This window comes from Eublepharis macularius, chromosome 3, assembly GCF_028583425.1.
Source record: "Eublepharis macularius isolate TG4126 chromosome 3, MPM_Emac_v1.0, whole genome shotgun sequence".
Classification (NCBI taxonomy): domain Eukaryota; kingdom Metazoa; phylum Chordata; class Lepidosauria; order Squamata; family Eublepharidae; genus Eublepharis; species Eublepharis macularius.
This window is the reverse complement of record NC_072792.1, coordinates 175,997,268-176,069,356: the sequence shown is the minus strand read 5'-3', so window position 1 is coordinate 176,069,356 and position 72,089 is coordinate 175,997,268. Positions and strand designations below refer to the sequence as shown.

At 44.7% G+C, this 72,089-nt stretch overlaps 1 protein-coding gene across 1 annotated transcript; it reads right to left on the bottom strand.

Annotated features, from left to right (window-relative positions):
- Positions 1-59,338: 59,338 nt before the first annotated feature.
- Positions 59,339-60,244, bottom strand: LOC129326331 (taste receptor type 2 member 40-like). The gene has a single exon (XM_054974486.1). The coding sequence runs from the start codon at positions 60,242-60,244 to the stop codon at positions 59,339-59,341; it is 906 nt and encodes a 301-aa protein (XP_054830461.1).
- Positions 60,245-72,089: the final 11,845 nt, after the last annotated feature.

The window sequence follows — 72,089 nt, the reverse complement described above, 5'->3', positions numbered from 1 at the left end:
AATCATGTTTTCTAAGCTACACCGACTACCCTTTCCCTTCCCCTCTTTTTAAAAAAAAAAAAAAAGGTAAAAACACGTTGCAACGTTTCTACAAATCTATGCAGAAACATATCCTGTGTCACATGACAACAGCTGACCAATAATGGGTCCATTTTACAACATGCCAAATTTGTTACTTGTTGCTCGCTGACAGCTGACAGCTTCTGAGGTAGAGTGAAAGTGTGATGGAGGGACTTCAGCATTCAACTAGTGGTCTAGGCATTTCATGGAGAGAGAAAGAGACCGTCCTCAACACAACACCTATCACTAAACCGCACTGCTCATGAAGAAAGCGGGAAAGATAGACGCGAGGTCATTGGTAACAATTTTCCCTCCAAATGTCAATAGCCAATACTCTTCCACAATATCGACGGGAAGTACTCTGGCCTATCCAATATGTTTATTTGATGCAACGTTTATGTGTAGCAACGTTTTTTTTGTGAGAATTTTTTTTCTAATGTGTTGGTTTGATGCAACGTTTATGTGTAGCAATGTTTTTTGTGAGAAATTTTTTTCTAATGTGTTGGTTTGATGCAACATTTATGTGTAGCAACGTTTTTTTGTGAGAATTTTTTTTTCTAATGTGTTGGTTTGATGCAACATTTATGTGTAGCAACTTTTTTGTGGGGGGGAATTAAAAAAAAATGAAGATGTACATCATTCAACACTTCCCCCGGAAAAAGCGATGAGGAATCGATTTTTATCCTGTCAAAAACTCCGTATGATGGACTTCAAGCTGATGAAACGTGCGAAACAAAAGCCTAATGTGGAATTGGGGAGAAGTGGATTCATAGGACTCCACCACGGCATGACTGCTCAGAAAGTCCGATCAAAATTAATCATGCGGAATCCCCCATTATATGGAATTAAAATGATATTTTTTCCAGTGTGCAGCCCTAATCCTGGTGTAGGATGCTTCATTTTCACACTGGCAGAATTGGCAGCAATAGCCAACAGCTGAGCAAGCAGTGAAGGGAAAGAATGATTATCAACATTTGAGTTGTTGATATGCTGGAAACAAAACTCAATACAGAGAGCAGGGAATGAATTTGGAGTGCTGAGAGTTCTCTTTATACATTGCACCTATTTTCAACTGTAGATAAACAGGACCTATACCCATTATAACTGTTCTCATATCAAAACCTTCATTTTATAATAGTGGCAGCGAAGACTTATGTGTCTTCTGCACTTTTTATTCACAGCAATATTAATCAGTCTCAGTAGCTCTCAATGTATCTCAAGTAGAGATGGGCATGAACCAAACTACGAACCAAAATTCTTGACGAACCAGGCCAGTTCATGGTTCGAGAACCAGCGGTTCATCAGATCTCATTTCTGACGAACCACCATGAACTTTAGGCTGGTTCATTGGGTTCATTTTTTTGGTTCATCACTGCAGACAGCCTGGTGCCAATCAATCAGTTTCCTAAGCAACAGGGGATGGACTTCCTGCAGGCCTTCTGCTGGCCCAGAAGTGACTTTCTGTTGGCCTGGAAGTGGTGATTTGCTGGCCCGGAAGTGGCATTTTCACGAACCAAATGAACCGGTCCATGAACCAGGGGCAGGTTCATGAAGGTTTGCGGTTCGTGTTCATGAAATTTGACGAACCACGAATCATATGGTTCATTTCCCCCCCGGTTCTTGCCCATCTCTAATCTCAAGTTCATGGGTACTCCAATAAACCATTCATTTTGTTTTTCTTTTGCTGAATTCATTATCAGAGCAAATCATTGTGACCCTTTTTTTAAAAAAAAGTTACAGCAATTCAATAAAACTTACATTAGCTGGAGTTTCAGGAACATTAGTCTAATGTGCTTTAAAAGATCACCTTCTCAGGGTTGCTATAATAAGTTTGTGTGAAAAGCAGAAAGCATATAATATGTAATAAAATCTAGCCTTTAATGAACCATTGTGGCACATATTCCGGTTGTATCATTCAGCAAAAAGGAAAAAAAGCCCTTCCTTTGTTTTAATTAATGACTAAAACCCTGGAGGGTTATTAAAAAGTGACCTTAGATTTTTTCTTTAGGTATCTGGTCAGCAAGTAGATTGGTCAATGAGCCAAATCAGCCTCGAATACAAGGACCCCCACCTAGAGAACTATAGAAGTTGATAAAAAGATTCAAGACAGAATATGCAGTTAACTTGTGGAACTGGCTATCAGGATATAGTAGTGGTCAAAAGTTCAGACAATGACACACAAGGTGATATGGTGTGCAGACATGCCCTCCAGAGGCACTGATGACATACTTCCGGTTGACAAACAGAAGCTACAGGTTCTCAGTGGGGTCAAATTGGCCCCAAACATAGCAAAAATGCTGTATTTGGGATCAATTTTGGCCCTGCTGAGACCCTGTAGCTTCTGGATTTAAACTGGAAGTGACATCATTGGGTACTTCGGAGTGCATGTTTTGCACATGTGTGAGGAGGTTAAATCTGGGGACCCATGCTTGCATATTGGCTCCTAGATTTCCACTTTGAAGATAAGGGGGAGGCTGGCAACCTTACACACAAGTGATTCTGTTCATTTCCTATTTCCCTCCTTTTCAACATTAACAGATTGCCAGCCAAGTTACAGTGAAGCCCACAGGAAATTAGTTCAGCTGTCATCAATGCCCTTACTCTTCAAGTGGTAGCTGTAGTGAGATACTTCCACATAGGGTGCTAGGGCTTTCCCTAAAGTTGCCAGTTCAGAGCTGGCAACCCATCATGTTTTGGGGGGCGGGAACATGTAAATCGGTATTACTCTGACATCACCGCATTGGGGCAATGTTCTAGGGATTCCATCAGAAGTGACTTCACAGCACCCGAGCAACATCAGTTCCCCCATCCCCCCACCCACTGTCCTATTGAGCTACAGCAAAGATAAGAATAACAGGCCACCTCTATCAACAAGAGTTTCAGAAGCAGAGCAAGAGGCAGACATGAATTTCCAGTATTTGCTGACATTATGTCAGCACCTCAACAGACAGTCTAGAAACTCTATGGTATTACCATACATTTTCTAGATCATTGGCTGATGTGCTCACATTACATCTGTGTTTTTGTTGGGTTGTGACATCTGCATGAAGTGAAACATCATTTCCACTCCCCACTGTTCTCTTGAGGGCCCCAGAGTGTCAGATAAGCCCCAGCATATCTGCCATGTGTTAAATGTCTTACTATGTCTGTCATGCTAGCTGGATTAATATGCCTCTGAGAACATGCAGAGTAAAACCTGTTTTGCTGAAGGACTGCTAATTGCTTATCTTGCAGGTGTTTTGGTAACAGTTTCCTGGCAGACTTGAGAAAGTGACCTTGAAGTACAGCAGAGACTGCACCGAATTTCTAAGAGACTGAGCAATGCTCATCTTTTCCCTCCTCCCTTCTTCCCAGGCTCTGAGAGCCAAAATCCTAACAGACTTTCTTCCTTACTGGGGGGGGTGGGGGTGGGGACTTTGTCCTATAATTAAACTTTTTGCCATCCTGAGCCATTCCAACCAATGATCCTGTCTGACCATCTTGATACTGGTATTTCTCTTCAATAAAGTAACTTTAACTCATACACCTGAGTGATGCAGTGAAGTGCTTTGGGATTTACCTGGCAAGACCTGACACAGAGGTGAGGGCAGTTGGAGGGTGGCTTCAGCAGGAGAATGTGCACCCAAAGCATACGGCAAGGAATGCAGACTGACAGTGGGAGGTCTCCAACTAGAGAAGGAGACCTGGCCACACTAGCTTTCTCTGTGTCTGATTCCGCATGCAAGAGTGCCTGTTGCTAGTCCTGCTTTTCCTTCTTTAATGAATGGACATTTCTGATTTACACAGCATGAGAAATTAAAGTGGCAATGACCTTGCTAAGAGGAGTAATGCGCCATAAGCAGCAAATGCTCACAGCTAATTAAAAACGAGGCTCCATGACTATCTGGTCACATGAAAATGCTGCATAATTCTCGGAAGTGGTAATCGGCAGTCTGAGTTTAATAATTTCAGCTAGATTTATGAAGTGTTTGTTCTCATAACTGGTTGCAACTCCTGCACTTCACAAAAACTGATTCTACACACATTGGATAATGCACTTTCAATGCACTTTAGCAATTGTTTTAAAGTGGATTTTTTGTTTCATACACAAAAAATTCAGTTCCAAATGATCTCTAAAGAGGATTGGAAGTGCATTATCCAATGTGTGCGGAATCAACAAAAGATTGGGGTTTGGTCATATCACAGCTAGTAGTTCTGGACTAAGCAGAGCTACATGTCTGATGAGTTCATTTTTCATAGAATCTTAGGGTTAGAAGAGACCTCTGGGGTCATCTAGTCCAACCCCCTGCACAAAACAGGAAATTCACAACTACCTCCCCCCCACACACACTCCAGTGACCCTTGCTCCATGCCCAGAAGATGGCAAAACACCGTCAGGATCCCTAGCCAAACTGGCCTGGGGAAAATTGTTACCTGACCCCAAGGTGGTGATCAGCCTTACCCTGGGCATGTAAGAAGGGGCCACAAGAACTAAGAACTGATGTAACCATTCCTGCTCTGCCTCTCATGATCTGCCTTGGTTCACAGAATCAGCATGGCTGTCAGACGCCCATCTAGCTTCTGCTTAAAAACCTGGAGAACCAGTTTGGTGTAATGGATAAGAGCGGCAGGACTCTAATCTGGAGAACTGGGTTTGATTCCCGACTCCTCCTCTTGAAGCCAACTGGGTGACCTTGGGTCAGTCACAGCTCTCTCAGAGCTCTCTCAGACCCACCCACCTCACAGGGTGTTTTGTTGTAGGGATAATAATAACATACTTATTGTGTTATTACGTAAACCACTCTGAGTGGGCATTAAGTTGTTCTGAAGGGTGGTATATAAATCAAATGTTGTTATTATTGTTGTTGTTGTTGTTGTTTCCTCCAAGGAGCTCAGGGCAGTGTACATGAGTCTTTCTTCTAGAATTTATCCTCAAAACAGCCTTGAGAGGTTAGGCTGAGAGAGAGAGCAAGTGACCCAACATCACTCAGCCACTTTCATGGTAGAATGGGGACCCAAATAGCCTAGCCTGACTCTAACCAATGCTCCACACTGTCTCTCAAGCATCTTGTGGAAGTTACAGGCAGAGGATGGTTAGGACGAAGCTCTGAGTCAACTGTACTGCAGGCTAAAGGCTCTATTATATTTAGGTTTATGTTTTATGGAAACACCTCAACATCCTCTGTAGTTGCCTAGATCCTTCCTATAATGGCCCCTCCTTCACACTAGCCTCTCTTTATCTTTGAATCACCAGCCATCCAAATTCATGAAAATAGGGGACACATGTTTATGTTGAAGTGTTGGTAGCATGTTGTGCCCCCCACTGATTTCTTATTCAGATACTGTGGTGTGTGTGTGCTGTCGAGTCGCCTCCGACCTATGGCGACTCGATGAATAAAAGATCTCCAAATAGTCCTATCATTAACAGACTTGCTCAGAACTTGAAAACTGAAGGACATGGCTTCTTTTATTAAATCAAGACTACTCATTTTAGGTCTTCCTCTTTTCCTACTACCTTCCACTTTTCCTAGCATTATGGACTTTTCCAGAGAACTGGATCTATTTGTGAGGTAAATTTAGTTCCTCCCTTTTACCATATATATTTGACTATCTATGGGACTGTACAGATAAAACTCAGGCAAAGACAAACATCTAACAGAAAACACAAGAGAAAGTGTTAGGTATGGAATATTTAAGGTTATAAGGATATAGCGATTCTCCACTACAACCCAGCAGTTACAACTTTTTCCTCACGAGACTGAACACTTTGTAAGTGGGCCTACCTACAGTAAATAAACTCTGAGGAGAAATTCTTGTCGTCTTTTCTCAGAAAATTTACCTCTGGGAAGGAAGGTTACTGGACACGGCTACCCAAACACAGGTCCCTTCAAAGGTGTAGGTTTCCCCCTAAACTTCACAGTCCCTGGCTCTCAGAAACTGCCTGGGATAGTTTGGTGCTTTTGGCTTTTACCACAGTGCTTATTTATCACCTAAAAATAAACACTCTCTCCCAAGCCTATCCACCATGTCTAAAAATAAAATAAAATAAAAACAAAATAAAAACCCTGGCTAATCTCTCACTCTTAACCAGAGCCTCCAGACCACGACTTGAGGAGAAACATTTTTCCTCCCATTTTTAAACTGAGGTTCCTTCACCCTCTCCCATCCAATGGACTTCCATGGGCTCTGGTTAGCTGTCAATCAATTGGATTTGCCCGAGGCTATAATCGCAAGGACATCTTAAGAACTTTGGCGAAAAGGTGGGACTTCTGAAGATGATTGCATTTTGGCATTTAATAGTCTTATGAAGCAGAGTTGATCGCTGTATATTATATCTACCTGCAATTTTATGTTATCTGCAGGGTTTTATAGTCTGGGGTTGGAACTAGAGTGGTTTTAAGTATTTATACTATGCTTTTTATTGTGCTTTTAATGAATATATTGTTTTGGTTTGGTTTTAACTGTGATAATTGTTGTGAACTGCTTTGAGCTCTTAATTGAAGAGAAGCGGTATATAAATCAAATAAACAAATAAAAATAAATGAAATGCCCTCTCCTCGTTCAAGGAGCATTTTTAAAAAGTCCATTAACAACAACAACAAAGTTACAATTAGTGTCCCCTTTAAATGTTCCATTACATTTTCATCAATGTTTGTAATGTTGTACAACTGCTTTGGTTCTGCACTTATCAGATTTGGTATTCTAGACTGGTCCGTATTGTGCACATAACTTATATAGCATTCATAATCCACAATATGTGCCAATTATATGAATATATAATGTGGAGGGGGGACACAAATAACATTAAACATCTTATAGAAAACAATTGGTACAAGTATAGCCTCTGATAATGTTCCCCCATTGGGGGCTTTCTTCGGCTTGTATTAAAGAAAATGAAGCCATTACAAGACACCTGGAACCAGATTTCATCTCCGTGATCGTCTTTATGCTTCTTTTCAAATTTTCTGCTACCATATGCTATTGTGAACATAAGAACATAAGAACATAAGCAAAGCCATGTTGGATCAGGCCAGTGGCCCATCCAGTCCAACATTCTGTCACACACAGTGGCTAGAAATCCAGTGCCATCTAAAGGACTGTCAGTGAGGCCAGGACACCAGAAGCCCTCCCACTGCCTTCCTTCCAGCACCAAGACAACAGAGCACCACCTCCCCACAAAGAGAATACCATCTATCTCCTGTGGCTAATAGCCACTGATGGACCTCTGCTCCATATATTTGTCCAGTCCCCTCTTGAAGCTGGCAATGCTTGTAGCTGCCACCACCTCCTGTGGCAACGAATTCCATGTGTTTATCACCCTTTGTGTAAAGTAGTATTTTCTTCTATCTGTTCTAACCCGACTGCTCAATAATTTCATAGAGTGCCCACGAGTTCTTGTATTGTGAGAAAGGGAGAAAAACACATCTTTCTCGACCTTCTCTAACCCGTGCATTATCTTGTAAACCTCTATCATGTCTCCCCTCAGTCGTCTTTTCTCCAGGCTAAAGAGCCCCAAGCGCCTCAATCTTTCCTCATAGGGAAAGTGTTCCAACCCTTTAATCATTTTAGTTGCCCTTCTCTGTACTTTTTCCAGTGCTATGATATCTTTTTTAAGGTGTGGCGACCAGAACTGTACACAGTACTCCAAATGAGGCCTCACCATCGATTTATACAGAGGCATTATGATACCGGCTGATTTGTTTTCAATCCCTTTCCTAATAACCCCTAGCATAGCATTAGCTTTTTTTATGGCAGTCGCACACTGTGCTGACGTTTTTAGTGAGTTATCTATCATGACTCCAAGATCTCTCTCTTGGTCAGTCTCCGCCAGTTCAGACCCCATCAACTTGTATTTATATTTTGGATTTTTGGTTCCAATGTGCATTACTTTGCACTTGGCTACATTGAACCTCATTTGCCACATGGATGCCCACTCTTCTAGCCTCGACAGATCCCTTTGGAGTGCCTCACAATCCTCTCTGGCTTTCACCACCCTGAACAATTTCGTGTCATCTGCAAATTTAGCCACTTCACTGCTTAATCCCAATTCCAAATCATTAATAAACAAGTTAAAAAGCATTGGACCCAATACCGACCCCTGTGGCACCCCACTGCTCACCACCCTCCACTGTGAGAAGTGCCCGTTTATGCTCACTCTCTGTTTCCTATTAATTAGCCAGTTTTCGATCCACAAGAGGACTTGGCCCTTTATCCCATAGCTACTGAGCTTACTTAGGAGCCTTTGATGAGGAACTTTGTCAAAAGCTTTCTGGAAGTCAAGATAAACAATATCTATCGGGTCTCCCTTGTCCACTTGTTTGTTCACTCCCTCAAAGAACTCTAACAGATTGGTGAGACAAGATCTTCCCTTACAGAACCCATGCTGAGTTTTCCTCATCAGCTTTTGGTCATCAATGTGCCCACTAATTTTATTTTTGATAATAGTTTCCACCAACTTACCCGGTATTGACGTCAGGCTGACTGGCCTGTAATTTCCTGGATCTCCCCTGGAACCTTTTTTAAAGATGGGGACAACATTAGCTACCTTCCAGTCCTCAGTCCTATTGTGCTCTAACCTGGATAGCCCAGGCAAGCCTGTCATCATCAGATCACGGAAACTAAGCTGGGTCGCCCTTGGATGGAAGACCTCCAAAGAATACCAGAGTTGCATAGCCAGGGAATGGCAAACTACCTCTGTTAGTCTCTTGATATGAAAAGCCCAGCAGAAGGTCACCATAAGTCAGCTATGACTTGATTGGTATTATCCATCACCAATGTATACCCAATTGTATCTGTTTCTCTGAACGTCTTAACTGTTGTTCATTATAGTACTTTGCTCAGCGAATGTTCCAGCTGTTGAATACATTGTATTTCACTTGTAATCTGCCTTGGATCTAAGTGAGAAAGGCAAATTGGGAAGGAAGGAAGGAACTTTGAGTTGGATCCAGTAGAAAATTTCTGCTAGTGAGGGGTTGATAATTGATGACAATTTCCTTTGTAAGCTACCTCAAGTAGGGCCCTGGAGAAGAGGTATAAAAATTTCCTTTGTAAATAAATACTGAATAGATGTCAATTATTATTATTAATAAACTAGGTAATAGGAAATATAATTAATAACTATATTATTATTATCCCAGTCAAGTTACTGGTCCATTCTAGAAATGTGGCCTTTCCTGAATCTCTTTTATTATTAAGGGCTAAAAACCTGCATCAGTTTAAACCCCAGTTTCATTGTTGCTTTTATTAAATGCACATACATTATTTCTAATAAACTAGCATTTCCTTGAGTTATTTGTTTTGCTTTTAAAAGATGGGGACTATTCTATTAATTAAGGTTGTTCCAAATTGCTCCAACCACCGTTGGAGTTAATTAAATTTCACTGTGGATTTTAAACTTTGCCTAATAGTGAAGGGACAATTGCTTGGCTCAAGTCATCATATTTGAACTCATCTACTTAATAAAAGGCCACAAGAGAGAATAGTTGCATAGTCGAGCTTATCACACAAATACAACAGGCTGGCTTGGGATCTCAAGGGTGGAAGATCGGTTTCTCCAGCCAGTGCTGGAATAGGATATTGTTTGTTTGTTTGTTTGTTTATTTAATTCAATTTATACCCCGCCCTCCCCACAGATGTGCTCAGGGTGGCTGAGCCCATTGTTGGAGGGGGGAAGCATATATAAAGTAGCTCCTAAGGTAGCAAGTTCTGTCTTGCAGGTCAGAATCTTCCTAAACAAAAACATGTCTATATGTCACATGGATTCCCAAGTATTGCCCACGCTGCATAGTCCATGCTTAAAAGAAAGGCAATAGCCATTGTTAAGAAATATCTAAGATCGGGATAATAATGAGTTTTTCTTTTTTTAAAGGTAAGCAGAAACAAGTTTGAATTCTGAATGTGTCATTTACTTGAAAATATATACCTTAAATAGTCTAATATTTTTAAAAGTTGTGATTTTTGTACTCTGTTCTTTCTTGTAGCACGCAACTTTGTATTCATTTTTCTTGTCCCCTTCCTGTATTCTTCTTTTTTTCCTGTATCCCCTTTTTCGGTTTTAATAAAATAAAATACTTCTTAAAAAAAAAGGCAATAGTTTACAACATAGAGCCACCATTTTAATGAACTGATTAAACCCAAGTGTGGCTACCTTGTGTCTTTGTTTGGGGATGGTGCTGGGATAAACTTCCTGTTCTCTGTTGGGTACCCCCAGGCTTGGACCAGGAACTGGCTGGGTTTGGTTAATTACAGCTGTAAATGCTCAAAACTCTTTAGGCAGAGAAGAGAATAAGGCTTTGAACCATTGGCAAGGGTGAATCTAGGGTTGCCGGCACCCAGGGCAGCACAAGTCTGGCCTCCGCCTCTCCCCCCCCCCCCCCACGCACAGCATGCACACACTCCTGGCAATGCGTGATGACATCACTTCCGTGATGTCATCACGCAGGGCCGGAGCGTGCCGCCCACGTGGCAAGCTGGCTGGCCCAGCATATGAAGTGCTGTGGAGCTGGCAGTGGCAGCACAGCTCGCGGCTGAGTGGAGGGCTGCAAGGCCGCCCATGCCATTTGCCTGCCCCGCTGACAGGGCGGCCGGCTTGCTGCGTGCTTCCTGTTCTGGGGCAGGCAAATGGCACGGGTGGACTCCCAGCTCTCCGCTCAGCTGCCTGCATGCTGCCACTACCAGTTCCAGCACGCTCCCGGTGGCTGGCAGCTGTGCCTGGTGCCCCCTCTTTAGTGGTGCAGGGGCAGACTACCCCCCCTGCCCCCCCCGTTGATCCAGCCCTGACCATTGGTCCTGGTGACTGGCCTGCAGCAAGAGCCTCTGAACTTGACAGGCTGCATAAAACTCCTGACTTTCTGTTTCATTGCCACATGTGAAAACCAGCAGGTGAGGCAGGGCACTTATGTGCCACTTGAATAGCCATGCCAAGAACTTCCTTCACCAGGTGAACATCTCTTCTCTAACAGCCAAGTGCTTCATCTGTGGATCTGGTCTCGGAACGGTTTGTTTTGCCACTGATGTTCGCTGCCCAACACAAACATTGAACCAGGAAGCTTTGCGGATGCACAGCAGTCATGTTTGAGAGATTTCATCTCTTTATGCTTTGTTGATTCTTTTTGCACTTTATGCTTTTTGCACTTTATGCTTTGCACTTTATGCTTTGTTGATGTTTATGCACAGTGGGAGAAAATAAACACCCTCCCCCAGGATCATGGTTGGGTCAGGTCATTAGAAGCACAGATCAGTTTCTCTCCTCTTTGTACCTACTTGTAGGATTGCCATCTGTCTGGATAAAAAAAAAGTCCTGTTCCTTTAGCAGAGGCTTAATAGGATCTTATTGACCAGGTGATATTATTTATCACCACACCAGGAAAAAGATTCAATTGCCATTTTCCAGACATTAAGCCTTTATTAAAGGGACAGGACATTTTTCTCCAGGCCTGGTGGCAACCCTGCTTGTAAGGATGTACATGTGCAAACTGCTCTGCCTCTTTACTGATCAGCAACCGTTAACATGGCTGTACAGACATGGTAAGCAATTCAGTGTGGGGCAGTGGTTAGTGCTGGAACAGAATCTGGAAGACCATCTGTGCTGTGCCATGGAAACTTGCTGGGGGACCCAAGGCCATTCTTAGCCTAATCTACCTCTTAGGGTTGTTGTGAGGATAAAATGGAGGAGAAAGGGGTGTTCTTGTAAGCCACTTTGGGTGTCCATTAGGGAGAAAGGGTCGTATAAATATCTAAATAAATAGATAAATATCAATAAAAGGCAATGCCAATTAGGTGCATCATAGTTGCTCAATGCCTGCTTAAGCACATAGGTATTTGTTGGAAGATCTCACTTACTGATTATTTAAGCAACAATGGCCTCAACCAAAGGAAAAAATTACAACATGAGCTTTTAATGTCTCCTTTCCTCCTTGTGGTGGTGAGTGCCCTCAAGACATAACTGGCTTATGGCACCCCTCCCCATGAGGTTTTCATGGCAAGAGTCTAACACAGGTAGTTTGCCATTGCCTGTCTCTGCAACCCTGCTCTTTGTTGGAGGTCTCCCATCCAATTACTAACCAAGGCTGACCCTGCTTAGCTTGTGAGATCTGATGAGATCAGGCTCACCTAAGCTATCCAGGTCAGGACACTTTCCTTCTTATATCCTAATATTTTCTTCTATTTGCTTTGCAGATCTAACACTGTGTTGTTTGCACGTTTTATAATGAAGTCTTGCTGTTTTGTGATCCCCCCCCCCCCTAGGTTGCTTTCTCTGGAACCGAACAGGCTCTCTTCTCGCTCTAATTAAGGCCAAGTGAAGTACATCATGGGCCCTCTTTCTGTCTTTAATCCAATATGTCAGCAGCACTCAACACAGCTGACCCTACAGAAGCCAAAGAACTTCAGTATGGCAGAGCTCTCACGTCTTCAGGGGTGAGAAGAATTCTAAGTTGGAAAGATCAGAAGTACAAAATAGGAGGAGGAAAAGACAGTAGGTCTGAATAAACAATGCATGTTCACAATGGACTTTTTAAACCATGTTCCTATTAACTAAGAACTGGAGAAGAGCCAGTTTGGTATAGTGGTTAATGTCAGAGTAAGATCCGGGAGATTGAGGTATAATCCCCATACTGCCCTGGAAGATCACTGGGTGACCTTGGGTCAATCACATACTGTCAGCCTAACTGGAGAGGAGCCAGTTTGGTGTAGTGGTTAAGAGCACGGGACTCTAATCTGGAGAGCTGGGTTTGATTCCCCACTCCTCCACGAAAGCCAGCTGGGTGACCTTGGGCGAGTCACAATTTTCTGGAGCTCTCTCAGCCCCACCCACCTCACAGGGTGATTGTTGTGGGGTAATAATAACACTTTGTAAACCGCTCTGAGTGGGCATTAAATTGTCCTGAAGGGTGGTATATAAATCGAATGTTGTTGTTGTTAACCTATCTCACAGGGTGGTTGGGAGGATAAAATGGAGGACAGAAGAAAGTTGCAAACCACTTGGGCCCCCATTGAAGAAAGACATGTGATATGGCTGAAGTAGATAAATAAATGGCTCAGTGGTAGCATAAATGCTTCCATGCACAAGGTCTCAGGTTCATTCCTCAGTATTTCCATTCAAAGGATCTTGGGTAGCCCATGTTGGGAAGGGAATGTTTCCCAACCTTTTTTGCATGGAATAACCCCTAAATTAATTTATCAAATCCCAAGGAACCCCGACCTATGAAAACATTTCCAGGCCAGAAAAAGTTGTTGGTGGAGATACTGCTAAATTATTGTCAGGAAAACTTATTGGTAAAGAGCTGCTATAAAAGTCAGCTTACATAACTTTAATAACCATGCCATTTTGATGAATATTTGGAATTTTTCATGGTATTTCAAAATTTTTATTTATTTATTTCACGATTTCTCCCAGAAGTTTGGACGATGTTGTGCAGAATCAATGTCCAAGATAAAACAATATTGAGTTTGATGAACCAATGGTAAGTCAGATTTATATTTTCAAGTGTTGATTGCATAACAAAAGAGTTTTGGAGCCTCTTGGAAAGTAACAACCTGAAACACATGGAACCATCCTGAGGAAGGTAATTAGTATTAGGGATTACCAAACACTATTAGTTTGGCTCGTGTCCTTTCTTGCTAGTTGCAATCAGGGAGTCAACTTTTCATCAGGCCCTTTGGCTGTTCGTGAGCAGCACAAGCCTGTTCAGTGGGATATTTTCCAGGCATCCAAGCTATACAGAGCAACCAACATTTCATGCATGCACATTTTTCTCAGCCCCAATGGAAGTCTTAGTTCTCCCCCCCTCCAGACCTGCCATCACTACTCACCACCCCACTGCCAGCCGTTTATGTAGAAGGGCTGTAGCTCAGTAGCAGAGTGTCTGCTTGGCGTGCAGAAGGTCTTCAGTTCAATCCCCAAGGCCTCCAATTAAAAGGACCCAGTGACAGGTGATGTGAATTACCTCTACCCAAGATTCTGGAAAGCTCCTGCCAGTCTGAGTAGATGATACTGACTTTATAGAATCATAGGGTTGGAAGGTACCTCCAGGGTCATCTAGTCCAACCCCCTGCACAATGCGGGAAATGCACAGCTACCCACCCACCCCACACACCCAGTGACTCCTACTGTATGCCCAGAAGATGACAAAACACCACCCCTAGCCAAACTGGCCTGGCGAAATTGTTTCCTGACACCAAGGTGATGATTGGCATTACCCTGGGCATGTAAGAAGGGGCCATGAGAAATAAGCACTGATGTAACCCTTCCGGCCCTCCTCCTCTTGATCTGCCCAGGTTCACAGAATCAGCATTGCCATCTAGCCTCTGCTTAAAAACCTTCAAAGAAGGAGAGCCCACCACCTCCCGAGGAAGCCTGTTCCACAGAGGGACCACTCTGTCAGGAAGTTCTTCCTAATGTTTAGCCAAAACCCCTTTTGATTTAATTTCAACCTGTTGGTTCTGGTCTGACCTTCTAGGGCAACAGAAAAGAACTCTGCACCATCCTCTACATGACAGCCCTTGAAGTACTTGAAGATGGTTATCATATCACCTCTCAGTTGTTTCCTTTCCAGGCTAAACATACTGAGCTCCTTCAACCTTTCCTCATAGGACTTGGTCTCCAGACCCTTCACCATCTTTATTGCCCTCCTCTGGACATGTTCCAGCTTGTCTATATCCTTGATGACCCAATGGTCTGATTTGGTATAAGGCAGCTTCATGTATGCAACTGCTCTAGGTGAACGGACCAGACAGTCAGTTATTTATAACCTTATGCTGTTTTTGTTCTTTTAAAACATGGTACCATTTGTTGTTTCTCTGTGTCTTTATTATTTATGGCATTTCACAGGTGTGTTTCCACACAGCCAAATGAAAATTGTAGTCCCCCCTATGTCATTTAATTATCTGACCCAACAATCTAGGCACTGGTCTGGTAAGCCTGATCTCGTCAGATTTGGGAAGCTAAGCAGAGTCAGCCTCGGTAAGAAATTGGATGGGAGACCTCCAAGAAAGACCAGGGTTGCTAATGTAAAGACAGGCCATGGCAAACCATCTCTGTTAGTCTCTTGGCTTGAAAACCGCAGCAGGGGTTGCCATGAGTAGGCTGTGACTCAACAGCACTTTCCATCATCACCACAATCATCTGTGATCCCCTACATATTTCAGCATGGGATCCCAAAAATGTCAGGGCTCAGCCACCTTTAACCCCAGTTCCAGAACTGACGTATACATTATTCGCTCACCTGTGAAAAATTCAGCCTCAGCACTCTTTCCACTAGCCCTCCCCTGCCTTCTTTGCAGAAACACTTGAGCTGTCCAGATGTACACAGCTTGCTCAGTACCTTGCTGCTTCAATAATTTCCATTATCGTAATTGTTGCTTAATGCGGCTATAATCTGTTGCTCCGAGGAAACAGTTCTTGCCTCCTTTAAAGCTGTTGCAATGACATGGGCTCCTTCACCAGCAGGCCTAGAGGGCCTTCCCATTTAAGTAGCAGCTGAAGATGATTTTCGTCAAATGGAAGAAAATCAGAAGCAGAGCAGGAGGCGGCGGCTGGCTAAGTGTAGTCCCATTACCAAGAACAAATGGGGAAATGAGGGTCACCTGGAGGCTTTGCTTGAAATAGCTCCAATTATGTGTGCTCTGTGGACACGTTCTCTATGTCTCCTCTTGAGCTGTAGTGGCAGAACACTGTAATTAGCATTATGCTGGCTAATGGGAAATATTGGGTCTGTGGCTGAAACTGTGTTCTGCCCTGACCGGATTCTTGGATGTGAATTTCCCATCAAAGCCATTCAAGAATGGGTAGTAGGACTAGATAGAGGTGCTCTAAGATTGCCAGGTTGCAACCCCAAAATACCTGATCCCTACCTTCCTTGGAGTGGGAATTGTTTTTTATTTATTTATACCCTATCTTATTCCCCAATGGGGGCCCAAGGTGGCTTATGTAATTCTCCCCTCCTCCATTTTATTCCCACAACAACCCTGTGATGTAGGATAGGCAAGAGTATGTGACTGGCCCAAGATCACCCAGCAAGTTTCTAGGGCAGAGTCGGGATTCAAACCTGGTTATTCCAGACCTTGGTCCAACAGTCTAACCACTACACTATATTGGATCACAATTTTTGGACCTTCTCTTCTTTAGGAAACAAGCTGTTACCCAAACTGACCCTGTGCCAAGGCGTGCATGTGAACAGCATCCTCAGGTAAAACTGGACATGGATTCTGAAGGATCTACAAATTCTGTTGATGTGCCACCCACTCCACTGACCAACTATCTTCTCGCTGGCAGAGGTGGTTGAAGATGGTTGATCTGGGGAAGATGATTGACCGGGGGAACTTCTACATTCATGCCATGGCTTCCTTGTCTGAAGAGTCTCAGGATTTCGTGGATGCCATGATTATTACAGGCCTGTTTCAGTACAGAGTTCCGACATTGCCCTCATAAGTTTCCCCGGGAAGAAAAGAAAAAACTTGAACAGAAAGTAACTGTGCTGACCTAACCAACATACAAGGAAGCAAAATGATAGCAGTACAAGACAGACCACTAGTCAGTGCCAACAATGCAGACATAATTTGCTTGGGGCAATCCAATAAAGCCATTGACTTTCCCCTAAGCTAAATGTTCAATTGTTATTACTTTAAACTAATAACCCATTAGCCTTGATGGGATAGCCCAGGCTATCCTGAGCCCATCAGATGTCAGAAGCTAAGCAGGGCTGGCCTTGGTTTCTCGTTGGATGGGAGACCATCAAGCAAGTCCAGGGTCATTACACAGAGGCAGGCAATGGCAAACTACCACTAAATGTCCCCATTGACTTTTGCCTAAACTAAAAGTTCATTTGTTACTCCTTTAAACTAATAACCCATTAGCCTTGATGGGATAGCCCAGGCTATCCTGATCCCATCTGATGTCAGAAGCTAAGCAGGGCTGGCCTTGGTTAGTACTTGGATGGGAGACCATCAAGGAAGTCCAGGGTCATTACACAGAGGCAAACTACATCTGAATGTCCCCTCCCTTGAAAACGCTATGAGGTTGCTGTAATTCAGCTGCGACTTAACAGCACTTTCCACCACCGATAACCAATTCGAGTTATTTTTGATTCCAACTGTGTTCCTAATCTGTGTCTGGTTCAGGGAAATCAACCCAGACAGAAGAGGTAGGTGCAGAGATGGCCCTGAAAGGGACCAAAAGATGAGAAGAAATTAGCAGGAAAGTTTTTTTTCCGGATAGGAAGTGAAGGATTCCCTACCCAAATGGGGATGTTGTAGCAGAAGACTGGCCATGAAGAAGGAGGAAAGATTCAAATCATCACTAGGTAAGAAGTTCCGAAGAATCCAGTTACTGTGCTGCTCAACTAGTGGTATGAAACAGAAATTCCCAGGATCTGACAAGAACTGACAGCCAGCCTTCTCTCAGTAGCAAGAGTAGTGACAGCATCTAAATGGAAGGATACAAAACTCCCCTATTGAACTCTGTGGTATAATCAGGAGTCATTTGGTAGAGAAAGAGCTGGAGGAACTCATTAGCATAACTCACTAGCATATTCCAGGCCTCTTGCCATCACTGGAAGTGTGTCATTAGCATAACTGATTTGCATATGCCACACCCCCTGACATCACCTATCCTGGCTGTTTTGGACCCAATCCTAGCCATTCAGGGCTGAAATTGGGCCCAAAATGGCAAAAAGGGGCTGAAAATGGCTGAAAAGGGGCCCAAAATGGTCAGGATCAGGCCGCTGATGAGCGAGAAAGAGAGATCCACCACCTGTCAGAGGCCCAATCCTGGCAGCTTCAGCCCCAATCCAGGCTGAAACAGGCCCAAAATGGCCAAGAGTCAGGTTGGCGGGGCTACCTGACATGTGACCTCTTTGGGGAACTGCCAGAACTGCGTTCCTGTGCGTTCCCCCTCGAAATGAGCCCTGGGTATAATAAACTATGGGAACACTTGATACTGGAGAAAATCTCAGATTCCCTAGCAGCTTTAGAGAACTATAACTCTCGTTCTAATTTGTATGAGAAATGGCTTCCTTTAATCGATGTCAAATAATGCAATTGAACCCAAGATATTGTAATCATCATCCCCTTATCATACCATTTATTATGTGTTCGTTTTGTTATGTAATATTACTATGACTATTGTTCAAGTTTAAATAAAGTTTGAAAAGTTAAAAAAAGAAGGGGGAGGAGAAAGAAGCTAAGAGCACACAAGAAGGGATGGAGGGTGAATTTCAGGTCTTCTGAATGCAATCTAGACTGTTTTCTTGAGCCGGGGGGGATAACAAGAGTGGGGGGTGGGAGAGACACTTCAATCTGCTTAGGGCAGCAAAGATCCGGACGATAGCTGACCCGGTCTATAACAAGGTCTATTCCTTCCCTCCCTAGTCCAATGACCTATTATCCGGCATTTGTGAAGCACGTTGTCCCGCTTCATCTCACAGTAACCTGCAATAAATCAAAGGCATTTGCAATGCACATTCTTATCTTGGCAAGCTAGTACACTCCCAGCCCCGCTTGCTGAAATCCCCGTTACCTGCGATGCAACAACCTGAATCACCAAATTTGAAATGAATGAGGCTTGTAATGCCTCGGGGATCATATTCGAGTGGCTGAAAAAATTGGCATTACATACATTCAGAATATCTATAATCCTGTGGTTATGTGTGCAGCATGAGGAATCAGCAAATTCAGCCCCGGAGGGGAAGGTGGCTTCTCCCACCTCCCTCCACAAATTTTTTAAAAAACGCTATAGAATATGCAGCACATTAACAACTGAATTGCTCCGTCATACTTCAATGGTATGCAAATTAGAGAATTCTTAACAGGGTGACCACTCTTCCCCCATAACACTTCATGCTTTCTTGTACTTAAAGCCAGGCCTCTCAAAAAAAGGTTTGCGCTCTGAATAACAATCCCCTTTTAGGTTTTTAAACATCTGGAGCTTCTCCGCTTTCAGATAGGACTGAAAGATAATGGAAGAGAAGGTTATGGCTTACGAGATCAACAGAAGACTCAGGGCCAAGCTACACATGATGAATGACACTTGAACAGCAAGTGTATTTCTCCCTGTTCACTTGCCCTCCACTCAATCCACTTGCCGTTCAAGTGTCATTCGTCATGTGTAGCTTGGCCCTCAGTTTAGGTCAGGATGGATGTATGAATGGCCTGCCTGGACCAAGGTCTATCTAGTCTAGTACTTGGGGTTGGGTCTGAAGTCGCTCATTTGTAAGAAGCACAACAGTTAACAGTAACAGAACAGCATGTCTGGTAGAGGAGGGAGGCATTTTGTTCTGATTCCTCTCTCCCACTGAAGCCCTCCACTTGTCTATTTGTGAGGGCGCCCCTGAGCTCCAGAAACAACACTGCAGTGGGCTGTAGTAGGAGGATGGAGACACAGGGGTGGATCTAGGGTTGCTGGCACCCAGGGCAACACAAGTCTGGCCTCCGCCTCCCCCCCCCTCGCATGCACAGCGCGCACACACTCCTGACACTGTTACTTCCATGACGTCATCACACAGGGTTGGAGCGTGCTGCCCGTGCAGCAAGCCAGCTGCCCACACGCTCCCTGTCCTGGGGCAGGCAAATGGCGCAGGCGAACTCCCAGCCCTCCGCTCAGCTGCCCACGCACTGCTGCCACCTGGTGCCCCCTCTTTGGTGGTGCCGGGGGCAGATTACCCCCCCCCTGCCCCTCCGTTGATCCAGCCCTGTGGAGACAGGGACATTTTGTTTGGTAAAATGTCTGGAAAACATATTTAGAATTCAGGTTTTTGTGGCTGAATCCGATGGTGTAATTTGACATTTTGCATTTTAGAACTAGGGTATTTTCTACACATCTTACTGTCATGCACGACTCATGGAATGAGGGCGTCTTCGTGGCACAATTTCTGATGTCACACCACGAGAATGGGATTGTGGTGCAATGATGTCAGAAATCGCGCCATGAAGATGCCTTCATTCCGTGAGTCTCGTGTAATGGTAAGACATGTGGAAACGACGTAGATTTGGACATCGGATTGTAAAATTAGGCTCTTTTTATTCTTTGAATACACAAACATTTTTTAAAAATACTAAATTCAGTCATATATCAGCTGTCAGATTGGGTCCAATACTGAATGCTTCTAAATATTTGTTCAATTGATTTTTATACTGCTTCTCTTCTTTTTTTTTTTTATAATTTTTTTTATTTTTCATAACTACAAAACACTACACAGCACTACACAAGACTATCACAAGGAAAGGGGAGAGGGAAGGGACAAAGGGGGGTGGAAAAAGAAAAAGGGGGGGGAATGAACTACAAACACTAAACACTACACTTCAATGTTTCCCTTCATACTGTCATAATACAAAAATAGCTCCATAGGATAATGATGGAGTGGTTAATCATACAGAGAATAAACATTTCAAATTCTGATTAAACTTTCCTCCCCCTTCTAGGTCCCGGACGCAATTCTCTCTGTGCAACCGCTGTTGCGGTGCTCTCCTCCTCCTCCCCCCCCTCCGGCTTCTCCTTTTCTTCGTTCTCGGTGCAGCAGAGTTCTGGGTTTTTATTCTCAAAATCCTTTAGTTGATCTTCTGATAATATCTTATAGGCCTGATCTTTATATCTAAACCATATTCCTTCCGGGAATAACCATTTGTACTTTATTCCATGGTCCCTCAGAAGAGCTGCAAACTTTTTATATTTAAAACGCCTTTTCCGGACTAGAAATGGAACGTCCTTCAAAATCTTGACTTTCAAACCCATAAAGTCCAAATCCGCATTGTATGAGTTATATAGGATGGTGTCCCGAATCTTTTTAAATGAAAAGTCAATAATGATCTCACGAGGCAACTGTCGCTTTGTTGCATATTTTGAAGAAGCCCGACGGACCTCCAAAATGGCGCTTTTAACCTCTTCTTTAGTCGTCCTCGCGGGTATCGCCAATAGTTCCGAGACCACCTCCCACAGATCCTCTTTTTCCTCCTCTTTCACGTTTTGGAGACGCAAAATTGTCTGCGTTCGTTCCATCTGTAGCCCGATCAGCTGGTTCTCAACCAGCTTCAGCTCCTTTTTTGTAGCCTTCACAAGTGACGCACTTTCCAGAGCAGACTTCTCTGCCCCCCCCCCGCTGCTGCCTTAATGGTTTTCACTTCGCTTTCAATTAAGCCCACCCTTTGATCAGTTTCGTTCAGCTTGTCAACAAAGGGTTTTATGGCTTCCACCACCGCCCTGCGCACCAACTCTTCGAGCGACTCCCCCTTCAAGGTAGCCGAGATTGACTTACCGAGAGCGGGACTTTGCTTCTTTGCTGCCATTTTGGGGGGGGGGGGGGCGCCAACAAAATTCTGGAACTCAGCGAAGGGGAAGAACGAGTCTTCTTCAGATCAACCTCTCCTTCACGAACGCTTGTAGAACAGAAGGGATTCGCTTGTTTACGGGCTTCCGCCTGTTTCTTTTATTTGCCGTTTCTTGTTGCCCGGCGGCACTCGAGGCGCCGCGCACGTCTGCCGGCCTCCATAGGGACAAACGGGCAATTCCCCCTCCCCCCGCATTGATTTCGGGGAGTTCTTCCCGCAGCGTCCCGGACCCTGGCTCCCTCCCTGGGAGTCCTGGGGGCTAATCCTTGCGGATCAGCCGCCCAGTCAGGGTGCCCGGTCGTTTCCTCCCGGACCAGCCGAGAGGAGCGTCCGGCATGGCTGAGAAAACGAAACCGAATCTATACTGCTTCTCTTCAATTAAATGCTCAAAGTGGTTCATGTTGATAAACAAATGACATCAAGTTAAAACCAATACAAAACATTATATATATCCAATAAAATCACAGTAAAACATACAACATAATCCAGACACATAAAACCTCTCTAATTTCAACTGAGACTATATAAACTTCAGTAGGAAAGAACAAGAGTCCAGTAGCACCTGAAGACTAACAAAATTTGTGGTCAGGTATGATCTTTCATGAATCACAACTCACTTCTTCGGGTATGGCTCACGAAAGCTCATACCCTACCACAAATTTTGTTAGTCTTATAGGTGCTACTGGACTCTTGCTCTTTTCTACTGCTACAGACTAACACGGCTACCCATCGAGATCTATAAAAACTCCAGATGAACATAAATTACAGGTAAGTATTATACTCAGAAAATCAACTATGCTGACAAATATTTTCAAATGCTGGCTGCCACATGACAGCTATTGCCAGATTCCAGTAGCTACTGCATGATAGTTATCAAAATGTCGATCTCAAATGTGGATTCAGAAAATTAAATATTTTGTCCAAATATTTGCAAACTATTCATTCCTCTTGACGTAAGACCAGCTTCCCTTCTCTTTGGCATTTTCCATACTGCCTTTGTAAAATTGTTTGGGTTTGTGGATTTTTTTTGTGCCTGTTGACAATGGATTTTTTTTACCCTTTCAGACAAAGATATTTGTGTCCCATTTGCAATGTGGAGTTAAGCTAGGTTTTTGAAAACTGTTTCCCCATTCTCAGGTTTTCAGTGTGCTGTGGAGTATTGTTTGAAATGTCCCTAGTGCTTCCAACAGTGCCATCGTTTTAATTTCCCCACACAATTCTTTTTTTGAACATATATAGATTAGCACTATAGTGCTATACTGTTGTAACGATTGCTGTAGCAGGTTCTCTGATTCCCAGCTTTCATTTTTTGAAGTAAGTTTCTAGCCCATTTCCCCTTATATCTCTGCAAGGGAAGGGGTTTACTAATTTGTCTTTGGTGTTCTGTAATCCTAGGAAGGCTCTGTTTACTAACGTCACAGAATCACAGAGTTGGAAGGGGCCATACAGACCTTCTAGTCCAACCCCCTGCCCAATGCAGGATGAGCCTAAAGCATCCCTGACAAATATTAGAGAACTTTTTTTAAAAAAAATGAGAGCTCGAAATTCAGAAAACCCAGTACATATATCATTACAACACTATAGTACTATAACAATATTTTATGATTTTTTTTAAAAAAATGCAAAACCTCTAGTTAGCCTGGGGGAGGTTAGGTAGCCACTTTCCATTCTAGAAAAAGCAGAGTTGTTGGAAATGGCCACAGTGATGAACAGATATAAATGCCGCTTAAAATCCTAGTAACACAATTAAAGAATATTTGGACATGCCAGCCAAGGCCATGCCTCACCAAGACAGCCTCCAAACTCCACCCCCTCCACCTGGATACCTCCTCTCCCTACCTTGGAATATCCATAGGATGCTAAACTACTCACTCCCCTTTCTAAACCAGTGGATTACCTCCTTGCCCCCCCCCTGCAAGCTTTGAAATAAGCGTTTGTTCTTTTAATCAAGCCTCTTGTCCTATAACTAGGATCAGAATCTGTCCCCCAAGTTTGATCAGCTTTGCCATGTGTCCTGGGATGCAGTACTCCCCTACATTCAGTCCTGCTTTGCTGGACCTGTGTGCACTCTGAGTCACTACTTACAGACTCTGAAGTATCTCAGTTTGTGCGGCTGTGGAGGTACCCATTCCGGATACATATGACATATCCCTGCTTTTCTTCCCCATTGGATCACCTGTTGGGATTATCGGCTGCCCAAAAGCTTGCACAACCAACCTAGCTCTTGATGTGGCTTCCATTATTGGGTATTAATGAATGTTTGTATTATTTTGACTGCTTGAGTTTGCCTCAATGAACTTTATTTCTCACTGCATTTCTCACTTCATTCTTTCCAGATTATCAGAGTTTCTTCCCAGGTTGTAAAGGCTCCTCTGCACTTTTTTTAAACTCTCTTATAGTTGTATGTGTGGGTCACAGCCCAGACTGGGGGAATTCCTTTAAACCATGAGTAGAACTTAAGTCAACAGCTTTTTTTTTGGCATAGGTCGGAATGAGAAGCAGTGGAAACAGGGTTCCCCCCCACCCCTCCTTATTGCTTAAGATATTTAGGTTGAATTTGGACTTAAAGTGGAAAGTTAGCAACATTCATACTTACCCATGTCCACAGGATGAGTGGACTTATGACAATACAGCAACAGAATTCCATGCATGTATGAGGCACGGAAGCCAGTTTGCTGTAGTGGTTAAGAGCGGCAGGACTCTGATCTGGAGAACTGGGTTAGATTCCCCACTCCTCCACTTGAAGCCAGCTGGGTGACTATGGGTCAGTCACAGCTCTCTCAGAGCTCTCTCAGCCCCACCCACCTCACAGGGTGTTTGTTGTGGGGATAATAATTACATACTTTGTAAACCACTCTGTGTGAGTGTTAAGTTGTCCTGAAGGGAGGTATATAAATCAAATGTTGTTGTTGTTGTTGTTCCTTGGACTTGCATTGTTGTGAACAAAAAACAGTTTAGTCTTTCTTTTACAATTGCCTCTGAAGCCCGCTCCATAAGAATATTCCTTTGAATACACCATTCTAATCTGAGGTATCCATGTTTTAGAATAAAATTCAAGTCTAGTCGCACCTTAAAAACCTTTCCCCCCAAGAGTATAGGCTTTTGTGAATCAAATCGCACTTTGTCAGATACTGGAAAATCACATCATGGAAAATGACGTTGGTCTTTAAAGTGCTATCGTACTTGAATTTTGTTCTTCTGTTACTACAGACTAACATGGCCACTCACCTGAAACCATGCTGCAGAACAGAACTGTCTACATGTTATTTCCCCCCCATGATCCATGGTGTGGTCTGGTTTTTTGGGGGGAAGGGGGCAGAAATAGACCTGGATATGCATTTGGATAATAGAAAGTCTGGATTATGTGAAAGTCTGGATTATGCTATGTAGTGAAATGAACATTGTACAGGCATCCAAACATATTGGAAATTTGCAATGGATCCTCAAAAGGAGAGGGAACATGGCCACAAAAACCTGTGGAACGAGATCAGCCCTGTCCCACTGGAATGGCTAAGGTCTGAAAGAAATACTCAGTAAATATCCTTAGTACTCCTTCAGCCGGTCGAATTCCCCACTCACAGTTGAGCATCACTGTGTATTATATATCTGCTAAAGTATAATCCACTGGAGATATAAAGTCTTTACCTTGGAAGGTAGCTAGGTGGCACCAGATCACGTATGTTGCGGTGCAAATACAATTACATATGTTACTTCATAAATAATGAGATGGCTTTAGATTACTGAGAGCAAGTACCTTAAGTGCTTTTAATAAGGTGCAATGTTTAATGTTCTCCCATTTTGGTTTTGGGGTTATATGTAGAGCTTCCGGCCCGGGGCCTGTGTTATTCCAAGGGATCCGGTACTGACCTCAACAGGACACAAATGCAGATGTTCAGAAAGGGCGCTGCTCTTAGAAGTCAGCAACACATTTTTGTGGATCTCTTTGGCCTGTCTTTTATCATCTTTTGCATTCCCTTGCAGGGGGAAGTCTGGAAAGAGAAAGGATGAGCTCCACCATTCCTTCCCAGTTAAAGAAATGAGTTCCACAGAGGCTGTGGCAGATGAGTAATTGGTTGCCAGTTCTCCTGCAGGGACTGGGAAAGCGAGCCCTACATCATTTGGATGGTCTGTTCTCTTTCCTTTACCTGGTTCTTTTTTCCCTGTGCTTCTCTCAATGACTCACAGCCAAGCTACAAGTGACGCCTGACACAGGTTGGACACTTGTCAGCTTCCCTCAAGTTTTGATGGGAAATGTAGGCATCCTGGTCTTACAGCTTGGCTCTCCATTTAATTGAAGTTTAACAAACCCACACACACACACCCAGCGGAGGGGAAGGGTGGTGCCCAGCGAGAGCCCAACGCCTGCAATCCCCTCCCAACCGCATGTTCTCCTTCCCATAGACTGCCGCTCTGTAAACTTCAATTAAACGGAGAGCCAAGCTGCAAGACCAAGACGCCTCCATTTCCCATCAAAACTTGAGGGAAGCTGACAAGTGTCCAACCTGTGTCAGCCATCACGTGTAGCTTGGCTCACAGCATCTCAACTAGTCTCTGCCTGTGCCAATGCCCATCGGCCATGATTTTCATTTCCAGATAGGCCCATGGCCCAGTCGCACCCAAAGATGACACACAGTTCAAGCTTTAAAGGTTGGAATCAAAACAGATACCTCTGCCATAACAACAGAGTCAAAGATAGGTAGGTAGCCATGTTGGTCTGCAAGATATTTGTACTTATTAGACTTCTATTCCACCCTCCCTGTCATGTCTGTCTGTGCCCATCCATTCATGCCAATATTAAGTCTGGTTCTGATGACGTTCTGATGCTTAGTTATTATAAACTGTAAACTTGATTCCAATGTAACTCCATTTTGCTTTGCTAGTTTGTTTGTTCTAACCGTTTCTCAAGCTTTACCAGGTGGCTATCTGGCTGTGACCTTGTGCTTCCTCTCAGACTATGATATGTCTTTCTCCAAAGCAGTGGAGAGCGATATCACAAATATGCAGAATGTTCTCACAAAGAAGGAGCCGCAAAGAATTGTCATGAATTGGGAGGGGAAGGAAAATGGGCTAGAAAGAGAACGCAATTTCCCCATGTGGTCGTTCCTGTCAAGGTTTTTGTTCATGCTGCTTAGTGGCTTGCCTTGCTCCTAAGTAGACCTATGGAACTGTATATTAGAATGAACTGAATAAAATCCATTTGACTAAGTACTGGAGTCTTATTGCAAATGGGCCAGAGATCTGTCTTCAGTATCCTGTCATCTATAGTCTGACACTCCCCGACAAGCAGGCTCAGGCGGATTACATCATTTAAAACACAATAGTATAATTCATACAATTTCCACAATCATTTAAAAACATTATACAATCTCAATTCATTATAGTATAAATATAATAAATAATTCCCGAATGGCAGCAATCTATGCTTAGTTCATTTAAAGCGGGTGGTGGACAGATCGAACGGGAGATGCAAATCATTCACTCCTCCTTCTAGAGGGCTGGTGAAGGTCTGGCCCAGCTTCAACCATACACCTGGCAGAACATCTCCATCTTACAGGCCCAGCAGAAAGATAACAAATCCTGCTGGGCCCTGATTTCAATAGACAGTTCTACCAGGTCGGAGCCAGGACCAAAAAGGCCCTGTCCCTGGTTGAGACCAGATGGCCTCCTTTGGACCAAGGACCACTAATAGTTGTTTTTCTGTTGATTGAAGAATCTTCTGGGGTATGTATAAGGAGAGGCAGCCCCACAGATACACTGGTCCCAATTTGCATAGGGCTTTGAACCTTGAACCTGATCCAGTACTCCACTGGCAACCAGTGCAGCTGGCGCAGTGTAGGTGTTATATGTTCACCACTTGGCACTCCTGCAATAACATGCACAGCTACATTTTGAACCAGCTGTAACCTCCAGACCAGACCCATGGGAAGCCCTACATTCTTTTAAGGTATCTGACGAAGGAAGCTTGACTCTAAAAAGCTAACACCCTGGAGATCTTGTTGGTCTACTGGACTGATATCTTGCAATGCATGCTGTGTTTTGCTATCAGGGCAGAAATATTCCCTCCCAAACTTTTGAGCTTTTCTGTGATCACAGAGCCAATCATATCTTCTTCAGTGAGTCAAACAGAGGATCCCAATCAACTGGGAATCACTTGCAGATATGATTATGACATAGCCAATTGGATTTGACTCCATGCTGTCCTAATAGGGCAAGCAAATCTGATACTGGCAACAATGTTTTAATCAAAACCACCCTTCTTCAGCTCAGCCCTACTGTTAACTCTTTAAAAAAACTCCTGAATAAATAGCTGAGGTCCCTCTGCTCCGTGAAACCCAACCCTTCCTAGGCTCTGCCCCTCTAATCTCCAGGAATTTCCCAATTGAGAGCTGGCAACCCTAATGAGTGGCCTGCTAAATGCTCACAAACGCCCAACCATTCTGAAGTGGCCACTAGGGAGGCTTTTAGAAACAATAGGAGATCTCTGGTCATAACTAATGTTGCCAACTTCAGTTTGGGAAATGCCTGGAGATTTTGGGGTTGGAGCCTAGGAAGGTTGGGAGTTGAGGAAAGGAGGGACCTCAGTGAATATTGCCAGCTCCAGGTTGGGAAATCCCTGGAGATTTGGGTGGTAGCACTTGGTGGGGCACAGCTTGGGGAGGACAGGGACCACAGATAGCTATAATTCTATAGATTTTACCCTCCAAACACACTTATTTTCTCCATGGGAATTGATCTCTGTGGTCTGGACTGGAGATCAGTTGTAAATCTGGGAGATCTCCAGCCACTATCTGGAGGTTGGCAGACCTAGGTATAATACCAGAGCAACCACCCTCCGAAACAGCCATTTTCTCCAGGGGAATTGATCTCTCTCATCTGGAGAAGAGCTGTAATTCTGAGAGATCTTCAGGCACCACCTAGAGGTTGGCAACCCTAGTCATAATAACACACAGGTATCCACCCCTTACTAGACTAGATCAACTAGATTAATCAATGCTCTCTCATTCTCTCTCTCCGTATGCTCTCATAAATGATGTGGGTTATATTTTAAACAACCTGGGCACGTTGGAGAACAGTGTCTCTTAAGGAGTTAAAATTGTATCTTGGAGAGAGATTGTAAATTGACAACCTGTTCCTTCTTTATTTTGCTTTACTAGCAGGCCTATAAAAATCTACGCATGTTAGGCAAAGCCAAGATTTCTGTAATTGCAGCCATACCGAGTGTACTCGGTATGATTCCTGCCTAACCTATCACTTGTAATAAAGGCTTGTACATCCAAAGTTTTGCTGCTAATAAATAAGGCTGAAGACGGGAACAGCCTATTATTTTTACCTGTTCTGGTTTTGTTGAGTTCAAACTAGCAAGAGCATATAATTGTTAATGAAGCAGACATCACCCAGGAGGCACTGGTGGGTAGCAATTCTGTTCCATGGTAAAAAGCATGTGTGTGTGAACATAACCAAGGTTAACAGCAGGGTAGTTGTGTTTTTTTCTCCTTCCTGTAACAGTAAAATGCTGTGCTAACAGCAAAGCTAAAATAATCTCTCCCACTGCATTCAACAAGTGTATGAACAAATTTCATATTTGGGTTGCTGACTGTACAGAGGAATTTGGACCCTATGGATGTCTCTGATTTATTACATTATTTATTTATTAGCTTGTTTATTTATTTATTACATTATTTAGTTTTTGTTTAAGATATTTTTAGTCCTACTCAAAGCAGCCTGCGATTTAAAAAAACCCACAGTATTAAAATGCAAGCCATTAAACCACAAGGCATTGGACAGCAGCAGCATTAAAACTATCCACAGAACAGAAGCAGACCATGAAAAAAACCTGATAAGAGAAAACCCCATAATTAAAAGCCTGGATAAAAAGATTTGGTCTGCGACCTAAAAAGAAGAAATGCCAGGAGAGCATCAAGGGAGAGGGTGTTCCAGAGGTGAGGTGCCACCACAGAAAATGCCGTGCCTTTAGTTGGGAAACAGACAGCAGGGCTTGAGAGGCAGATCTTAACTGGATTATGATTATGATTATGATTATGATTATGATTATGATTATGATTATGATTATGATTATGATTATGATTATGATTATGATTATGATTATGATTATGATTATTTCTAATCCACTCTCCCTGTGAATGGGCTCAGAGCGGAATACAACATATATAAAATACATAAACATATTAATTTAAAACCAGATTAAAAAAATTAATAAATATATAATACAATTTCTAAAAGATATGAGTGGAGACAGTCTTGCATTAGTCTTCTCTTGGGTTAGAAGCAATTGTCCTCCCGTGTGCCCTCCTTCTGGTTTGCTTTCAGAAGTTGCATAACTGGGGTTGAGAAATCCTTGGAGATTTGGGGGGGTACGGCCTGGGGGCTGGGGGAGGGATGACCTCCGCAAGGTATAATGTTATCGAGTCCACCCTCCAAAGCTGCCATTTCTTCTGGGGGGAACTGATCTCTGTGGCCTGGAGATCAGTTGAAAGTCAAGAAGATCTTCAGGTCCTGCCTGGAGGACGGCAAACCTATGCATCACTGATCTATTTGGATCTCCGCATATGCTGAATTCTTCTATTCATTCTGTTAGTTTTCCCCTTTCAGAACATAAATGTACCACTAAAGTTAGACTAAAGATCCATCAGCAGTGCAATCCTAAGTAGAGTTACACCCTTCTAAATACATGGCAGCCGCTGTTTAGGATTGCACTGTGAGTCTCCCATAGGAGCCGTCCAAATACCTACCAAGGTGGTGACCCCACCCTCATACTAACCTCCTCCAGGGGAACCTCTGGCAGGAGTAATCTCATCCAGGCATATCTGAGGCAAGGATCTCACCCAGGGGCTGTAGGGCGAGGCCTAGAGTTACCAGATGCTCTTACTCTCTCAGCAGGAGGGACGGGGAACCCAGCACTCACCTTTTGAAGCTCTTCACATGTGCACAAAGTGCTCATGCACTCCCGGTGTGGCACGATGATGTCACTTCTGGGACTAATATCGTGCAGGCTGCGGGAGGTCTCCTGCGCATCATTTGGGCTGATTTGGAGCACTCCCATGGCTTGCATGGTGACCTCACTTACAGAAGCGATGTCATCAAGTCAGCAACTGGGAGCATGCACACACTTTGTGCATGTGCAAATGGAAGACTCTTGGTAAGTACTGGGTCATCGTCGTCGCCCCCCCCCCCCCGCGCTAGGAGGGTTTAGGGACCTGGAAACCCAAGAGGGCCCAGCCAGGGACGCCATTGGCTCAGATTCCCTTCACTCACTTTGGGCCCACCCCTGAAGAGAGGGAATTGGGGGAATCCAGGTTTAGCCCACCCTCAGACAGTCCTTTATTACGCCAGCCTGGAAAAGAGCAAAGGGAAAGAGCTAGGAGGGGGAGAGAGAGGAAAACAGGACCTCCCATTCATCCAAGGCCTTACTGGAAAAGGGGACGCTGGAGGTTGCTATAGCCCAACTCTGATCCACCACTGCAGGAGCCTGACAATATCCCTAGGAAACCTTGGAGCAGGACATGAAGGCACCCATTCAAGGACTTGGATCCAGCACTGTCCAAGTGGAAGTATCAATTTATTGTTTTAACGATTTGCTCTGTTTTTGTTTTTTTCTATAATCGCATCAACCTCTGGTTGAAGGGATTGAAAATGAAATAAAAGTTGTGTGTGTAAATGGACATAGGGCTGTTTTGCTTGCAGAAGATCTTGTGCAACACAGTGTTTTCCTCCCTGTATATCAGAGGGCCCAGAAATTGGTTTTACCTGATCTCACGAAAGCCGAAACACAGTGAGGATACGATACGTTCAACTCAGTGCATGTGGCAACTGCAGGCTTTGTCTTGTGTTCAGAATCTGGTATTCAGTGTCATGCTGCCTTTGACTGATGCATAAGATGCACACAAAATTATGCCCCTAATAGAGAAGAACATTTTCTCCCTCTCATAGGATTCAGCATATTTTCACCCTGACATTCCTCCAAACAACTCAGAGCAGTATAAATGGTTCTCCCCTTGACTTTTTATCCCATCAAATACACTGTGCAGTAGGCGATTTATTTATTTAGAGATGTATAGACTGTGATGTTGTTCTCCCCTACTCCATTATATCTTCAAAACAACAACCCTGAGTGGTAGAATAGGCTGAGAGAGTGGGACTAGTCCAAGGTCACCTAGCCAAGCTTTCATATGGTTCTCCCAGATCCTAATCTGATGCTGTAACCACTATACAACACATCCACCCCTCTTTGCACATCAGTTTCATTCAAGTTCACCCATTGAAATTGATGAGCAATTGACCCTGGTCAGTGGGAAGTACTTCTTCACAAAATACATAGGCTTGGATCTGATCCATGCTTTCTGCCTGCATCCTTCCTTGTCTGATACCAATAGAAAAGTGCAAGAGTCCAGTAGCATCTATAAGACTAACAAAATTTGTGGTAGGGGATGAGCTTTGGTGAGTTATAGCTCACTTCTTCTGTGAGTTTATGTGAGTTCACTTCTTCTGGAACTCACCAAAGCTCATCCCCTACCACAAATGTTGTTACCCTTATAGATGCTACTGGACTCTTGCTCTTTTCTACTGCTACAGACAGACTAACACAGCTACCCATCTCGATCTGTCTGATACCATGGCAATCTTCTGTGGAGGACTGCATTCTGCTAATGCTAGGCCCTTTCCAACTTATTTAAAGACATTTTTCTTGTGCAGGCAGAAGTGGTTAATGCTGGAGGAATGCTCTTTGCAACAGAGAAGTGGGAGAAAATTAAGTGGAAACAAAGGCTAGAATCTGCTTTAGCCGTCATCATTGCCGATGATTGCAAGATTTAGTGACAGCCACCATATTTGCTGGCTTAAAAGGAGAGTAGACAGATTCTGGGAAGATAGGTTTCTGAAAGCTGTGATGAATTCATGGAACCTCCATACACGAGGTTTGGGGACAACCATAAAGGCAGCCTTTTACCTTTCCACCCAGCTTGTTGACTTTCCAGAAGACCCACTCATATCGCTGAGATAAACAGGATACTGGATGGACTTTGGGCAGAACCAGCAGCATTCATATCTCATGCTTTGAACTTCAATTAAACAGAATCTCCTACTAGTCTATCAAATAAAAGGAATGTTGAGGAGATCCAGTCCACGATTAAATAAACGAGTGGGAAAATGCTTGAAAATATTATCTTTTGCACATACGGTATCTTCTCTCCCATGTGTCTTGGGGCTATCTTTTCTTAAAAATAAATGCACAGATATGCAGATCACACTGAATTGTCTTGCAAATGAGTCTCAGTGGAACCATAGCTCTTCTCGGATATGTGTGCACTCAGATGTGGATCTCCCTATTTGGATCAGGGCAAGACTATGAAACCAGTCTGGCCTTTTTTCCCTCCCAGCATTAATTAAACGGCTGTCCAAGCAATCTGTTTTTTTCCCTTATACATATTTCTCTGCAGGGAATTTTCAAGGACAGTAAAGGAGTTTCAGTTTAACTACGGTGTCTTTCATTAACTAAAAGGGGGAATTGTTGGATGTTCATGATGGCTCATGTGCATGGCTACCTGCAATGGGAGAAAAAAAGTAATGCAAAAGAATTGCAGGCAAAGAGGCAAGTCCAGAATAGAGATGGGCACAAACCGAAATACGAACCCAAATTAAGCACGAACCAGGCTGGTTTGTGGTTCGCGAACCACGGTTCGTCAGATCCCATTTCTGACGAACTGCCACAAACTTTAGGCTGGTTTGTTGGGTTCGTTTTTTGGTTCGTGACTGCAGACAGCCTGGTGCCAATCAATCAGTTTCCTAGGCAACAGGGGATGGACTTCCTGCAGACCTTCTGCTGACCCGGAAGTGATCTTCTGCTGACCTGGAAGTGATGGTTTTCTGACCCGGATTTGACGTTTTCACAAACCAAACGAATTGGTTTGCGAACTAGGAGCAGGTTCATGAAAGTTCGCGGTTCATGAAATTTGACGAACCACGAACCGCATGGTTCAGGTTTTTTCCAGTTTGTGCCCATCTCTAGTCCAGACTGACTCCACATAGCATGCATTCCCCAAACTGTGCATGGACACCAATCTTTATAAACTCCAGAAATCCAAACTTGAAAGAACGTTTAACCAAAAAAAAAAAAAAAACCACAAAACCTCTAAATAATCAATAGCATACTGCAAATGGGTAACATCAGAAATCACAAATCCAGGGTAAAATTAGAGGAAGGCAGTTTCAAAAGACTCCCTAATAGGAACATAGCACAATGCAGTGGGTGAGTGGCATTCCATGAACGTTACACTCAGATGCTGGCTAAGGACGGAGGCCTCTCATAAGAGAAAAAAATAAAAAACAGTGATGTTATTGACGTTGCTATGTAACTTCTGGGTACAGCCCAGAAAGGGTAGCTCTAGGAATCACTGGAAAATATATGGCTTTACCATAGAAGTTCCAGAAATTCTTAGAGCTACCATTTGTCATCTTCAGCATGTACCCGAATCTCTCGAATCCAAGGAATATGTTACAGCATAGAATTATGGCCAAGATTATCATCCCTCAGTCCAGGGAATACAATTCATAAGAGGTTCTGCATGCTCATCAGGGGGATTGAGTATTCAAAAGCTTTTGCAAGTCTACTATATATGGTTGGGGAAGGACTACATCTGGAGACATGGTAATAGATATGTAAAACTTAACTATTTCTTTTTGGAGGTACTGCATGTTAACATGCCATGTTCTGGACATTTATCTGCAAAAGCAAATACTCAATTTTCACAAGGTAGACCAGCTCGGCCTGGCAATCAAGAGGAGAGTTGGGGGACAGGAACATGGTGTGTCTCTGACTATGTCATTTTGGAGTACAACTTGGAAGTAACAATGGGTAGTTCTAGTAATTGCTGGAAATTCTATGATAAATGGTTTTACCATAGAGTTTCCAGCAATTCCTCAACCTACCCATTGCCACTTCCAGATTGTCCCGGGAAATGATGTGTCAGTATGGAGGGCACAGGCATTTTTTTTTTGCCAGTACTAGGAGTGATGGCAGGCAATAGAGGTTATCTCCATACCATCCCTGGCAATGGCTCATAATGTTCCCCATCTTGGCAAAGAGGTAGGGGTGAAGTAATTGTTAGTAAGGGAAGGCTCAAATTAAATCATAAGGCTTAAAAACATTAATTCCCATCAACTCCAGTATGCAATGTGGTCAGAGAAAATAACAACATCACAAATTGCAAAGAAGGGCAATCCTATCTCATGCTTCAAAGTCCCTCCCTTGCTTCTAGTTACTCCTTCTCCCCAAGGTAAGGTTTGGTGTTTGGGAAGGAAGAGGGGTGAATGCCAGGGAGGGCTAAGTGTGGTTGAGGAGCAGAGGTGAGCTTTATGTAAAGTCATACCCAGAGTCAAAAAGTCTAACTTCTGGGGAGTGCCGTTGAGAGCTAGTTGTACAGTCCATACTGATTATTTTGCACTAAACCCGTACTGCTTGTTTTCTGTAAATCAATGTTTGTTGTTCAGTTCTATCTGGGTCTTGTCTAGGGTTGCCCGGTCCCCTTACCCTCTCGGTGGGAGAGGTGGGCCACCTGGCACTCACATTTTGAAGGTTTTCACAGGCACAAAAAGCATGCCCATGCTCCTGGCATGATGCAATGATGTCACTTCCAGGAATGACGTCATTGTGCAGGTGGAGGGAGTGCTCCCAAATCACCCCAGAGTGAAGTGGGGAGGCAGTCTCGCAGCCTGTGCTATGACATCACTCCTGGAAGTGACATTGCACCACACCGGGAGTGCACTTCAGGAGGCCCGTTCCCTCACCTTCCCCCCTCCCAACCAGGTGAGTGGTGAGGGGGATGGACGGTGGGAGATGGGGGTCCCCACTCCCACCAGGGGACTTCTCTGCCTTGTCTATCAAGTCAAAATAGCTGTGTGAAATAGGTTATATTTACCTCACATCTAAGAACCATATTGTTCTGTTAGGGAAACAACTAACAACCCTTTCGGGAACACAAAACTTATACTGAACCTTTTACTAATTGTGGGTGGGTGAGGGGATTTTCACAAATAAAAAGAGAAGCCAAAGTGTGGGATATGGACAGCCATAAGTCCAGCAGGCATTTACCTCAGAAATCTCCTTCCTATCTCTTACCCTTCCCCATACATGCTGAGCCCCCACATCTACCTAGTCAGAAGACTTCCTAGAAATCCTGGAAAATATGATTTTGAAAATTAACCCATTTTTTTTTAAAACCCTTAAAATGGCCTAATGAGGCCTGAGCCTCATAGGTCAATCTATTGAAGCCTTTGGGAGCTCATGGTGTTAGTAGAATAGCTTCATGAGTTCAGCTAGCATATGAATGTGTGCTGCTGAGATGATAAACCTCCTGACATATCCTTGATGTTATGTACTGGCCCTAGCTTGAACAAAAGTTAGGTTCCCTTGACCCTGATTCTCATTGGAGGTTTCAGTTGGCCAGCAGCCAATGGGCCGTTTTAAATAAAGGCCAATCACATTCTTGTAAATACGTGATATTGTAGATAGTTCATGCAAATGATGGTATCCTGGAAGGTTCGTTATTATTGGTTGATGGTTAAGCCAGGGGCGGGGTTTGTATGTATATATTGAGGGGTTCTGTTCTGCTGAATGTCGGTCTGTTCTGCTTGGCAATAAAGCACGTTGTTTGAGCTGAATCACTCGGGGCTGAAATCATTCTGAGCTCCAGGCTCAGTACACAATACCTGAGTAAAGGAAACAGATTAAAATTAAAGAGGCATTCTTTGGGCTAAAGCTATGTGAACATTTTTAAGTAAGCAAATGGGGATAAGACTATGGAAGGCTGAAGAGAAACGAGTTGTCCCCCCCTCCCCGCCCTTTCTTTAAGTCAGTTATTTATGATGTTTGTACAGATTTAATGGAGTTTTTTCCTTGAAAATAAATACAGAAAATCAGACGCTCTCATCAATCCAGCTGAATCTACTCATCCTGCTTTTCAGCCGACACAATGACCTTTTCACGCTGTCTGAGTAATGTGTGCCTTACAACCTTCGTAACAGATATGGATTGCCTCGCTGGCTCTCCGCATGGTGGCCTAGTGATTAATAGCGTACTGAGAACTAGCTCCTTGGGCTCAATTCGTCAACTGTCATAATTGTTCAGTGCTTAAATTATTATAAATTTGAGACTTGTTGCCGAGGCTGCAAGTTTGACAGGGAACCAAAGGGCACCGTGTTCGCCCTGTCGTGTGGAAGACCTACAGCCTGACCCTCAATACTGAACAATTGCAGTGTGGTGAGGGTGGGGGGGCTGCTCTGCACTGCAGGAAAATTCCTATTGGTTTAATCATCCATCCCAGGTTTGCCAACCTCCAGGTGAGGCCTGGAGATCTCCCAGAAGTGCAACTGATCCCCAGACAATGACAATGACAATAACAACCACCACCATTACCACCACCACAACCACAATCACAACCACAATGATATTCAATTTATATATCACCCTTCAGGACAACTTAACACCCACTCAGAGCAGTTTACAAAGTGTGTTATTATTATTGCCACAACAATCACCCTGTGAAGTGGGTGGGCTGAGAGGGCTCTGAGAAGCTGTGACTGGCCCATGGTCACCCAGCTGGCTTCAAATGGAGGAGTGGGGAATCGAACCCAGTTCTCCAGATTAGAGTCCCACTCTCTTATCCACTAATCCAAACTGGCTCTCTAGCTAGGGAGAAGTGAGAAGGAGGAAGTCCCTGAGAGTAGCAATCTACACATCAAAAAGATAGCCCCAGCAGGAAGGCGGAATGCACATATCCTGACCGCTCTACCTCTCTGTAACAACAACAACAACATTCGATATACATACCCCACACACTTCACAGGGTGATTGTTGTGGGGATAATAATAACATACTTTGTAAACTGCTCTGAGTAGGTGTTAACTTGTCTTGAAGGGCGCTATATAAATCAAATATTATTATTATACCGCCCTTCAGGGCAACTTAACACCCACTCAGAACGGTTTACAAAATGTTATTATTATCCTCACGTCCATCACCCTGTGAGGTGGGTGGGGCTGAGAGAGCTCCGAGAAGCTGTGACTGACCCAAGGCCACCCAGCTGGCTTCAAGTGGAGGAGTGGGGAATCAAACCCAGCATTCCAGATTAGAGTCCCGCCACTCTTAACCACTACACCAAACAGAGATCAGTTCCCTTGGAGAAAATGGCTGGCTTAGAGGGTGGTCTCTATGACATTATATCTTACTGAGTTCCCTGAACTCCCCCAAACCCCACCCTCCCCAGGTTCCATGGGCCGAATCTCCAGGAATTTCCCAACCCAGAGTTGGCACCCATAACCCCCAGTAATCTCTGTTCTAATGATTTTTAACGTTATGAAACCCAGATCGTGTGTCAGACCAGAATCAAGACAAATGCTGCGTTCATTTGTAATATATGATTAACTGATCTAAATAGGAATCGATAATATATGAAACTTTGGGAGATAAAGTTAGAAGGGAAGACTTAGTACTTTTATTCTGCCTGTCCTTCAAGGACCTCATATGTGGTTCTCCCTTCTCCAGTTTATTTTCACAACAACCCTGTGAGGCAGCCTGAGAGACAGTGATTACCCAGGGTCATGCAATGTGTTTCATGATACAATAGGGCTTTGAACCCACATCTCCCGGACAGTTGTAAAGCTTTCCCAAATCGCCCCGGATCACCCCGAATCGATTCGGAGCATGCCGATTCGGGATTCCTGAATCGATTCGGGATTCCCCGAATCACCCCGAATCAGGGTGATTTGGGATTTTTTCGGCATTCAGATTCCCGAACTGCACACCCCTATTTACAACACTACATTGCTATGCAGAATGGACGTTTTTGTCTTAGGTTTAGTTTGATTCCCTTTTACTTTAGGAAAAAGATACGTAAATAAGGAGTGCCATGATAGAAGAGATTAATAACAATTAATATATGGTGCAGGAAAATTAGAGCAAGAGATCTCCCTCCCCCCACCCCATCTCCCCATTATATTAGAACATCCAGTGAAGTTGATAGATATCTGAACAAAAAATTTGTTTACTTCTGGCTCAAGATGGAGATGGTTTTCAGAATGGATCTATGGAAGGTAGGTCCTCCTATAACCGTAATGGTGAAACTGAGCTTCCACATTCTGTGGCAGTGTACCTCTGAATACCAGTTGCTTAGGGCAAGCAATAGATGAAGGCTGGGCCTCCAGGCTATGTTTGTAGGCCTCCTGGAGCATCTAGTTAGTCACTATTGAAAATAAACATTGCACTAGGTGGGTCATTGGTCTAGCAGAGCTCTTGTGTTCGGAAGTATGGAGGGTGGAAAGTAATACCATCAAGAAATGAGAGAGAGGGGACAGGAACGACACAGTGAAATTGATTGGCAGTTAATCCCACACAACCAAGAGCTTTGCTCTATGAAAAGAACACAAAATGTATGGAACTCATGATCAAAAATTGTGGTGTTGTCTTTTTAAAAGGGTTCAATGGTTTCATGAAGAAAAGTAAAAAAGGCATGACTGCTAAATGGAACTTCCATGTACTGAGGCAGTGTATCTCTGAATGCCAAATTCTGGGGAACAGACACAAGGAAAATTCCCCTGAAGTTCAAAGAGGGTCAGACTAGGATCACAGGGAACCAGGGTCGAATACTCAAGAGTCTTTATACATGAGATGCCTCAGTGCATGTTTGTCAAGTGTAGAGAGACACAATGATAGCTGGGAAGCATAGTTTTAAAAGATAGAGCTGGTGGAGATTGCTCCTCAGAGGGTTTGTTAATTTCATCTTCACCTCCTGGAAGGCTGCTGTCAATTTCACCTCTCCGGTCTAAAACTGTGTGGGATCACAACCAGAGGGCAGCGAGGAATGGAAATGGGCTGGAGCTGCCTTCCAGAACTGGGCTTGGACCTGGAGAGGTTATAATGGGCTGAAGTTTCCCTTCTGGCATTTCACAGCCCCTTCACACAGCTCCAGTGTATAGCAAAGCCTTTGCCCTGCCACCGGCTCTGTCTTTTTAAACTACCCTTCCTGGCTACCATTGCATCTCCCGACATGTGTTCTTCATGTGTCAGATGCTTCATGTAGATAGACTCTCATTCTGCCATGGAAACTCATTGGGTGACTTTGGGCCAGTCACACACTCTCAACCTAACCTACCTCACAGGTTTGTTGTGAGGATAAAATGGAGATGGAGTGAATAACGATGTAAGCTGCTTTGAGTCCCCATTGGGGAGACAAGTGGGGTATAAATAGATAAATAAACAAATCATTGCACACGGTCACTATACTATGCAGAACACAAATGAATACAGAAATCTAATCAAATGACTCAAAGGTGCTATTAGCATGTGGGACCCACTCCTGATAAGTAGCCACTTTTGATAGAAAGGTATGGAAGGGGAGGTGAAATCGACAGAGCCAACCAGCCGCCAGCCACCACCTGGAGGCTGGCAACCCCAGCTGGAGATGATGAACCAGCTCTTCCTCATCAGAAACGCATCGCACACACAGCATGTGCCATTCCCCAAATAAACAGCAACTCTAAAGTCTGGGGCAGCATCAGGCAAAGCCTCTTGCACAAAATCTGAAATCCCAAGACTGCTGCGCTCACTAAAAAGAAAAGGACGTGGACGCACCAAGTTTATAGCGAGCCATTTGTACATTGTGGGCTGTTATTAAAGCCATGATCCAGAAAATTAACACTTCTCAGCCAGCAGAGGGAGTTGCAAATGACTGATTGAGGTCTAGGGAGATTCGGCACACGGGCCATCGTGCCACCTTTGGACGAGCGTAATGAAATAAATGAGGCTGCAAAACAGATCTTTGCCTGAGGCTATTGAAGGCAACCGTGGACAATCGGGGACAAGGATTCAAGTTGCCCGGGTCAAAGTCCACTCAGCCATCTGTTAGGCAGTGCTGGCTCGGGAGGGAAATAAATATTTTGTGAAGTTGCTTCACTGAATGATAGAAGCCATTAAGAGAGATCCCTGCCCCTCGCTCTTGAGCATCCTTGCTAAAATGCTTCTCAAGGGAAAAGCGCATTACGGTCCTGGATTCATTCATTTCCCAGAGAACTTGTCAAGTAATTTCAGAAGATTATTCCAGTTGTGATTTACTAGCTACATAGCATCTTCCGTGCACAGAGCACACTGTGGCTTCATATGGGGGAGTGGGGAGACAACAAGACCCTACCCTGAGGAGCTTACAGTCTGGACAGGGAGTCTGAGAAGGGATAGAAGAGGAAGATCTAAGGCAAGGTCCCCCACTGTGGAACCCCTGAGTATTGTGGTGCCCGCCAATACCTTTCCTGCTACCCTTCAAGTGTTTTTGGAAGGAGGGTGGAGCCAGATGGGGCACCTACCAAGCAGGGCTTCTGACTGGGTGATTGATGGGGCAGATTACAATGATGTTGCTTTGTGGCAGCTGCCACCACAGTGTCAGTTTTATTCTATGATTCTTTCCCTGTGTGTTTTTAAAAATTATTCTTCCTGTTCCTTACACTTTGGCTTTTTCTGAACATGTGTGTGTGGCTGGCTCTGCCTCTTCCAGTGGCCATTTTGAGTTTGCACACAGCATCCTGTATCCACATTCCAAAAATGTTGGAGAGCCCTGATTTAAGGAAACCAAAGGGGAAATTTCTTTTCTTTTTCTTTCTTTCTTTCTTTCTTTCTTTCTTTCTTTCTTTCTTTCTTTCTTTCTTTCTTTCTTTCTTTCTTTACTCCTCTGACCCATAGGTCTCCAGTAGTATTTATCAAACTGACTAGGAATATGAGGAAGAAAAGAAGAAATCAGGCCAGAGAAGGTCAAAACACAAGCTATAAAAAAGCTAACTTCCTGTGAGTTGCCTGAATTCTCATGGCCTAAACTAAAAATTTAGCTAAAATAAGTAAATTTTTTCCTCTTGGATCTACTAGTAATTTAGGGATTAAAATGTCTGCTGTAGACTCTGCCCATTGTAATATCAAGAGTTCAATCCATTTCTGCCTTGTCTTGTTGAACCAAGGACATTCAAATAAAACATGACTGCAAATTCAAAAGCACTCAAACAAGAGCAACAATATCTATAAACAGAGGGGGAATTGAACAAATGCTGTGGTGGATACTTTATTTAATTCAAAATATTGACAGCCCACCTCTCTCCAAAACTGTACCAAGGTGGCTTAGAACATACTGAAAAGCACATGGCAAGTAGAGACTTGAACTCAGGCCTGAGCAGTTGTTAGTTCAGTTTCTTCGCTGTACTAGATTTCAAACATGGGGCTTCAGGCATTAGTACAATTCACATTCTGCACCCCTGTTCAAAGTGGGGAGGGGAACTGCAGACCCTTCAAGGCCAGCAGCTCGAAATAGGACATCATCCTTCTAGCCCAAGAGCCATGTGATCTGGGGAACCAATCACTTCCGGTTTTGCTCTCATATTCATCCCATGGTGGGTGGACACACCTCTTCAGTTTGAGCAGTGGATCTCCAACACTGTTGTGGCTTCCTGTTCTTGCCATTCAGAACACATGGAAGGGGACAATCAGGAAAATGTGCGTCTTATCATGGGGAAGGGAATTTCTTTTTCCATTTTTTTTTATGATACAGCCATTGATTTCTCTTTTTCTCTGTCCAAAGAGGGATTTCTCTTTCATATCTCATTGATTTCTTTTTGGAGAGAAATCAATGCACCCTTTTGTAACTTCGGTCCTTGCAAAGCAGCAAAGGAGCATGTTATGCAAATGAGGGTAAACATAAAAGGGATCTCTAGGGCAAAAACAAAACAAATCATAGAGCAGCTGTTGCTGCCTAGCACACGCCAGAGGCGCTTCTCTCCTGCTTGGGCGCCAATCCACCACTAGCACTTTGCATGCAGTTTCCCACTGTAGGAGTTGGAGAAACGACAAGCCTGCACTGCTGACACTCACCTACTTCTGAGTCCATTAACACTGACCCTCTTGTTTGTGTGTACTGGAAACTCAGTGGGTTCAAAAGGATGACTGTATTCTGTGAGATTTTGGTACCATTGAGTGCCAGTTTGGTGTAGTGGTTAAGAGTGCGGGACTCTAATCTGGAGAACCAGGTTTGACTTCCCACTCCTCCATATGAAGCCAGCCAGGTGACCTTGGGTCAGTCACAGCTTCTCAGAGCTCTCTCAGCCCCACCTACCTCACAGGGAGATTGTTGTGAGGATAATAACAACACATTTTGTAAACCACCCTGGGTGGGCGTTAAGTTGCCCTGAAGGGCAGTATATAAATCGAATGTTGTTATTATTATTTAAAAAACCTGCCCCATACCTCCAGTTGATACCCTCTCCCCTTCTCCAATGAAAAGAACTGCCATGAAAACTGTGAGAATGAAAGAACACTAACAAATTTCAAGTCTGTCCTGGCAGCACCCTCTGGAAAACTACCTAGTCATGATTAACATTTCATTCGACAGCCATGGATATAAAAATGGGATGGTAACAGTTACCACGGATGGGCTGCTTTGGTATGTGTGAACCTGCTACTGTATTCTTCAGGGTTCACTTTCATGCATACCAAGGCTTTACAGACATGGAAAATACATGTGTTGGCCCTGTTCACACAACAGAGGGACCTTCTCTCCCCATATGTGCCCCAGAGAGCATTTCGTTCAACCAGAAATCATCTACTGGTGGTCCCTGGCCCTAGGGAGGCTCAGCTGGCCTCTACCAGGGCCAGGGCCTTTTTGGTCCTGGCCCCAACCTGGTGGAACTCTCTTTCTGAGGACTCTCAGGCCCGCCAGGATCTTGTGTCATTTAGGTAGGCCTGTAAGACAGAGATGTTCCACCAGGTATACGGTGGAGGCTAATTTTAGTCCATCAGTGTTGAGCCCTCCACCGGACTCCCTCTATGAGGGGTTATGGAGAGCCCACTGCTGGCTGCCCCCAAAAGGGGTACAGTATTCTATCTGTCCACTACTACCTCCTCTTTTTTGTGTGCTGACAGGCAGGAGTGCAGGACTGCCCCGTCTTGGAATTGTTTTATTGATTACAGTTTTTATGCTGCGATTGTTGTTTTTATGTTGTATTTTAATCAATGTTGTACCTCACCCTGAGCCCACTTGCGGGGAGGGTGGGTTAAAAAATATAATAAATAAAAATAAAATAAAGAACATGGACAAATTGCAAGTAGTAGATGCTCATATTACGTACTGTTGGTAAGCAACCTGTATGTGTGACTGTAATCTCTGAAAAAAACTTACATTAATCCAGCAGATTTTCTGCTCCATCTCTCTCTTGATCTCCGGGGAGAACCCAGATCAACAACAGAGCTAATTTTTGGAACTGGACGGCTTTTGCCTTCCTTTGGGCATAAAGCAGGGGTCAGTGGAGGGTGAGGAGGAGAGGGAAGGCAGCTGTGAATTTCCTGCACTGATCAGGAGATTGGACTAGTTTAGTTTAGTTTAGTTTATTCAGTGTTTAACCTGCCCTCCCTACAAGTGGGCTCAGGATGGGGTACAACAGGCATAAAATACAATTGCATAGCAAATTCTACAATAAAACTCAGCAATTAAAATTATATATATACAAAAACCTGATATAGTTGGCTACACATTCCCTGATATAGTTGGCTACACATTCTCTGTCCTCAGACAGAGAGTTCCACCAGGTTGGGGCCAGGACCAAAAAGGCTAGATGACTAGATGACTCTTGGGACCCCTTCCAGGAAGCTCTATGCTTCTATGTTTCTGTTTCAGGCATGTTGTCAAGGGAACTACACATATTTTGCATGCACAAGGCCCCACCACAGCCTGTCCAGTTAAGAACCTCAAGTAGCAGTTCTGGGGGAGAAAAAATCTGCCTGATATCTTGGAGACATGTTGTGGATCATACCAGAATGTTCTGAAAATCTAAGGCAGCTTCAGGTGCTTGTGTATTTCTGGTGGCCAGGACCGTTTTGCAGTAGCAGAGCAAAATGGTGATACGTGTCCTTTGAACAGGAACAATTGCCATTTTTTCCCCTGGCACTAGTCCTGTGATGTTACTGGATGTAGGATAAGATGATATTTGGCAGCGGGTTTTATATTCATTCGGGAGATGCAATGACACAACAGCTGCATTTCCTGGCTGCCATGCAGCTGTCACAACCCTGTCAGGAAAAGGAGAAAAATGTGGTGACTCTACGGGTCTGCTGGGGAAGCGAGAGAACAGGACTGGACTGTGCAGGGAAGCTACCGTGGCTCAGTGGTAGGCGTGTCTGCTTGGCATGCAGAAGGTCCCAAGTTCTATCCTTGGCATCTCCAAGTGATGTCAAAGACCTCTACCAGAGAACCTGGAGAGTTGCTGCCAGTCTGAGTAGCCAATTCTGACTTTGATGGGCCAAGGGTCTGATTCAGTATAAGGCAGCTTCATGTGCCCAGGCAAACCCGATCTCGTCAAATCTAAGAAGCTAAGCAGGGTCAGCCTTGGTTAGTAATTGGATGGGAGACCTCCAACGAAGACCAGAGTTGCAGAAGCAGGCAATGGCAGGCTGTCTCTGTTCTTCTCTTGCCATGAAATTCTCTTCCGGGAGTTGGCGTAAGTCAGCAATGACTTGACGGCACTCTCCACCACCACCATGTGTCCATGTATGTCTGTTGACGGATCACTGACCCTGTCCTCTATATGTCTGCCTAGAGAAGGTATTTGTCCCCATTTGATTGCAAATTCCGCATCACCATGACGGGAAAATTCCATTTCTGCTGACCTCATTTGATCAGATATGTTTGGCCCAGGGCCATCTCAGCAGTCGTCTCATTCTTCTCTAATGAGAAATTCATGACACCTTGGACAGTACCTCAACTCATCTCTCCCACAGCACCTTATCTAATGACCATCTGATATATTTTTTTTCCAGAGGGCCAACTGTCAGTCATAGTGATTTGTAAAACTAACTTGGTTTGATTAGCCGTCTTTCTGAGCCCTTCCCACAGGATGCTAAAATTAACATGCAGCAATAATGACCAAGCAGATGAGAAAACCAGGAGGGAGCAGAAGGTGCTCCGGATGAATTTTATGCAGTGGTTGTCAAACTGTCAAGACTTGCGCATTTTCAGACCAGTGACAAATGAAGCAACCCTTCCTCCCCCCTCCCCTTCCCATGGGAAGTGATTTCAATATCTGTTCTGAAGCTCAGAAGAGACAGATCGGTGCAAAGACATATTATAAAAACCCGCTTCTCATCCTGTGACAAATTGGGTTCATGACATCTCCCAAAATGAACGGTAACTGTGCAATCCTAAACGGAGTTACTCCATTCAAAGCCCATTGATTTCAGTGAGCTTAGACTGGAGTAAATCTGTTTCAAAGGGTTTTTTTATTGAGAATTTTAAACAAGTTAATTTTAAAAAACAAGCAAAAAGGGGAAAAAGCACAATTCTAACAGTGAAAAAAAGGAACAAAAATAAAAAGATGATAAATAGGAATACATATCAATTTTCTCTGTGAAAAGGTACACAAATGATACATATTATACACTAACTCCAAAATTACCATGAGTAAAGATGTTTCCTTTCCATCGAAATATTTTTTCCCTGTCTCCTAATCTTCAAAAGCACAAATCATTAAGTCATTTCTTCCCGTTTCTTTGATCAGGAAAAAGACATGAGATCAGGGACCTCTTTGATCAAGGAAAAGACATTAGACAAATATTTGGTTACCTGAAAGCCCTTTATAGACTTTTCCCGAGACTCACTGGAGTAACTCTGTTTAGGGTTACACTGTAAGTGGAAGCCATCATTCCTAGAAGGCAACGCTAAAGCATCTCGGGCATTTTAGTTTAGGAAGAGGGCAACTGAACAGTGGCAGATTCCGCACACGTTGGATAATGCACTTTCAATGCACTTTATCAATTGTTTGACGTGGATTTTTTGTTCCGCACACAAAAAATCCATTCCAAATGATCTATAAAGAGGATTGGAAGTGCATTATCCAACGTGTGCAGAATCAGCCAGTGATATGATAGAATGGGTCTTTAGGTCTGTCTGTGGCTACTAGCCATGGTGACTAAAGGGAAATTCTACATTCAGTGGTGAAAAAACTCTGAATGCCAGTGCTGGGAATCAACATCATGGGAAGCCTCTAAGCCCTGTTGTGGGCACTTCCCAGTAACTGGTTGGCCTCTGTGTGAGACAGGATGCTGGAACAGATGGACCACTGGACTGATCCAGCAGGGCTCTTCTTATGTTCTTAGGGATAGATCAAGATGGGTATCCATGTTAGTCTGTCTGTAGCAGTAGAAAAGAGCAAGAGTCCAGTAGCCCCTATCAGGCTAACAAAATTTGTGGTAGGGTATGAGTTTTCGTGAGTCACAGCTCACTTCTTCAGATACTGTGACTCACGAAAGCTCATACCCTACCACAAATTTTGTTTGTCTTAGAGATGCTACTGGACTCTTGCTATGATCTTAGGGGGTCTACCAAATTATGACTGGTTCACTGAAAGTACATAGAAACGTTTCTCCACCTCCCATAATGCTAGAATGAAAATTACTGGAGATCTATCCAAGGAAGGACTATTTTGCTCAATGAGTGGTTGACTTGTGGAACTCCCTTTCAAAAGATAGGGTGATGGCTGCTGTCTCTGATGGGTTTCAAAAAGGGGATGGACAAGTTTACAGAGGCTAGTTCTAGCACCAGCTGTCTTCTCTAAATGAGATCTACCAGCTTTAGAGGTAGAAACTGGAAACCAATCAACAGGAAGGTCTATTACCAGCTTGCCTTGCTGGTGGGCTTCCCTGTGGCATCTGACTGGCCATTGTTGGAATAAGATGCTGGAATAGGTAGGCCACTGTTCTGAGCTGGCATGGCTGTTTGTCAGTTGACCAGGGATTGTATACCTCATGTAGTCCTGCCAGCTTTACTACCAGCCTTTAATGAGAAGAATGACTCTTTCTGTTCTCTCCTTTTTCTGCAGTTTTGCTTTGTCCTTCCATAGCCTTCTGAAAGGCATGATGGGATTACAGACAAAAATGCCTTCTGAACCCTGTCCATATTCAGAAGAATACAGGCAAGATGCTTGATTAGAACAGAGATGTTTCTACTGTCTTTCAGGATCCCCTTGATAGCTTTTTTGGCCTGCTCAATTTTGTTCCCTTAGCCCTCACTTTGGGCAGACCCAAAATTAATTTATTGAACTTCACTTGGACGGATGCATGTGCAGTGTGTCTAGTGACACATATTTAAGATATTTTCAATATCTTAAATACATCTAGGAATGCTCCATCATCCAGCGGTTCTGCTCATATCCTATTCACAGGTCATAAGCAGAGAATCAATTTTTCAATTATTGGTCGGACTGTTCGTTGGCCTGTTTGTGGTTGTTTGATGGATTCCTTCACTGTATTCTTTCCCAGAAGTTTAGTACAACAAAATGGGATTTTCCTTCCCAACAGTACAGTACAAACACAATTGGCTTTTCTGGAGGCCATGCATGCCATTTCCCCGTCATGCCACTGGATGGTTTTTAAGGTTTTTTTAAAAAAAAAAATCAGTAGAACAGCAAGATTCAAGTCCAGTGAAATCTTAAAGACCAACTAGTTTTTCAGGGCATAAGCATTCAAGAGTCAAAACTCCATCAGATACAAAGACATCTGATGAAAGGAAATATGACTCTCAAAATTTTATACTCTGATAATCTTCAAGGTGCTATTGGATTCAAATCTTGCTGTTCTACAGCAGACCATCACAACTACCCACCTGGAATTAAAACCAGTCATTGCAATTGCTCTATTGTGAGCTCACATTCTAATGATCCATTCCTGTGAGTGCAAGTCCCAGCTTTCATTTTTTTAAAAATTAAGTCTCTAGCTCTTCCCATTGTGGTGTTATAAGGCGAAAGGAATTCCCTAACAGTTTCCTGTGTATAACTCTACAAAAGAAAAGGCTGGAAACTTACTATAAAAACATGAATGGAAGGACTTCAGCATTCATGGCAAAGGATGATCAGAATGGTTGCTGTGGATTTTCCGGGCTGTATAGCCATGGTCTTGGCATTCTAGTTCCTGACGTTTCGCCAGCAGCTGTGACTGGCATCTTCAGAGGTGTAGCTCCAAAAGACAGAGATCTCTCAGTGTCACAGTGTGGAGAAGATGTTGGCAGGTAATTTAAATCTACTCAGGAAGGTGGGATTGGGCTGAGTCATCCAGTAAGAGTTTCCCAGGGTATGGAATGCTAATGGAGGGAGGCTTCACTGTATCCTGAGGAGGTTCTTTTGCATATGGATTGGTGCTTGATATGCTAATCTTCTCTGCAGGGCTAGGTGTGGCCTGGAGATCACTGGGAATCACAATTGATTTCCAGACTACAGAGATCAGTTCCTCTAAAGAAAATGGCAGCTTTGGAAGGTGCACTGTGTGGCATTATATCTCACTGAGCTCCCTTCTTTCTATAGATGGGTACGAACCAAAATACGAACCAAAGTTCATGATGAACCAGGCCGGTTTGTGGTTCGCAAACTGGTGGTTCGTCAGAGCCCATTTCTGATGAACCACCACGAACTTTAGGCTGGTTCATTTGGTTCTTTTTTTTTGGTTCATCACTGCAGACAGCCTGGCACTGATTAATCAGTTTCCTAGGCAACAGGGGTGGACTTCCTGCAGACCTTCTGCTGACCCAGAAGTGGCCTTCTGCTGGCCCGGAAGTGACAATTTGCTGACCTGGATGTAACATTTTCACGAACCAAACAAACCGGTTCATGGTTGGTGAAATGTGATGAACCATGAACCACACAGTTCGGTTTTTTTCTGGTTCATGCCCATCTCTACTCCCTTCCCCAAACTCTATCTAGACACCTCCCTCAAATCTCCAGGAATCTATCAGTCCAGAGTTGGCAACCCTACTACTAGCTATCCACAGAATAAGCCAGAATCAACTAATGTTTGTTGGAATGAGGTTTGAAAAACTCAGTTGTCCTTCCCAGTTCTGTTTTGACCTTACATTTGAAGATAATTTCTCGTTATGCAGGCCAAGTTGATTGTTTATTTTTTCCACCCATGATGAGCCAATATTTGGCTAGTATGCATTTCTGCATACTACCCAAATTTCTAAGAACAGGAAGGCATTTGAAAAATAATATTAGCAAACATTTTTCTCACACTGCAGCTCAGAATGCAAATCTTGGAATCAGACGTCACCCTGCCTTAAACAAACTGGGATATCCCCTTTCACCCTGATGGAAAATGTTTTGAGCGATTACTTCCAGTGCCAGTTCAAGGCATTTTGTCACCCCAAGCAACGTTTTCCCATCACCTCTGATGGAAATGGATTGAATGGACTAGAACATTTTATGTGCCTTTACTATCCTTATGCAACCGTATGCTATCATTATGCAATCCTATGTTATTCTCAGGTACTATTGTGTGCAAAGAACCAGCACTAAATGAATACTAGACACTGGGAGCGCTGGGACAAACCTGCTGCCTGCAGTAAGGATGACCCAAAGCACTAGACATGCTTACCAAGCAAGCTTGCCACTAAGGAAAATGCACCTGTACTCATTATGCGCTATGCTATGCTTAGAAATTTATTTCCTGAAGGGCGCATACTAAATGCAGCCACAAGAATAATTGAGAATAGACAAAGGGAGCCAGCTGCAAATGGGAGGATCAGGATACCTGTCCCTAGACCCTGGACAAAGGAGGAAGCGGTAAACCCCTCAGTAAAAGGAATGAGCCTGTGTCTAGTTAATTAGATTAACTGAACTTCCCAAGGCTGTGAGGAGCCCCTAGCAAGAGATGCGCAGCACTGAAAGGGACTTTATGCACATTCCAGAGGAGGGGAAAGTGCTCCTCTCCCATAATACTCTAAGGGGAACAATCTCTGCCTGCACGGTACAAGGTTGCTGAAGCAACACTTGGGCGCCCTTGGTAAACTGTTACACTGTCAAGTCGACGAGGAATAAGGGGAAACTCTATGAATGGGAAAATGCGGGCACGAAAAGAAATGTTCCTTGAGAAGATAAAACAATGCACCAACATGATAAGCAAAGCTAATTGGGAAATATTGTAATTAAGTTGCTGGGAAAAATTGTTCCTCCGACCACCAGGTCATTAGAGGTGGCCCCCTGGACAAAGCAATAGCGGTCATACTTATGCTTAAGCCAATAGAACCCCAATATTGTAATGAGCCAAAGGGTATAAAGTATCTTGCACAGCTATTGTAAGATTGATTCATGCAGTGCACGTATGATTCGTTTGTTCTCCGTGTAACTAGCGTTCCTCTATGTTTAATAAATGTAGCAGACTTGCTTCTTCCACAGGACTCCGCGTCCGTCTCTTCTTTGAATTGGTTAAGGGGACATTCGAGCCACTGATTGTGTGGAACAGTTGCTTTTCTGCCAGATGGGGCTCCAGAGGCTAGGGGTGGGCCAGTCCAGGGCTGAACCTGTCCCCAGACACTTTGTATCATAGGTTCCTTTGGAAACAGGATATTCTTTATTTCTGCATAATAATTACAATGAGATTTAAGATTATCAAGGCAAGTACAACTTTTTGCATATTATTTTTGCAAAAACTTTCAATCTAAAGTATTTTGAACTGGAAGATGTTGCAAAAAAAATGAATTAAAGGAGATCTACATTTGAATTTTGCGAGCATTTGAAAGGTAAGAGGACTTGCATGAGGTCTTTCCTTCTGCTCTGATTTTTTCATGGCCAGTAGCTTCTCTTTTTTTGCAAGGGCCTTACGAATGGCATGTGGAGCAAGACAGAGCTTTTCGGAGTTCCAACTTCAATCGCAAATTGAGGAGAATCAAAAGAATGGAGTGGGCTGTAGGGCATACAGCAATCACTAGCGAACAAATATTATACTTCCACTGGTTCTGACCTCGGCAGGCCGGAACGCCCAACACAATTTCAGCCCCAAAGCTAAAGATGTAAAAGATTAGGAAAGAGATCAGAGATTTAATGGCAGTGATATGGGCTTCAGTTCTGGCATCCTCAAAGCCCGTTGTGTTGTCTCTCATCTGCTTGGTGTGTCTCCACAGTGATGCAATCAAGAGGGAGGATGACGCCAGAAAGAAAAAAAGGGGGATGACAGCCCAAGTCAGAAAGAGAACAAAAGACTGGAAGAAGGAGTCATCTTCAAAGGGGATTTCCATGGTGGTATTTTTCAGATGCCTCCTGGTCGCGTTGCAGAGGAGAGTGCTGTAATCCATCCATATGAAAGGCAGTGAAGAGATCAAGGAGACCAGCACCGACCCAAGCAGCAGCAATGGAACCAGGCCGGTAATCCTCAGCTTCATTTGTACAAAGTGCTGGTGGGTGAATGTGGCAATCTTCACACAGTAGAACACGCTCAGGCAAGCCGCGAACCAAAGGCAAGCTGTACTAGCCAAGGCGGTCAGGACCGACTGTACTTTCAGATTGTTTGGCTGTTGGAGATCTGGGAGGAGTGTGGAATACAGGACGGCTCCTTGGAGAAGAAGCCTGGAGGAACTAAGGCAAGTCAGGATCATGTCACCAGGGGACAGCTTTTTCCGTCGCAACCACTCCACGCCACTGACAGCCACAATAAACGCACTAGCTACTATTCCCGTGATGCTGTGGGCTGCGATGACGACTTGGAAGACTGTACGGACCTGAATTGCCATCGTCACACTGTTTGCCGTCTTGCTGTATATCTATCACAATTACATCCACAGTCAATCAGAGCCTTCGGCCAAACCTGTCACAGTATCTTCTGTTGGTATCTTTCAGTCGCCGCATTAGAGATGGGATCCAGAGCCACGTAAATACTTGGTTCTTTGTGATACTATGTTTCTAATATGCTTCCGCATTTACGATCCCTTGTCCGAAACATATGCGTTTTCCCTACAACGTTTTGTGTTTCCTCTGAGCCAAGCACCTGAAATCTAAACAGCCTGTTTTATTTTGTTGTTGTTTCAATGCATGCAAATTCCTGATATGATTTTATTTTGGCTTTTATCCCAAACTCTCTCTTGTGAACATCCAATATTTGCATTATGCATTTGCTCAAATTCATCTCTTGTTACCATATTCTCTTCCTGCTTTCTGTTCTCTTACTGTCAGGGTTTTGTTTTTATGATCCTTGTTATTTTTTGTGTGCTTGGGATATAAAATCAACTATATATTGATAGTGTGCTATTGTCAGGTCGTCTGTTTGGGATTCCCTTTTCGGATCGGTTATGTCCCTGCCCCCTCCAATTGGTGGAGTGTCTTGTGCATACCGTCACTTTCCCTTTCCAAATCATAATCATACAGTCGCTTCCATTTCACCTCATCTGTCTGACTTTAATCCTCTGTCTCTGTTTGGCCACCATGGAAATCAAGATACTACATTAGATGGACCATTGGTTGGATTCAGCAGGACATGTACTATTTCACTGTCATTCAAGAATTTGGGAGACCCAGATGTGCCACGGAATCCTTACTCTGCCACAGAAGTTTGATGGCCTGTCACACACACTCAGACTAACCTACCCCATAGGGTTGTCGTGAGGATAAAATGGAGGAGAAGAGAATGGTGTAAGCAGCTTTGGGTCCTCATCGGGGAGAAAGGCTCAGTATACATGAAGTAAAAATTTTAAAAATGAAATCAATAAATCCTTATACTAAGCCTGTTAGGTAGGTCAGTGTTATATTGCAGGCCAAAGGGGTTGAGACTGACAATGGCATGCCTGAGGCAACTGTGTGAGTTGATGGCAGGTGTGAAATTTCACTTGGGACCTTCTAAAATCAGAGGATGGGTGCTATCGAATTTCTCACCCCCACCGCCTTGAGTCAAAAATTCCCATACCTCTTTTTGGTTTTCGCTTGTACAAATTGAACCTTCTGAATATTCATTTTTTGTCTCATTTTCTGTTTCATTGCAATGAATTTTCCCTATTAAATTTACACTTTTTGAATGTTGTTAGTACCTTGAAAGCCAGTTGGGTGTAGTGGTTAAGAATGGCAGGACTCTAATCTGGAGAGCCAGGTTTGATTCCCCACTCCTCCGCTTGAAGCCCGCTGGGTGACCTTGGGTCAGTCACTTAAGAGCGGCAGGACTCTAATCTGGAGAGCCAGGTTTGATTCCCCACTCCTCCGCTTGAAGCCCACTGGGTGACCTTGGGTCAGTCACAGCTCTCTCAGAGCTCTCTCAGCCCCACCCTCTTCACAGGCTGGTTATTGTTGTGGGGATAATCATAACACACTTTGTAAACCACTCTGAGTGGGTGTTAAGTTGTCCTGAAGGGCAGTATATAAATCAAAAGTTGTTGTCGATATTCATAACGCAAGAACAGCCCTGCTGAATCTGACCAACAGTAAGATCTAAGAAACGGTGCCTTTAGGGGGGTACTGCTGATTGTACTTGCCCAGTGGCGAGGAAAGTACACTTTGCACACACTGTTCACCATCACACTTGGTGGAGAGTGCCCTCAAGTCATAATGGACTTATAGCGACCCCTAGTGGAGTTTTCATGAGGTGGCTTGCCATTGCCTGCCTCTGCAACCTCAGTCTTCAATGGAGGGCTCCCATCCAATTACTAACCAAAGCCAACCCTGCTTAGCTTCTGAGATCCGATTAGATGAGGGTAACCAGATCTGGCTCATGAGATCAGGCGACCCAGGTCAGGGCTACCATCACGCTTAGTTAATCCTAATACTAAACTTGGACCTGGAGCTGCAGTCTGGGAAGCCCTACCACTGGACCTGGTGTCCAAGCTTGTAATGTATAGAGATGACACTGTGTACATGTGTGCTACTTCATTACTCCCTGAGAATTTACTCTCGGTAAGAAATACTCTCTCCCCCACAATAGGTACATTTAATGAAACGAAATGATTTTAAATCTGGATGCAGAGAACAGCAGCTGTATAAAACTTCTGCAAGAAACCTTCAAAGGAATTAACCTAACTAGAGAAGATATTGACATTTGCCAAATAAAAGGCTGCTTGGCCAGCTGGTCTGAGCACAAAGCCTTGAACCGGAGTTTTCCTGCGAGTTCACAGCAACGAGAGCTTCATCAAGAATAAGGAGAGGGAATTAAAGAACTTCTTTGGGTGTTTCTCTAAAGCAGCTGTTTTGGGCATCTGGTCTGCTAAACTGCACATGCGGAGAAATTCATTCCATATTCTGAGCTGGAGGAAAATTTCTCAGTGCAAAAATGTTTGATTCATAAGGTAGTCAAGCATCACAGGGTGGTCAAACGTGTATGCCAAAACAGATTGGTGGGAAAGGGTGAATGCGGAGGGTACAATCAGTTCTTAGATGCTGTTAGGGGGAGCATCTCAGCCCCACCCGCTGGGCCACACGGGCTGTCAGGTCACATGAACACACATGAAGCTGTCCATCGAGGTCAGTCTTATCTACTCAGAGAGGCAACAGCTCTCCAGGGTCTCAAGCTGATGTCTTTCACATCACCTACTCCCTGATCCTTTTAACTGGAGACACAAGGGATTGAACCTGGGACCTTCTGCTTGCCTGTGGCTCTATCACTGAGCCACAGCTCCTCCACAGGGGGACAGCCCTTCGTGACCTCAAGTGGAGAGGGGAAAGGATTCTGGTTCACTCACTTCTTCCTCCTCTCCTTGGCTCCTCTCCTGCATAGACTGGAGTAGGAAGGTGGCACAACTCCCAGCTCTTTTAATGGCAGCACTGCAGCCGATGCCTGCCTCATTGTGGCTTCAGCAGCAGTGGTAGAAGGGAGGAGAAGATGTTGTTTGGCATGTCCACTACCTGGCCCTTGTTGAGCTGTCTCTGATCATTCGTGAGTCAGGAGGTGGCTATTTAAGTGGCTCACTTGTGTTGACCAGCGGAGAAGAGGAATGGCTCTTTAAAAGGACTGACCATTCTGCTGCTAACCAGAGTCCTCCTCTAGCTGGAATTAGAGTCTGCTCTACCTCCTGGCACCACCCTTAGCTCACGTGGGAAGAATCCTGCTTTCTGTCTGCTTCAGCAGTCTGGACAACAAGCACAATGATGAGCATAGATTTTTGTACCCCTCATTCATTCATGCATTCATTTGTTCGTTCATTTGTTCGTTCGTTCGTTCATCCGTCCGTCCATTTGTTCATTCGTTCATTCATAGCCTGCCTTTCTCACTGAGACTCAAGGCGGATTACACAGTGTGAAAGTACAGTCAGTATCAAGGAAATTTCCATAACAATGCCATAGGGTAAATAAACACAAGCTTACAAAGACATAGCATTAGTAAGAATCCAATGCAGAGTTGAAGAAATGCTGAAACGGAACATAAGCAATTCTAGGGCCGACATTAGACCACATGAAGTGCAGGTAGCTCATAGGAGCACATATTTAAGACAACAGGTAGTACATAAGGCAACATAGTGGTAAAGCCTATGGTCCTTAACTCATCAGCGAAGCATCTGAGAAGTCCCTCCCTATAATACAAAGCCTTTTTTAATAATTCAGTTTTGCATCGTTTATAGAAAGCTAGGAGAGTGGGGGTTCTCCCAACCTCCTCAGGCAGGCCGTTCCACAGGGTAGGGGCCACTGCAGAGAAAGGTGTGTATGGGCTGCTTTTGATTTCACCCACATGCAGGGTGGCACCTGCAGGATACCCTGTTCAGATGAGCAAAGCTGCCACAGAGGAACATAGGGAGGGAAACAGTCTTGTAGGTATGCCGGGCCAAGGCTGTGAAAAGCTTTGTATGTGACAACCAATACCCCTGGCCTTTAAGACAGCCAGTCTAGTGTAGTGGTTAGAGTATCTGTCTAGAATCTAAGAGAACCAGTTTTGAAACCCTATTCTGCCACGGAAGCTTGCTGGATGACCTTGGGCCAGTCATACACTCTCAGTCTAACCTACCTCACAGGGTTGTTATGAGGGTAAAATGGAGGGGAACAGAATTATGTAAGCCACCTTGGGTTCTAATTGGGGAAAAAGATGGGAAATCAATCAATCAATCAATCAATCAATCAATCAATCAATCAATCAATCAATCAATCAATCAATCAATCAATCAATCAATCAGTGCTGCAGTTGGTATCTTATATCCGCTATCCGACCTACTGAAGCCCATGGAAGGCTCATAGGACCAGTGTGGGAGGCTCACAATAAGAACCATCATGCTGTATTAATTGAAACATGCCAACATTGCTTGCATGACGAGCCAGATGTGGTCTTATGCTGTTTATGATCTCTTCTACAAGCTACAGGAGGGGAGAGCGCAGCTCAGAGACCGAGTTCAGTCAACTGAAAGAGACGTATTGCCAAAGACTTCTCAGCAGGTCTGTTCCTTTCCTGCTTCACAGCAAAAAGCCACGACAGAGATAGCTGAATAAGTGCTGGCTCACACATGATGAGTTTTGCATGACGATCGTTGAGGGTTTTGATATGTGAATAAGGCACCAGCAATTTAATACCATACGCTGAATCACTTATTTATTGAAAATGTGTCTGCCTCCTCTCCAAACCAGCTTGAGGCAACTCACAAATGGAACGGTAAAATAGAATGAAGCAAATTACAGCAAAAACAATGCAAAAACAAGTCATATCAATAAGAGTAATCGATAAAACCAGCAAATGAAAACAAGCCAAGGCATAAAGGCACATAAAACAGAGCAGTCTAAAAGGATCTTGATGAGGCAGCCTGCAGGCTAGAAGTTAATCATAATGCAGATACAAAGGTGGAACCCCTTAGTTAAAAGCTTGAGTAAAGAGAAATGTTTTAGCCTAGTGCCTAAAGGAGACAAAGGTAGGAGGGAAGCTTTTCAAGGGTAAGGGGCTACCAGCAGATTCCCACAACACCGCAGACACCGTTTTGTAACTCTATCTTCATTCATTTTCTTTTGTAAAACAATCTGCAATTTAAAATAAGAATAGAAAACAACAAAACGAAAATTAAACCAACTTGTAAGTTTTATGTCATTATGGAATACAGCTAAACTACACGAGACAAATTACACGAGGATGCTCGAGGGAAGGGAGACACAATGTTAGCCAGGAAGCGTAATTTGAATTTCACCTCTCTCTACAGAGCTGGAAAAGATCGCTCCCAGGAGTGTATGTTAATTTCACCTCTCTATAGATCTGGCAATGATGTTCCTCAGAGGGTTTGTTAAGAATCGACAGAGCCTTTGGAGAGGCAAAGAGGAAATTAACAAACCCTCTGAAGAGCAATCTTTTCTGGCTCGGTAGAGAGGTGAAATTAACAAACCCTCTGAGGAGTGATCTTTGCTGGTTCCATAGAGAGAGGTGAAATCCAAACTACACTTCCCCGCTAACGTTTCCAGCTCCCTTCACTTGAGCATCCTCATGTAATTCATCTTGTGTAGCTTAGCTCATAGACTTCATCTTCATTCTTCCAGCAGTTCCCAGTTGAGGCTTGCCTGTCACGGGATATGAATCCTTAGCACTCAGAGTATTCAAAGCACTTCACGCACACTATTCTGGAACTGTTACAGCTGCCTTATTCAGCAGGAGGGACTGAACCTGAGAGAAGAACTCCTGTGAGGTCACCTCTGTGACTGACAGCCAAACTACAAGCGACGCCTTACACAGGTTGGACACTTGTCAGCTTCCCTCAAGTTTTGATGGGGAATGTAGGCATCCTGGTCTCGCAGCTGTAATGGAGAGCCAAGCTGTAAAACCAGGACGCCTACATTTCCCATCAAAACTTGAGGGAAGCTGACAAGTGTCCAACCTGTGTCAGGCATCACTTGTAGCTTGGCTCTGAGATGTGATTGGAACAAGGGATTGCCCAGATCTCTTGGCTGCAGTGCTGACCCAACCCACAAGAAGAAGGTTTTCAATCAAGCTCCGTACAACAAAAGAAGAAACGTAACAGAAGGTGTGAAGGAGGCGTGAGCCAGCCAACAAGCTGTGTTCACACCTGATTGCAGCTTTTGTTTGTTGTTATACTTAATTTATAATCTGCCAGTCTTGCTGAGGCTCAAAGTGGATTACAAAATGTAAAACAATGCAATGGAAACAACCAAAAATATACAATAATGACTATAACTGGGTTACAAAATTAGAGAGCAGTGCACTAAAAAACTTTGAAATAATCAGTTTAGAGGTTGATGCAATGTTTGATTGCGGCTACTGAAAACATTGAGCATTGCAAACCTGTCTGTCTGTCTGTTCATACTGAACCCTTACGTGAATTGAATCCAAGTTTTTTTTTTTATTTCAGAGCTAAATTCTGTTTCCCAAAATTAAATTTATTTGTGTCAAAAAATCAGTAGTATTCATGATACGTATCTTATATGCATAAAAGACATCCATTGTTCATATAAATACTCTATAAATAGCCTACGAAAACCACGCAGCATGCATACAAAGAGAACATGAGGGCTACAAAGACAGGTGAAAAAACAAAGTAAGGAAAATTTTGCCAAATCTGAACTGAATCTTGGTGGTGAAAAGTGTCATCGATCATAGCTGACTTATAGCAAGCAACTCCTGCTGGGGCTGTTAAGACAAGAGGCTAAGAGAGATGGTTTGCCATTGCCTGCTTCTGTAACCCTGGTCTTCTTTGGAAGTCTCCCATCTAGGGTTGCCACCTGCAAGTTGGGAAATTCCTGGAGATTTGGAGGTGGAGCCTGGAGAAGGAAGGGTTTAGGGAGGGGAAGGACCTCAGCCTAATTCCATCGGGTCCTCCGTCCAAAGCAGCCGTTTTCTCCAGGGGAACTGATCTCTGTCACCTGGAGACCAGTTGTAATTCCAGGAGATCTCCAGCCACCACCTGGAGGCTAGCAACTCTACTCCCATCCAATTACTAACCAAGGTTGACCCTGCTTAGCTTTTGAGATCTGAAAAGACCACGCTTGCCTGGGCTATCCAGGTCAGGGTAACTGAGTTTTAGAGGAAATTAAATAGGGAATGTTCAATCATTCCTAGTTTCATGTATCTCTAAACTATTGGCCAGTTTTGTCTGGACTGAAATAGTTGAGGCAAATTTGGAGATTCCTGCTGAGCAGAATCTTCTGGAGATTTCAAGACTAGGAACATATCTCCAGTGGCTTTAGAACATCCGTAAGGACAACAATTTCCTACTGCAGTCCTGGGACAGGAAGATGGGGCCATTTACCTCAGACAACGGCCTATAGTATCCTGCAGGCACCTCTTTAGCAGCTCCTTCAGTTTAGGATTCATGGCCATCAGAATAATAGTGTGTCCTGAATTGTATGCAGTGACCACTATGGTACACAAGACAATTGTCCAAGGAATTGTGAACACAGCCAGTGAGACCAGAGCTACGAAGCTTGCGCTGAAAAGGATAACAAATGAGACCAGAGTTTTAATGGCTTTTATGTGAACATCCATCCTTGAGTCCTTGATGCTGCCTGTGTTCTGTCGCATCTTCTGAGCATGTCGACGAAGGGACCAAATCAGGAGGACCGAAGAAGCTAAAACGATAATGAAAGATGGAAAATTGCCCGCAGTGTAGAGAAGACCGGAAATTAGATTCCCGGAGCATGTCCTGTTATTGTTACCCTGAAGAACCTTTGTTTCATCGCAGTAAGGTTTGCATTTTCGTAAGAAGAAGATAGGAACAGAGATGATCATTGGTCCCAGCACTGAGCCTAGAAGTAACCATGGAACCAACCGGGAGATTTGCAGCTTAATTTTCACGAAGAACACCCGGGAGAAGCTGACGAGTTTCACGCAGTAAAAGATTGCAAGACAGGCAGACATCCAAAGGCTAACGGCATTGACAAAGGCCCAGATTAAAAGTAAGGTGTCGGGGAAGCATTGGGGATTGTCCACATCAAGCAAAAACAAACAGTGTATCCCCAGGGTCAGACCGAGAAAAAGAAGTCGGGACAGACTCAGCGCAGTCAGGATCATGTCCGAGGGTGACATTGTTTTGCTTTGGATCCAATCGAGGCCATTTGCAAGGATGATAAATCCGTTTCCTATCACACCGATGGCAGTCACAGAAGCGATGACAATTAGACAAAAAACATTAAGCAAATCAAGTACCAGCATCCTCCTGTGCTAGTGAGTGAACCAAAGCAGGTGAAAGACTTCCAGTGGTTAGACCAACAGGTGATATGTGGCTTCTACATGAACCATCTCTCTGTCTTTTATCCAGGGGAGCTAGAAATTTTATTTTCTTTCACTGTGAACGTAAATATTATATGGCCAAATATACATCATGCTTGTAACATTTGCATACTGTTTTCCGTAGCTGTGTGTACCAACCATCAGATGTATTTGCACGCTGAAGAGCAGTTTTTTCTACGGTAATCCTGATGACCAAGCATATGCACTTACTGGGATCCTCTCTTTTCAGAAGGAGAATGAATACAGTGGGGCTCGATTTGAATTGGAATGAGGATGTGCAGATTGTACCCGGCTTCCCAGGAAGGGAGATGCACCCCAAAACTGTGTTCAGACCCCCAACTTTGCTCGGTGAAGTCACCGGTGTTTGTGATTACCTGGTTTGGAATACACATTTGTATGGTTCTAATAGTGTTGTGTAGTGGTTAGAGTGTTGGGCTATGATCTGGGAGACCCAGGTTCAGACTTCCACTCCAACACAGAAGCTTGCAGGGTGATCTTGGGCCAGTCTCACAAGGTTGATATGAGCATAAAACAGAGGAGGGGAGGATTTTGTAAGACACTTTGGGTTGCAGTTGGGAGAGAAAAGTGGCGTATAAATGAAGTAAAGAAATAACGCTCGGCTGCGTTGTGGAATAAGTACTATTTTCCCCAGATGTTCTTCTCAGGGCCAGTGTTAAACAAGGGAGTCAGGATAGACGGTAAAAGGTAAATCTAAGTGTGTGTATGTGTGTTATATGCCATTAAGTCATTTCCTGACAGTTAGAGCAGCCCCTCAGTGGAACAGGCTTCCTCAGGAGGTGGTGGGCTCTTCTTCTTTGGAGGATTTTAAGCAGAGGCTAGATGACCATCTGACAGCAATGCTGATTCTGTGAACCTGGGCAGATCAGGAGAGGGAGGGCAAGAAGGGTTGCATCAGTGCTTAGTTCTCGTGGCCCCTTCTTACATGCTCAGGGTAATGCCACTTGCCACTTTGGGGTCAGGAAGCAATTTTCCCCAGGCCAGTTTGGCTAGGGATCCTGACAGTATTTTACCATCTTCTGGGCATGGAACAGGGTTCGCTGGGGGTGTGGATGGGGGACAGTAGTTGTAAATTTCCTACATTGTGCAGGGGGTTGGACTAGATGACCCTGGAGGTCCCTTCCAACCCTATGTTTCTATGGTTGTTGTGGATTTTCCAGGCTGTATAGCCGTGGTCTTGGCATTGTAGTTCCTGATGTTTCGCCAGCAGCTGTGACTGGCATCTTCAGAGGTGTAGCTCCAAAAGACAGAGATCTCTCAGTGTCACAGTGTGGAGAAGATGTTGGCAGGTAATTTATATCTACTCAGGAAGGTGGGATTGGGCTGAGTCATCCTGTAAGAGTTTCCCAGGGTGTGGAATGCTAATGGAGGGAGGCTTCACTGTATCCTGAGGAGGTTCCCACCTTCCTGAGTAGATATAAATTACCTGCCAACATCTTCTCCACACTGTGACACTGGGAGATCTCTGTCTTTTGGTGCTACACCTCTGAAGATGCCAGTCACAGCTGCTGGCGAAACGTCAGGAACTACAATGCCAAGACCACGGCTATACAGCCCAGAACATCCACAACAACCATCGCTCTCCGGCCATGAAAACCTTCGACAATATATCCTATGTTTCTATGTTTCTATGAATGAAAGTCCTTCAAAATGTCCTATCTTGAACAGCCTTGCTCAGATCTGGCAAAGTGGAGGCTGTGGCTTCTTTTGTTTAATCAATCCATCTCATGTTGGGTCTTTGCCCTTCTACGACCTTCCACTTGTCAGGTCCAGTGTATATCTAAACTGTACTGACTCCATATTCTAATGCTTCTAGTGTTTAAGTGCTTTCTTCCCAGGTGCACCAGTTCCCAGGCAGCATTCCCACCGGAGGCGACTGTTTTGTCTAACACCGTTCCACCAAGCATTGGCCTTGAAGGAGAGCAGCTTCCCAGGACTGAAAGATGTTGTTTTGAGAACTGTGGGGGGAGGCAAATCCAGATGGGTATTGTTACTCTGTACCTCATGCTTTGCCCTTCATTGGTAACAATGATCATGTACCATCCTGAGTCTCCTATTCAGGACAGTGGACTATAATGGACCTTTTCTGCAGTAAAGTTTCCTTATTCAAACAATGGACTTGTGTTTGCTTCTAAAGGGAACCCTGTAGTGAGAGCCTTATCTAGCCACAGTCTGACATTTTGTTACCAATCATGCCTGAGTCGGGCCCAACGGAATCCAAGGTAGTCCCGGACAGGGATCCTTTGTTTGATCCGTATGCGTCCCCCGACAGTCAAACAGTGCAACCCCAGGAATCTCATGTGCCAGCCGGGGCTGGAGCCTCGACGTCTACACCGCCTCTCATCGACCTCAGCAGTGAAGGGACAAGGCCGACGGTTACCGCTCTCCCCTTGATCTCGCTACCCACCCCGTCGGAGTGGGGAGCCAGACCCCGAGAAACGCGTGAGCGCAGAGCCGGAGGGCTTCATCCAAGAGTTTCGATGGACAGACGCCGAAGCCTAGAGACTGTCCCTGAGCTGGATAGCAGCCAACCGTGGCTGTTTTGGAACAGGACGGCCGAACAGACGGACGGGGACACATCTCGCCGCGGCGCCCTGAGTTGGGATTATTCGGAACTTGCCCCATGGAAAGAACCAACGGAAGTTCCTGAACAAAGTTGGGTGCAAATGCAAAGTCGCACCCATGCTGTAGATTCCGGCATCTCGGCAGTGACGGGCCTAGCCAAAGGAATTCTAGCAGCGAGATCGCGAGTCGATCAGGGAGATCCTCCGCCGTGGGGGCCGTTTTCCCCGGTGAGTACAACTGAGGGAGGTTCCGTGATGGGGCAACCGGGTCCTAGCCGAATACAACAGTTGGAAGCTAGGCTGATCGATATGGAGGAAAGTTTGGCTCATGCCATTCACCTAATCTCAGCAATGGGGGCAGGAGAGAGAATCTCACCTGAAGAAATGGCGATACAAATTGCCACCCTCCAAAGTGTCATGTCCTATCCAGTGGAGGACGACCCGCAGCAGCCGCTACCTTCGGGTGAGGAGGAATCCTACCCTGAAGAACCGGGAGAATCGCCCGCGGAACGCCCTAGACTTGACGAAACTCCGCTGAGCGGGAATACTCCAGCTGAGGTACCCGGAGAGACTCCGACGGAACCCCCTAAATCGGATGAGGATCCGCCTCCCGAGGAGACTCCAGCGGAGAAGCCTAGAGAAGGGGAAGAAGGGCCAACCCGTCCAACCGAGACGACAGGGATACACCCTCCCGCTTCTCCAATAATAGTTCGGCCGGGTCAGACGGAAGAACTCCCGGCCCCTACTGGGGAGGAATTACCGCAAAGACCGCTAGAAGTGGTTCCTATTCAGCAGACCCCGAGAGAAGGTCTACCGGCACCACAAGACCAGCCTGTGCGTCCCAGAGACACGACGCCGGGAGGGGCAAGCCCGCGCGGCCCACCACCCATCAAGCCTTCGCCGCTGCGGCCCCTTCCGCTTCGACCGCAACTAACCCCGTTGCAGCAACCGATACGTTTGCCCTTGGAGCAGCCCGTAAGACCACCTCCGAATCAACCGGCGGGGCCTACACCATTACGACCCCACCAACCCACCCCTCAGCGGCCGATCATTACCCAGCCGCACCAACCACCTGCACCTCAACCACTATTGCCAGCACCTCCGGTTCTACCACCTCCAGCCCGACCAAGATTGCAACCGCCTGCCCGGCCACAGCTGCAGCCACCGGCCCAGCCGAGGCCACCACCGCCGGCCCAGCCAAGGCCACCACCGCCGGTCCAGCCGAGGGCACCAGCGCCAGCCCAGCCGAGGCTGCCACCCCAGGCTCAGCCGGTGAGACCGCCGCCAGTACAACCAGCACCACTACCACAACCGGGTCCCCCCGTACCTCAAGGGCCATTGATGCTTCCGGCGGACTTCCACCCAGCACCGGCCCCGCGGCAAGACCTCCCGATGGGCTGGGTGAAACTGGAAGCTACTTTTGATGGAGACCCCTCCAAATTGGGATTTTTCCTAGTGCAAGTCGTACAATTCTTCAACCGGTGGGGACACCTTTTCGGCAGCGAGTCCAGTCAAATTGAACATCTTGGCTCCCGCTTACAAGGCAAGGCAGCGGACTGGTATGTAGGACTATACAGTATCGGGGCCCCTGAACTTGATACTCTCCAGGGGTTGGTGGATGCTATTCGAGCGCAATATGAAGACCCCTTAGAGGAAACCAGGGCCCGAACAGAATTGCAAGCCATTAAACAGGGCAGCATGTCGGCGAGAGACTATATCACGAAATTCCGACAATTGGCAGCCAAATGCCCTAGGTGTGAGGAGTCCACCAAAATCATTCTGTTCAAGCAAGGACTAAACCCGAGACTTTTGGACAGAGCCCTCGTGCAGGACAATCCCCCTACGTTGTTAGGTTGGATCCAACTTGCATGCGAAGTGGAGAATCGCATTTTGGAAGTCCGTTTGGTTGAACAACAACAACAAACGGGACAAAGAAGACCCTTGACTTTACAGAAGGGAGGACGGGGAGCTGGGTACGCCACCCGTGGAGCGAGAGATGCTAGATGGCAACAAGGGCTGTGTTTGCAATGCGGACAAGCCGGTCACTTTGCAGCACAATGTCCCTACCGGCCTGTGCAAAGACCTCCGCTTCAACTACGGCGTCCAACCCTTGCTCCATTTCCTACTCTCCAACGTCCGATTCCCGCGCCACGCGCGAACAGAGGCCACGGCGCTCCCCAAAGGCCCGCCTCAGAGAGAGGACTGGAAGCGGAAGAAGTTATGGAATACGACCCCGCTTCCCCGAACGCAGAAATCAATCCAGAAAGCCCCCAGTCGGGAAACGAGATGGATCTGTCGTAAAAGGGCCCAAACAACAGATCCGCCCCAAGCCCGTCCCTGCACGGAACCGGCCACCTGGGTCCATCTTATTCATGCCAGTGACTCTAATCAATCCAGAGAGAAAAATGCACATCCGAGTGCAAGCCCTTATCGACTCGGGCTGTTCGAGAGACATCATCGCCCCAGCTCTAGTCAATGGACTAGTCTTACCAACTCGGGAATTACAAAATCCAGTAATCTTTGAACAAATGGATGGCACCAATATGAACCCCGTAACTACTGAGACCATCCCAGTGATCACAGGCATGGGACAACATTGGGAAAAGAGGTCTTTTGTCATCAGCTCTACTGCCAAATACCCGTTAATTCTAGGCAGCAAGTGGCTATGTGATCACAATCCCTACATAGACTGGGCACAAGGATGTATAACCTTCAGTCATGCCAACTGCAAAAATCACCGTTGGAACCAAAACTGGGGCGATGATCCAACTCATACTGAAAAGGCCCTTCTCACTCAAGAAGAAATCAACCAAATACCCGAACCGTATTGGCCTTTTTTAAACGCTTTCTCCGAGGAGGAAGCTGATACTCTACCCCCGCACCGACGAACAGACTGTGCGGTGGAAATTTTACCCGGAGCCTCACTGCCCAAAGGACGACTCTATCCCATGAGTCTCCATGAACGAGAAGAGCTCCGGAAATTCATCGACACCAACCTCCAACGAGGGTTCATCCGCCCAGCCAACAGCCCCCACGCCGCTCCGGTTCTCTTTGTGAAAAAGAAGGATGGGGGACTACGACTGTGCACGGACTTTCGAGGACTTAATGCAGTATCCACCAACAACGCCTATCCTATACCACTCATCCGAGACCTTCTCAACGTCGTGGCCCAAGGTAAGATCTTTACAAAATTAGACTTAAAAGATGCTTACTTCCACGTCCGTATCAAGGCAGGGGATGAGTGGAAAACCGCATTTAATACGCCCCTCGGACAATATGAATACCTAGTTATGCCTTTTGGATTGACGGGAGCCCCGTCTGTATTTATGTCCATGATAAACGAAGTTCTACACGAATTTCTGTACAAAGGGGTGGTGGTGTACCTTGATGATGTCTTAATTTATTCAGACACAGAGGAAGAACATATTCAGATGGTACAAAAGGTCCTGGCCACCTTGATGAATAATAAACTGCCCATCAAGTTGTCCAAATGTGAATTCCATAAAACCGAACTCACTTACCTTGGGTATTGCATCTCCCAAGAGGGTTTAAAAATGGATCCAACCAAAATACAAGCGATTCAAGAATGGCAAACACCCACCACCCGTAAAGAACTACAATCCTTCCTGGGTTTTGCCAACTTCTATAGAGACTTTATAGCGAATTTCGCCCGAATCACGCTCCCCTTAACAGAATTGTTGAAAACAAAAGATAAAGGGGACCAAGCTAAGAAACCCTCCTCCAAACTACAATGGACCCCCGATTGCCAAACTGCTTTCGAATGTCTAAAAAAGCAATTTGTAACGGAACCCATCCTCTCCCACCCCAACGAACAATCCCCTTTCGTAGTGCAAGTCGACGCCAGCGATACGGCAATAGGGGGAGTTTTACTGCAGAAGGGGGAGGATGGAAAGTTGCGGCCTTGTGCGTTCTTGTCTAGAAAATTTTCGGAGGCGGAAAGGAATTGGAATGTGTGGGAGAAGGAGGCTTTTGCAGTAAAAGCAGCCCTTACTAATTGGCGACACTGGTTGGAGGGGGCACGATACCCCTTCGAGGTCTGGACAGATCATAAAAATCTGGAGGCCCTCCGAAGCCCACGCAGACTGAATGCCAAGCAATTACGATGGGCGGAATTCTTTTCCAAATTCAACTTCACTCTAAATTATCTCCCGGGCAAAACTAACTTTTTGGCAGACGCCCTATCGCGCATGCCCCAACACAGGAGCAAACGGGAGGAGACTATCGACACAGTCTTCTCACCTACGCAACTGGGGGGCGTGGTGACTACTCGCAGTCGAGCCAAACAGCCCCTCCCGGCCAACCAGGAGTGGAAATCGAAACTTAAAGCTGAGGTGGAAAAGGACGGGGATAAGGCTCCGCGAAACAAACTAGTCCAATCCCCACAGGGGGATTGGCTAGCTGGAAGCAAGTTTTACGTCCCAGACAGCCTCAGGCTGGAGGTCTTGCAGCGCTGTCATGATGCTCCCACTGCTGGCCATTATGGGTATCTGAAAACGTTGCATCTAGTCCAAAGGCAGTTCTGGTGGCCGGGCATGCGCAAAGACATTTCCCAATATGTTAGTTCCTGCCCCATTTGCCTCAGCGCAAAAACCAGGAAAGGAAAACCTCCGGGTCTCCTTCAACCATTGGAAACGCCCAACAAACCTTGGGAAATAATATCTATGGACTTTATCACTGATCTACCTATTTCAAAAGGACATAATTGCATTTTAGTCGTGGTAGATCTGTTCTCCAAACAAGCTCATTTTATTCCCTGTACTGCTATACCCACCGCTCGCAAACTAGCAGATTTATTTTTAAAACACATCGTAAAATTACATTCTTTTCCGTCCAAGGTGATTTCGGATCGCGGCGGACAGTTCGTTGCCAACTTCTGGCGGGAGCTGTTGAGAATGTTGAATATTGAGCAAGGTATCAGCTCAAGCCACCACCCACAAACCGACAGACAATCCGAAAAAACAAACCAGATACTAGAACAGTTTCTTCGTTGCTACATTAATTTCCAACAAGATAATTGGGTGGACCTTCTCCCTCTAGCCGAATTCTCATATAACAACAGTGTACACGCTTCAACTGGAGAGGCCCCTTTCAAAATTGTCTATGGAGCTCACTTCAATCCCTTCCCGTTGGACGCTCCCCCTCTCCATTCCTCTACTTTGCCAGATGTGTCTTCGTGGTGGGGGGAGGCGGCGCAACAATGGACGCTTATTAAGAAACATCTTGAAAAAGCCAAACTGGATTACAAAAAATACGCAGATCGCCATCGTGTGGCCGAATGGGATTTACAACCAGGAGATCATGTGTATATTTCCACAAAGAACCTGAAACTAGCTCAGACAAGCCGCAAACTCGCTTTGAAATTCCTGGGACCTTTCCCTGTGCGCAAAATAATAAATAAAGTGACTGTTGCTGTAACTTTGCCCAAGAACTTACGCCATGTACATGATACGTTCCATGTCAGTCTTTTAAAAAGAGCTCCTACCGATGACAAGTGGCACATCAAAGCTCCACCCATTCCAACTTTAATTGACGACCAGATACACTATGAGGTGCAACAAATTTTGGACTCTAAACTCAAACGAAATCAGCTATTTTACCTCATTAGATGGAAGGACTTTGATTCTGGGTACGATGAGTGGGTAAATTCTGTACATGTTCATGCTCCTAGATTAACCAAAGCTTTTCATACTCGCTACCCATATAAACCAGGGGGGGATCTGTTTTAAAGGGGGCAGAATGTCAGGTCCAGTGTATATCTAAACTGTACTGACTCCATATTCTAATGCTTCTAGTGTTTAAGTGCTTTCTTCCCAGGTGCACCAGTTCCCAGGCAGCATTCCCACCGGAGGCGACTGTTTTGTCTAACACCGTTCCACCAAGCATTGGCCTTGAAGGAGAGCAGCTTCCCAGGACTGAAAGATGTTGTTTTGAGAACTGTGGGGGGAGGCAAATCCAGATGGGTATTGTTACTCTGTACCTCATGCTTTGCCCTTCATTGGTAACAATGATCATGTACCATCCTGAGTCTCCTATTCAGGACAGTGGACTATAATGGACCTTTTCTGCAGTAAAGTTTCCTTATTCAAACAATGGACTTGTGTTTGCTTCTAAAGGGAACCCTGTAGTGAGAGCCTTATCTAGCCACAGTCTGACACCACTTTCTCTAGCATTATTGTCTTTTCTAGTGAGAAAGCATAAATACAAATACACAAATGTTAAACTACCTACCATCCACATATGGAACAATAAAGCATAGTGATCAAAACATTTGACCTTAAACCTGAAACATTGTCTTCATTCTGTGCTTGGACACTTGAAACCGAAACTTGCGAGAAAAAGATGTTCCGTTTTCACTAGCAGTGGCTGTCCAAGGACTCAGACAAAGGTTTCTCCCTTCCTGTTTAAGATCCCTTTAATTGCACTTAACCTGGGACCTCCTATATGCAAAGCCACTAACCTAGTTACCATTCCCGATCTGCAAGACATAGGTCAAGAAACAGAAGGCGGCCAACAGCTCAAAGCACCTGTCTTCCTTGCCTTGTTCTATTTTGTTTGCTTAGCTTAAAATGCGTTTCCCTAGCACTCCTGATAAATTACCACTGCCTCCCTAGCTAAATTTTTTTCCAGTTGAATGATAAGATTTCTCAAAAAAAAAGGAAAGCTTAGATAACAGTTTTCTCCTCAAATAGGAATGTCTCACCAATTCTCCCTAGAAAACACAGGAAAGCAATTTCGGTGAACACAGGACAATGCTATGCAAAACCCCAGCTGGCAATTTGTACACAACCCTACAGATGAGATTTATGTAAATATTGTATGCGCAACTACTCCAAGGACTCGCTGACAAATTCCTTCTTAGATTTGCATCCTGAAGGCCAACAACAGAACGCAATCTCTTGTCATCTATTCCAGAATGCCCCCTTCTCAGCAGTGATTACTAGGGGTGTGTGAAACCTTCACTAATATTTTCACGGGTAATTTCACATTTGCAACGCGCACAAAGGTAGGATTTTCGGAATGATAATTTCACATTAGTTCACATTCCAACTAGACTGTGCATCATCCGGGCTCAAAGCACTGACTATCTTGTTATTGCACATGGTGCTGGACTACCTTGTTATTGCACATGGTGCCTATCATTGTTTCCTGCTAAAGTGCTAATCAACCAGCTATTGTGCTTAGCTGACTTTACTAATGTGCTGGATTCTGGTCAGCTGCCCATTTTCAATTCCCATTCAACTGTTGACAGGTCTGTTGATGTGCACTTTTATACCTGTTCTTACTGGCTTACTATTACACATCATTCTGAATTTCCACTAATTACTGTTATTCACAAAAATGCTGATGAGCCAGTGCATGTGTATAGTTTTTCCTGAGCTGATCCCTTTGTGGTCCACATAGTGCTGGATAGAGATGTGCCTTACAAAATTCCCAGAGCTGAAAACATACACGAAAATTGCAGCTTGGTTTTGTTCCACACAATCTGTGGTTCGAATGTCCCTCGGCCAATCATAAGAAGAGACAGATGCAGAGTCCGGTGAATGAAGCAAGTCTACTAGGTTTATTAAACGTGGAGGAGCAAAGGTTACACAGAGAGTAAAGGGTTCCCTTGTGTCCAACGCTCATCAAAGCTACAATAGCTGGGCAAAGCATTTTATACCTTTTGATTAATTACAATATTTGTTATTCTGTTGGCTCAGATATTACTGTGGTCCCCATTGGCTCAAGTGGGCTACCACCTCTAATGATACAATAGTCTTATTGGAAGAAATAACTTTGGTCAACAGCATAATTACAATATTTCCCGATTGCCATTGCTTATCTTATCAGCGCTTGTTTTATCTTTAGAGGGAAGGCAGCCCCTTTGGCTGCTGGCGCAGCCGTGCATGACAGGAGCCGTTTGTTGCCTCCACGGATGGAGGAAGGATGGCGCCGTTCCTGGGCATCTGGGAGCTTGCTGGGGGGTGGAGCCTGCGCTTGATTGGAGCGGCTCTGCCTGCCTCTTGGCTCAGTTGAGTTTTGTGCTCAGCCCACCCTCCTCTCCCAGTATGGTGTAGGATTAGCCGGCCGCTGATGCAGGGCTAGGTAGGAATTTTTTTCCTCTTTTCACCCCGATTGGCCTGGGGTGTGGGGTTTTTTTTGCCTACCTTACACCATGGCTAGGGTTGAGGGAATTGGCAGGGTGGTGTCGTTTAGGGTATCACGGGCAGGAGGCAGTGGGGGAATAGGGAGCGGGCCGGTGAGCACCCTAGGCACTTCTCCACTGATGGGGAAGAGGGGTCTGCCAGGAACAGATGGTACTGCTTTGACAGCTGCTATGCTGCATGGCAGACTGCCTTGGTGAACCCCAGGGCAAGTCCTTTCCTCACTGCTGTACGGCTGAGGCTTGGGAGCTTGAGTTGGGGGGATCCATTTGCCAGCTGGCTGGGTCTTAGCCATCCAGCGGATGGCTCACGCCTGGGGCTTCAGGACTCACCAAGACAGGTCAAGGCGGAGGTCCATGGGGAGACCACGTGGCTTGGCCTGTACCGCTAGTTGGCCCTTGCCGCAGTAGTTAATGGTTGTTATCAGTTATTGTTAATTAATAAAGTGGCCCTTAGATCTAACTTCGGTGTCTGTCTCTTCATTCCGACTGTGGTGGCAACATCTCTCTTCCTTTCACACACATTTCTTTCATAGGCTTTTCACTTTGCCCACTTCTCTGGCCCATGTAACATTTTACCAAGGGCGCCCCATGGTCACTTTTGGCAACCTTGTATGTTACAGGCAGGGATTGTTTCTCTGGGTTCCGTGGGAGGGGAGCGCTCTCCCTTCCTGAGGAATGTGCTTGAAGTTGCATTTAGCACCCATTCCCCTTACTCTGGGGCTTCTTCTCAGCCTTGAAAGGTCCTGCTAATCTGATTAACTCACAGCTAGCTTCCTTCTTTCAGTAACACATTTACTTTCCCATTCTTCTATGGCAAGCTTCACAGTGGCTGGTCTCAATCTTCACAGTGATTAACATACATAACATACATTCTGCTCTGGTCATTTTGTTTCGTGTCTCATTCTCTTGCAAGTTGCCTTACAAATACTACATTAGCTCCTGAGAATAATAATGCATGGCGGTAAAAAAGGCACATAAAGGTCCATGAAATATTCTTCTTCATTAAATCTACTTCCCA

Coding starts and splice junctions, on each gene's coding strand:
- LOC129326331 (XM_054974486.1), bottom strand. CDS start 60,244: ATGCTGGTACTTGATTTGCTTAATGTTTTTTGTCTAATTGTCATCGCT.